We start from the raw sequence: 72,089 nt of genomic DNA on the forward strand, positions 1-72,089 counted from the left end.
AGTAATCAAGTGAACATATACCAAATCTAAATCCATGATTTAAATATAAAAACAACTTCCAAAATGCAATTGAATCCATGTAGTAATAAAATAGAATTTAATTAAACATAAATATTTAAATTCTCTAAATTCCAAGTTAATCCCAAATAACCTCAATTTAATATATATTAAAGGACATGTCATGGTCATCACATATATAACATCAAATAACAATTTAAGTGATTAAAATACTTAAAACAAAATTAATCAAGCTAATTAATTAATTAATTTCCTCTAGATTTTTAAACAATTCCAAATGCCCTCAATTTAATCTATGTTAGAGAACATGCGAAGGCCTATCCAAATATCACATTACATCATGATTTCATGCTTGCTATCACCATGTGAATTAAACTTTCACAAAAGATAAATATTAAATAAATTTTACAATTCTTATCCAGATGCCCCAAATTTAATATATGCTGTAGTACATGTTATGGTTATTATATAAATCACTTCAAAACTTGATTTAAGTCATAGGAGCATATAAATAAAAATTAATTAAATTAATTCATTAATCCCTCTAGATTTTAAAACAACTCTAAATGACCTTAAATTAACATAAGTTATGAATCAAGCCATGGTCATGTTATTTATAAAGTCTAAAGTGAATTTCATACAAGTTAGCATTATTCATTTATTTCTTATTTCAATACAAGACATGCATATAACTTAGATATCACTATAGGAACAAAAAAATCACTTGGAAGATAAATGATAACACCCCTTACCTTATTAGAGAAGTGTCTCTCTAAAATCCAAGGCAAATCAATACAAAATGGCAAACCCTTCAAAGGTTATATAGAGGAGGATGAGGGGAACAAAAAGTGTTCCAAGCTTCATGGTCTAAGGTGAGTGGAAGGCCATCAAAAATCAAGGTCAAGGCCAAAGGTTTCAAGCTCCATCCATGGAGGCTAGGGTTTTTGGTGAGGAAGGAATGAAATAATGTGAAAATGTGTGAGTGGAGGAAATAGAAATCCTCCACTCACCATGTCCTCTTACACCATGGTCAACACACACTAGTTTGGTCAATTGCCCAAAAACCCTTCTTTAAAACCATAATCCTTAAGTGGCCCAAAAATAATTGCAAGACTTAATTTGGAGCATACACTTGTCACAAATCCAAGGCTCCATCTTAAGCTTAATCTCAAGCCTACACTTGTCAACCATCCAAGTCAACAAGTGCACCAATCCTAGGCCAACAAGTGGGTGAATCTCTACCCTTCACATGTCCTCATCTAAGGCCTCAAAGTGTTTCCACACACATGTCAACAAGTGGACCAATGAGAGTGTGACACTTGTCACACTTTTCGAAAATTGTAAAAAGGTCCTTTTTAAAAATATCTTCCAAATTAAATTACAAAATGGTTCCTAAGACGAAAAATAATTACTTTACAGTAATTACACAAAAACCCAAAAGTTTAGAAAATTTCAAAAAGGCTATGCACTTATACCCTTTACAAGAAAAGTAAACACTTAGCACGCTTTTCTACAAAAGTGAAAATACACATAGCATTGAATTTAAATATCGTGGATGCATGCAAAATCGGAATCAAATCCGAACACGAAAAGTAGGGTTATGCCAACAAAGTGACAACCGAGAAAAAGACGAAAGGTGAATAGTACCGAAAAATGAAAATGAGGAAATGACTCGGTCCTCACAAGAAAGTTGTCAATCCAAAGGAAAGAGTCTTGGAAACCATTCCCGGGCACTCGAGACGACACCAAGAGACGAAAAACCGAACTCAAAAAAGGAAAAACAACGGAAAAAAAATATCCATAAAATCTGAAAAAAGGAAAGTAAGGAAAATGACCGGGTCGTTACAGTTTTTTTCGTTTTCTTCAGCGTTGCCGGGTAGAAAACTCAATTTCGGGGGATAGGAGTGGGGGGGGTGTTTCTTCTTCGTGTTTTTCCAAAAAATGTCATTAAGGGCCCTGTTTTTGCTCTCTATTCTGGCAGATTTCAGAAAAACATGTAGTAGCTTTTTTTTTTTAACCCTCTTGACCTATGCTGATCTAGGGGCATTTTAGGGATTTTATAGCGTGTTTTTTTTCATTTTCTTTCATGCAGCCGGATAGAAAATGTGATTTTAGTAGGGGTTTCCCCTTCGTGTTTTTCCAGAAAAAATCGTTTAAAGGTCCATTTTTAGCCTCAGTTCTAGAAAAAAATCAGAAATGATGCTTCCTGTTAAAACACTATTCACTGCCCAGATTTTTAACTCGTAAAGTTAATTTTTATGAAACTTTGGAGGCTCATATCTTCTTCATCCGGACTCCAAATCAAGTGATTCTTGAGTCTAGATTTATTAATTTTGCCTTGTTTATCCAATGATATATACGGTTGCATCCAGTTATTTCTAAAAATACCATTTTACCCTTTGTCAAGTACCCTTGCCGCATTGATTTGAAACCCAAAAGTTGGTTTTTTTGAAACTTCGGAGCTTTATATCTTCTTCATCCAAACTCCGAATCAAGTGATTCTTAAGTCTAGATTTATTAATATTTCCTTGTCTATCTAATGGTATGCTCAGTTGCATCCAATTTTGTTTGAAAAGACTATTTTACCCCTGGTCAAGTACCTTTCCCATTTTATAATCTTAACTTCCGCATTTGATTCTTTTAAGTTCCATGACTTCATGGAAGGTCACCTTAGCGTCTTAGGGATGTAGTATATTCCTAGATACCTTGTTTCTACTTTCGTTTCCACATTCCGGATCCATTTTGGGTCATCTTACGGGTCATAACAGGACGCACTGGCTTGAAAAACCAGGGCCGTCACACTCACTCTTGCTACTTTAGTAGTTAGTAGTGGTTATGGCATCTTACAAATTTAAGCTTGGCCACATTTTTTATCACACACCGTGGTTGGTTGACACATTACACCGTCGTTATAAGCCTTAATACCTCTTTCAGCATGTCCGTGTAACGCACGGTGGAACAAACTTCAACGAACTCATCTAAATACTTGTATGGTTCCTCATTGGTTAGCCCAAAATAGTTTCGGAGCATTTTGATGGTTTATGGCTTAATTTCATAATGATGTGCTCTAAATGGAGGAAGACGCATGCATGTGGGTGCATTATATTCATTAGGCACATAGTGATCTTTTAAAGCAATGGGGGGATTTGCAATTAGTGGCTCTACATAAGCTCTATTATTAGCTTGGACAATGGGTGGTGGAGGTGGCACAAAAAGTGGCCTTGGCATTCCCAATGGAACTTGGCCTTGTGGTTGAGGAGCAAGAGGTCTAGGCATACCGAGATTAATGTACATATTATCATGTTGTTGCACATTGGGATGAAGCATGACTTGTTGGTCTACATGACCAAGGTCTTCAATATAATCGTCCATTGATATAATGGATTCACTTGAATTACCCCTACCCCTTGGATTACGCACAATTGAGTCGAAATTAAGATTCAAAGGAACAATAGGGCAGTTTAAAGACCTACGACAATGTATGCACAAGACAAGACCACGACAAATTAATCAACAACACACAAATAGCAAATAAACTTCTCCTTCACAACACAAATCAATCAACAAACCTCCACATACATTGTTCCCATGCTCCCATGCTTTTCAATAATGCGAGAAATTAAGTTGCCTCCATACAGGCTGATGATCAACAAAGGAAAAAAATTGCCTCCACACGGGACGATGATTAATTAAGCAAGAGGAGTTTAGAAACACTCACAAAGGTCCTTAAGCAACTTCAAGAATTTTCAAGCCCTTTTTGCTTTGCTTTTGCAATTTTTATATATAATTTTTTTTTTTTATGCTTTGCTTGTTTTTTTTAAGCTTTACTTGAGGCTCCTTTACTTTGTTTTCCTTTGCTCCAAGTACCTAATCAAAGAGTAACAAAGTGAGAAACAAAATAAAATAAAATAAAAATAAGGATCAAAAGAGTACTAATTCCTATTCAATTCCTAATACGGCATTGCTAATCCCTGGCAACGGCGCCAAATTTTGACGGTGATACTTCCTTAGGTCGCTTGCATATGCCAAAATTGTGTGAGTGTGGTTCAAGAAAAGCCTTTTTGGTCAAATTTAAATTTATAAAAGCCACTACTACTACTAACATAGCAAGAGTGAGTAGGGATCGTCCCAAGGGATTTGAAGGTACTACGGAATTGAATTTGGATTAGTAGGTCGAATGATCAAAGAGAGGTTTGGTTGGTTGAATTAAGCTAATGATTCAATTAAAACATGCAAAGTCAGTAAGGAACATCAACCTAGTGGGCATAGGGAAACTGCAGAAAAGGACTTGGAAAACATCATTGTGACAGAAGAAATTGCTACAGGTGGAGGAAAACAATCAAAGAATAGAAATAAACCTTATATTCCACTATCAGATAGAGTGACCCAAGGGAAAAATGGAGGCAGTGGTTCACTGTCATAACCTTTTGAATGTTAGGGGTATGGAATGTCAAAGGTCTTAATAGACCTCCAATGCATAAGGAAGCTTAGCATTGGATTTCAGATCAAAAGCTTGATTTATCTATCCTTGTGGAAACTAGGGTCAAGGAAGGTAAATCTCTTAGAATTTAGAAGAAGATATGTTCTCATTGGACTTGGTTAGCTAACTACAAGTCTCACTTTTTGGAAAAGATTTGGGTTGGTTGGAATACAACCATTTTTTCTGTCAATTTAATTCATGAAGATGCACAATCTATGTTGCTGAAATTAAAACATTTGCAATCTAGGTTAAATGTGTATGTCACTATTGTGTATGCTGCTAAAAGATTTGGGGAAAGAAAGGAGTTGTGGAAGGCTTTAAAAGATCAAGCTGCAGTAATTGATAGTCCTTGGATAGCCTTGGGTGATTGGAATATAGTTAGATATAACTCAGAGAAGAAGGGAGGCTTAAGAATTCCTCAAAGCAGATTAGATGAATTTAATAATGTTATTTATGACCTCAAGATGGATGACATCCCTATTAATAATGGGGATTGGTCCTGGTGCAATAAGCAAAATATAAACTCTAGAATCAATGCTAAACTTGATAGAGTCTTGATAAATGACCTGTAGCTACAACAGTTTACTGATTCAAAGGCTTATTTTACACTAGCTTCCTTATCTGATCATTATGGTATGATCATTAATTAGCACTTCAATTATTTAGCAAGGCCCAAACCTTTTAAATTCCTGAAAATCTAGTGTATGCAAGAAGAGGTGAGAACCATTGTGGAAAAGGCTTGGGTGATTGATGGGGTAGGTAATCCATTTTACATACTTCAGCAGAAATTAAGGTTTGTAAAGAATGTAGTTAAAGAATGGAACCAGAAGTTAGGAAGTGTTCCAGATCAAGTCAAAGAAGTAAGGGACAATTTACATAAAATTTAGATGGAAATGGTCCTTCAACTTGATAATCAAGTCAGTATAAATTCAGAAAGGGAAGCTGCTAGTCATTTACAACATGTTCTTGACATTGAAGAGATTATGTGGGCTCAGAAATCAAGGGTTAAATGAATTAAGGAAGGGGATAGGTGTACAGCTTATTTCCACAATATTGTGAAACAAAGAAGGGGGCAAAATGCTATTACTCAGCTTGAGAATGTGAATGGGGAACTTTCTTCAAATCCTAATACCATTAAAGAGTGGTTGATTCAATTTTATTCTAATCTTTTTAAGTACAAATAGGGTATATTGCAAGAGGATATGCCTGCTAGGAAAAGCTTAAATCAAGAAGATTGTTGTGTTCTGGATAGTTGTATCTCTGCTGAGGAAATAAAGGGAGTGGTTATGGGATTCAATCCAGATACATCTCCAGGTCCAGATGGCTTTCCAGCTATGTTCTTTCAGAATTAGTGGAGTGTGGTTGGATCAGATGTGACAAAGGTTGTGCTATTCTTCTTCAACAGTAGCAAATTTCCTCAAGGTATTAACTCTACTTTTCTTGCTTTGATCCCTAAGTTGAATTATGGGCATAAAATTACGAACTATAGACCTATTGCTTTATGCAATTTGGTCTACAAGATTATTTCCAAGCTTCTGGCTAATAGATTAAGTTTAGTGCTACCTAATTTGATTTCCCAGAGTAGGTGGCTTTCATTAAGAATAGGAGATTACATGATAACATTTTACTAGTTTCTGACTTGGTCAAGGATTTTGGAAAGAAATATGGGGAACTTAACATGACTTTGAAAGTTGATTTAAAGAAGGCTTATGATTCTTTGGGGTGGGGTTTTATTTTAAGCAGACTGAAGGTTCATGGTTTTAGTGATCAATGGATAAATTGGACTCAAGCTTGTATTTCTACTCCCAAATTCTCTGTTTTGTGCAATGGTGTGCCTGCAGGGTACTTTTCTACTGCCGAGGGATTCAACAGGGTTGCCCTTTATCTCCTTTGCTTTTTGCCTTTGTTACTAAATATTTGAATCAGTACATTGATAGTGGGAGGATCAAACTGTGTAAATCAGTGTTCAATACTGGGCTGCAAATTTCTCATGTGTTTTATGCTGATGATTTGTTGGTGGTGGTCAAGGCTGAGGTAACAATAGCAAAAGCAATTGATGAAGTTTTCAAAAAATTCAAGGATGTTTCTGGTTTACAGGTTAATCAAGAGAAGAGTTTTGTTATTTTTCAAATTCAGTGAGATACAAGAGAAGATTAGCATCAATTCTTCAATTTCAGACTGAACAGTTCCCTTTCAAATATCTTGGGTTACCTTTGTCAAATAACAAGTTAAGGGATGGAGATTTCAGTAGCTTATTGAACAAAGTAAATTCTAGATTAAGTCACTGAAATACTATCAATCTCTCTTTAGCTGGAAGAGTTGAATTGATAGAGTCAGTTTTGTATTCTTACTTGTACCACTGGCTATTTTGGCTTTAAAATTCCTTCGAGGATCAAAAATCAACTGGAGAAGAGGTTTAAGCAGTTCCTATGGAGTGGCAAACAAGATTTGAAGAAACTTTCTCAACTAAAATGGAGTTCAGTAACTGTTCCTGTGGCTGAAGGGGGTTTCAACATTAGAAGAATCAAAGACATTGATTTGGCTACAAAAATGACTTTATGCTGGGATATTTTGCAGAAAAAGGACAAGCTTTTGGTACAATGACTTCAGGCTATCTATTTAAAAAGGTCTTCTTTTTGGAATGTGATTGGAAAGGTTGGAAACTCACCAATTTGGAAGCAAATGCTTGAAGCTAGACAGATTTTGTTGGATAATATTGATTTCAAGGTTGGAAATGGTTTAATCTTTAAATTATTAACAGATCTTTGGTGTGATAATCAAACTTTGATTCAAAAATTTGGTGCTACTATGTTTAGACAAATAAATAGAGCAGAGACTATTGTTGTTTACATAGCAGATGGAAATTGGTGTCTTCCTGTATACTGTACTGATGAGGTGAGGAATGCAATTCACAAAATTCCTTTGAAAGCTGGTAGTGATCTAATATCTTAGAGAGATGGTGGTTTTTCATTAAAATATGTATGGAATGTGTGTAGAGTCAAAAAGTAAAAGGTTAAATGGAGTAGAATATGTTGGAATGGTTGCAGACCAAGAGTTTCAATGGGAGTAAACATTATATTGCAAAATAAAAATTTCTCTTTTGTGAATCTACAGAAGAAAGGGACTACTTTAGTAACTATTTATCATAACTGCTATGAAAATGCAAACACAAATGATCATTTGTTCTGTAATTGTGTGTATGCTAAAGATATTTGGAGCAAACTATTTGATTTGTTACATCTGCAGTGGCAGCGGGCTGGTTCACTCAGTGAAATTGTAAATTGGTTTGTGGTGCAAACTGGTGCACACAACACTAAGTCTAAGTATCTCTGTGCAATATTTGCTGCCACTATATGGAAGATTTGGTTAATAAGAAATTTTGCCCTTCATAATAGAGTCAAAGATGATGCTGCCTATGTAGTTCAATCCATTATTTAGGATGTGCTTGCAGATCTTAATATTTCATTACAGGATTTGTTAATTGTGTTGCATTATAATGTCTTTAAGGCTGTTTGGTGGTTATTGGAAGGGGGTTGTCCTAGCTCATGGTGTGTTAATCTGCTGGGGTCTTGTGCTATACTTGGGTGTGCTATTGTAAAGGACAGTGCTCTACTATTTGTTGTTTGAGTTTCAGTTGTAATAACCTCTCCAAAAGACTGTCTTCAATTCTTGCAGGGAGTTTTGGTTTCTCTTCAAATGGCTGGTGATAATGAACTTTGTGATGAAGATTTTTGATATTTGAGCAGGCTTATAGTCATGTTCTCTTGTGTTTATTTCTAGTTTTTAGTCAGGTTAGATTTTGGTTGTATTTGGTAGGTTTTTTTTTAAATGGATTTAATCCATTTTTGGTTTGTTCTGGAGGCTTGTCCTCCTACTTGTAATTGTACTATTTTTGATTCATATATAAAACAAAAAATATAACCAAAAAAAAAAAAAAAAGTAATCTAAAGATTAAGGTGTAAAGAATAAGAAAGAAATCTTGGGACATAGAGTTCACCACTGAGCTTTACCTCACTAAACATTTAACATTTGTTAATTTAGGGGATTTCATGTTGTAAAACAAGTGTGTGTGCTATTAATTGAAATACTAAGCGTGGATGGTATAATAAGCATACATTCTCTAATCAAGCTAGTAAGTAGTACAACCTATCAAATAAAGCCATTAACCATTCAATAAAACTCACAATTAATGCACACAAAAATCTAAAGAAATGTACTACTTGCACTCATAAGCATAGATCATCAAATAACAAGTATGGATTGTCTACCTATCTAGGAATTTAAAGCAACAACACTACAAGTATACTAATGACAAAGAAATTAAACTAATTAAGCTAAGGAAGTAGCACAATCCATCAAAAAATAAGTATAATCCATCAAACAAACCACAAGAGTAATCAATTAAGCACCATGCCTTGACCATCACTAGATTTATAATTCCAACACACATAGACATGTATTAAACTCATAAAATCTAGTATAAGCACATAACTATTCATTCTAACATATATAGACATATGAATAGAAATAAAAGATCAATTGGAAGAATTAATCTATACAAATCATGTAAAAACACAAGATTTTGTATAATCATAGGTCAAAACATAAATTACAACTAAAGTCCCCAAAAATTACAAAGTACTAAAGTTTATGAGGCAAGCCTAGGGGCTATTTCTTGCCCCAAGAGAATGATCTAGCCACTCATGATTATTGTCATCCAACCCTCAAAGATTTTCTTCAATGTAGGCATCATCTTCTTCCTCTTGCTTTGGTCTCCAAAAACCCTAGTTTAGAGAGAGAAACTATACTAATTGAATACAAAAGTGTGTAACAAAAGTTGGGACAAAAGTTGGAAACCTATTGTAATGAATCAGTCATTTTCATTCCTTTCCCTTTCTCAGATTTTCACGGATATTTTTTTTCCGTTGATCTTTTCCTTTCTGAGTTCAGTTTCTCATCGCTTAGTGTCGTCTTGAGTGCTCTGGAATGACTTCCGAGACTCTTTTCTTTGGATTGACAACTTCCTTTGAGAACCGAGTCATTTCCACATTTTTCGTTTTTCGATACTATTTACTTTTCGTCTTTTTCCCTATTTCGTTTTTTTTCCTATTTTGTTTTTTCCCTGTTTGTCACCTTATTGGTGTAACCACACTTCTTGTGTTCGGAGTTAGTTTTTGACTTCACGTATCTTCATTCTCGGTGGTTTCCATGAAATACGTATCTTTACTTTTGTAGTAAAGTACTCTGGTTACTCCCGATGTCCATAGGGGTATGGATGCACAGTTCTTTGGAATCTTTTTCTTTTCTTGGGGTGTTTTTCATAAATATCTTTTGAAGATATTTATTTCAGGGGTTTCTAAGAAAATATCTTTTTGGAAGATATTTTCATTCTAAGGCAGTTTCGCAATTTTTACTTTTTGGAGGGTCCATTGTGCAATTAATAAAAGTTATTGCTCAATGTCTTGTTTTGAGCCTGGATCCTCGGATGGGATTCATTTTTCACTTTTCATCGAGTCGTGTACTCTTGGAATTTCCTCCTGGTCGATGTTTTCTAGTTTCAAGGTTTCTGGCCCAGTTTGTGCCAAACTTGTTTGGGGCATAACTTTCTGCTCGGGACTCAATTTTTGATGTCGTTTCTTCCATTGTTCTTATTTTCTAATTTTGAATCTTTTTTGTTCATGAAGTTTTGCCGTTTGAGTGCATCTGCATGAATTTCACTTTTTCAGACCCGGAGGGGCCCGTTCGGGGCACTTTTTGAGATATTTCTATAAATAGGGTGCCTTTAGTTGAAAAATTAGATTTTTCTCTCTCTCCCTCCTCTCTCTTGGCCGGATCTCATGGCAGCCTTGGATGCCATGCTTCTCTCTTCTTTTCCGGTCACTTCCCTTGGTTGAAAAGGTGTAGTATATTTGTGTTTATTGTTCCCCTCGCCGTGCTCTACCTTTCCCCCTTATTAGAACTCGGTTTTGGCCATTTCTTGAGTTTGGGTTTGAAGTCAAGATGTGTTTTTTATAGGGCTTTCATGGGGGTTATGTTCACGATGTTCTCCCCGACAAAACCTAGAAGTTTCGTCGGATTTGGAGCTATTCCATTTTGGTGGGGAATTGAGATTTCATCTCAAATGGAGGTAGGGAATGTTTTAGGATTATTTGTGTGTTGTATTATGTGTTTGCCATAATTATACAACATATATGTATGCCTTGTATCAAATCTAGAAAGTTATTAATTTTTATTTCTTTGTATAAGATTTAAAATTCATGATGATATATAACTTTGATTTGAATTGTGACATGTTAGAAAGTTTAGTTTTAATATATTTGTTAACATATATTAAATTGGGATTAATTAAATAAGAATAGCACTTTTTAATTAATATTTATCTTTTATGAAAGATTAAAGTTCATGGCTATACCTTGCATGAAATTGAGTTGTATTATGCTTCTAAATTAAGTTTTGGCATGTTGTTTAACATACTTTAATTTGAGAGCATTTGGCTGAGATTGAAAATTTAGAGACTTTAATTAAGAGAATTAATTAAAATCCATTTAGTGGTTTCATGGACCTAATTAAGCTTTTGAATGAATATATGTAATGACCATGATTTGTCCTTTAACATATATTAAATTGATTCCATTTGGAAATGATGTGAAATCTAGAGAGTTTAATTATTTTGATGTAATTAAATTCTATCTTGTTTATCCATGGATTTAATCATGTTTTAGAAGTTGTTTCTATGTTAAGGTCATGGATATGGACTTGTCGTGAAGTCACTTGGATATGTTTTAAGCATTGAGTACCTTGTTGTTAAATTTATATTCATGAGAACTTATTTCCAATATTGACTTGTGTAATGAATTGTACACTTTGTGTTGACATTATGTATGTCATTTTAGAATTGAAACTTTAAGGCATGGATTATGTGGTTTCAACCTACTTGTGCATGGAAGGTGGTTTTCGTACATTATATAAATTACGTATAAGTTGTGAACTTATTTAATTATTTTGGAGTCTTGGGACATTGTTACTATGATATGGCTAAAGTTTGGCTTTAGTGCGGGAGGTATGAGTTCTCCCCAATTGAGATAATGCGCACTAAGGTGGTCTTCCCAGTGGGTTAATGCCAGGAATAACCATTTTGTTCTCGGCGGAAATCCGAGACGTGATGTCCAAGTCTTCCACTATTTGTTTTCGTATTCAATTCCAAGTTGACAATCATGTTTAATTGTGACTTGTGGTTTTGGCTATTGGCAATTTGATGTTGTTAAGTACATCTATACTAAATTATTATATTTAGTTGTTTTCACACTTTTAGATTTCAAGTTGATAACCTTGGTTATCTATGTCTTGATGTATGGTATTAGAATTCTAATTGTACTAAATTGTTATATTTAGTTGTTTTTCGTACTTATAGATTTCAAGTTGATAACTTGAGAATCTATATCTAGTTGCTTTGTATAGCATGCTTCTATGGAGGTTAAATTGCATAGATGTTGTGATTTGTGATTTATTGTTCAAATTTGACTTAGGAATGATCCTATAGATTCATTTGGAACATAGACATTAGGTGGCATGACCCACTTTGGTTATTCTAGCATTTCAGATTTCAAGTTGATAACCTTGAGAATTTACATTTTGTTGCCTTGTGTAAGCATGTTCCTATGTTGTTGGAATTGCATGAATGATGTGATTTATGCTAGAATTGATCTAGGGTAGCTTAGGATGTTCCCTCAATCTCATCTTGACATAGACGTTAGGTGGCATAAGCCCCTTTAGCATGTTTCACCTTAAGGTGATCAAATTGTAAAACGTAGGTCGATGCATGCTCATTTCCTACGAGTAGCTTTATGTTGCTCACCCCTACGTTACTGGGGCATATTTCAAGTACAAGTTACAAGTTGGGGAGATTAGCATTTACTTTTGATGGTTTGGAGATTTGAAGTTCCTTTAAAGGCATTCTTGTTCACATGCAAGTGTTAGCATGTTTAAGTCTTACTTTTGATGTTGTAACACTTAGTTAGGTTCAACATGCTCTTTTTGCCTTTTTATGTGTAAAGTGTACTTAGATTCACTAATTGGGATCTATTTAATATGTATGACATGAGGCCAAGGGCATAGACTTTAAATTTCAAGTGTATGCACTAGATTCCAAGTTTTACTTTTGAAACGTATTATTTTCTAGCTTTGAGGTTTGGTATGTGAATTTGAGCAAATGTTATGTAATGAGGCCATAGGCCATTGTAATACATTTCAATATGTAAATTACACTTGCTAGCATGTTTATATAGCTTAAAATCATGTTTTTTAATCATATCCATGTTGGGGTTTGAAGCTTGGGTGAAGCTTCATCAAATCTTGTTCATAGCAGGTTCATTCTGAGCTTTTTGAGTTGTTTTGGTCAACCGATAGCCTTTGGAGTAGTTACGGCACAGTAATCATTCATTTCCAGTAGGCTTTTGGACTGTTTAGACCTATTTCAGTCATCCGATGGGTTACTTCGGTCTACCGAAACAACCAAGCCTTAAAGACTTGATTTTTGCTCTTAGCATGTTCATTTCGGTTATCCGATGGGTTATTTCGGTCGACCGAAATAACCCCTTTCACCCAACTTCTTCAGTTCAGTTTCAGCACTGATGTTCTGACTTCAAATGACCGTAACTTCTTCGTTTTAAATCCAAATGGGGTGATTCTTGAGCCTAAATTCATGAATTTTGAGTCAGATTTCCAATGGTACCAATTCCATTCTTAGATTCCAATCGTAGTGGGAGTTATTCATGTTTTAGTGAAGTAATGTCAGTTTTTACTTCGACCGGGATAGGGCATTTTGTGGGATTCTTGTCCAATGTTCTTAGAACCTCTTAGAATGTTGTGAAATGAATAAATTAGGTTTTTTTCACCTTGTTTGACTTGTTTAGAGTCAAATTTCTCCTTTTAATTGTGAGTTGACCATTTTGCCCCTTGGTTCATGATTTTTGGCCGTTTTGACCTTTGTTTATGCTTTCGTCCTTTTTGAGCTTCATGGCTTCATGGAAGGTCACATTGATGTCTTAGAGATGGTTTATATCTCTAAAGACCTTGGTTTCATCTTTTGCTTCCGCATTTCGGATCCATTACCGAGTCAACTTTCGATTCATCACTGATGCACCGGGTTGAAAAACTTGGGCCGTCACACCTATAAAATTGATTCAATTACATTTAAATACTAGCTCCCTTGAGTGGTCTCCAAGTCAAAAATTGGTCTTTGATTGGTGTAAATCTCACAGCTATAAAAGTTAGTGCAGTTTAGGCGTGTTCAAGAATAAAACAGCTCACTGCCAGCAATAGCTTCGATCAATCGAAGATGGCTTCGATGGATCGAAGCTTACTTTGATCGATCGAAGTTGATGTGGCATAAATATCTTGACAACTGGCGACCTTATCCACTGAGCTGGCACCACGTTCACTTTGATCGATCGAAGATCTTGTCGATCGATTGGGAACTCCTTCGATTGATCGAAGACTGTCCAATACAGTTTTTCTGACTTTTTTTGGATTTTCTTCATAACTCAAAAAAGGGGCTAATAGACTCTTTTTAGTCTGTTTGAACCTTATTAAACTGAAATAGACAAAAACACAAATTAGAACTAAAACGGGAAAGTAAGATAGATGAATGGACTAAAATACCCTACCTTAAATGCTAAAATGTGCAACATTTGAGCACTTATCAACTGATGACTCCTAAAAGGTATAAATATAATAATTGAATAACCAAAATATAAATAATAATTATAAAGGTACAATACTATTAATGTGTAGTATAAACCTTAATAACTACTAATGTGTAAAATATACCTTAATAACTATTACACGTATATAACCATATATATAGTTTATATATATTTATAATATACGTAGTACTAAACATATACATAATGCTTTAAGATATATATATATATATATATATATATATATATATATATATATATATATATATATATATCTACCCATCCATACCACTAACTTAAAAAATATATATATAAAATAACACCAATGAAAAATTTACAATTAACTAAATAATTTCGACTAAATAATTAATATTTAACTAACGATTAAATAAGCACTCCACAAACAATTCAAATAGCCAAGTAGATAAAAAATATATATATAATAAACACTAAATAATTAATATTAAAATGACAATCAAATAAAATCCTAAAATAAATGCACAAACAATTCAAATAGCCACGTACATAAATAATATAAAATAAAACAAATAAATAAAAGCCTTGAAAAAATTAGTGGTATTACAAGCTTAGTGAAGTTATTTGAGGTTTTGAGCTGCACAATCACTTTATCTTTTGTGTATGCTTGAATATGGTTGATGTTCATCATTTATATTGTATTTAGTGAGATGTGAGAGTTTATAGGGTCCAAGCATGGTTGCTTAGGACAGGGGGGTGCTTGTGAGCACTATGTTAAGCTTATGTGTGTGTGTAGAAGCTGTGAAAACTAGGGTTTCAACTTATACATGGGTGTGTGCAGAGTGTGAGACAGTTGAGTGTATAACTACTTGCATACAACTAGCGGAGCTTTATTGGCTATGGCCAAGAACCAAGGTTTTTCCCTATTGAGAAGGTTTTCTTTGTAAATGCTGTATGTTCTTGGTTCATTATTTTAAAGCTTTCAACCTACTACATTGTATCTATTGTAATTGACCAAGCTAAGGCAAAGAAGTTTTCAAAAGGACCAATTCACCCCCCCCCCCCCCCCTCTCGGTTCCTCAGATATTCCTCTTAACGTTTAATTTAAGAGTAATTATAAAGGATCATCTTAGAACTAGCACTTGAATTATATAGGACAAGTCCATTAAAGTATATATCAATACAAGAAAATATAATGAAACAGAAAGCCGCTAAGTTAAAACTACACATGGATGTTAACTTGGAAAATAAGATCCAAATCAAGTAAGAGGGATAACTTGGACTCACCCACACTCCCAATCATATGTACTGCATACACCGAAAAATAATTATTTTCGGGCTACTAACCTGCAGGGAACTAACCAAGTGGCTACTATAAATTGGGAAACTCGAGCTCACCTGCTAGCACCAAGCCCTCGCATTCTCAAGTATCAAAAAGGTCCCAAGTATCTCCAAAAAACCACCAATCAATCCCACAACGTATCATATAGATTAAAATCAATTAAACCACTTCGCAAGGGTACATAACATTCACCACTCAAGCAACATATGTCCTATAGTGCCGAATATTATCATGGCATTTATTTTGATACAAATGACATCAAACATGATAAGCTAAGATCATGGTTAGCACAAATACTATAATTGAAGGATTTCATCAATATAAACCATGACAAATGACCAATTGATAATATATCCATGTATTCAAAATAAAGCTTCCACCACCGACAATATAAGCACCAAAAATCATATAAGTTTAGACACTAACCTCACATAAATCAAACACATGAATCCATATACAAGCATATAATGATTTCCTCAAATATTATCATGTATATACATCTTGTGAGTATCTAAAATGTAGAGTAAATTAACGGCATGATTAATAACTTCATTTAGGAGCTAGGTTATCAACAATCATACATCATAAATACTCGCAACGCACACTACAAATGCATAACACACACAACACCTCAAAACATAAGGAAAACACTAGGTTAAAGCCATACTACACCCCTTACTTTACTAGGGAAGCAAACCCTAGAAATCAAAAGTGAAGAAGTGGCTCCAAATCCAAAACAAAACAAAGGGTTTTGTTGGCCTTGGTGTTCCCAAGCTTTCTCCCTTCTACGGCTAGTCAAGAAGATGAATGGAAGGCAAGTGAAATGAAGCTTTAAGCTTGGGCAACAATAATGGTAGCTTTAGTGAGAGAGAGGAAGACGAAGATTAGGAGAAAAAGTGGTATGATAATCGTGATATGATATCTCAACACCTACCCTTGCACTACCTCACACACACACACACACACACACACACTCAAATCCACCCTCCACTTGTCACTCATCTAACCCCCCACATGTCACGCAACTTTCATAAATTGCACAAAATCCCCCACATGAAAATATCTCAAAAGATACTACAACAATTGCCCCAAATAATAATATCACAAAAGAAAATGCTACAAATCCCCCAAATGAAATGATAATTGCATACATGTGTAAAATAAATCCCACAATGTCATGAAGATAAAATATGCCTTAACGGAATGAATGAAGTGTTGGGAATTATTCCCAAGCACGTGGCCCTACCTAGGCCCACGCGACCCGAAAATGAAAATACAATAAAATAAATATGAGAAAGAAATTAAAAAAGGAATGGTCCTTACACTGTATATGATCAATACAACAGAAAATTAGTCATATATATATATATATATATAAACAACTATTAAACATTCAAACTAATGCTTGATTAGCAATTTAGCAAAGCATAAAGTTTAATTTTCAATACAACATAAAATTAGTCATATATATTAAATTATTAATATATATATATAAACATTATTGTCCAGCACAAAACAACTATCAAACTAATGCTTCAAATTATAAGGAAAGTATATATTAGTACATAACAAAAAACAAATGTGAAATTTACCATTACCCAATGACCCCCCCAATCAATGGGAAAGGAATCCTTCGCCTTTTGGTCGCTAATTGCTATCAGTAAATCAACATGTGCTGGGTATAAACTTTGACCCCTCTCTCTCCTTTAGGGTCTCTCTCTCTCTCTCTCTCTTAGGTTAAAGTAGTATATCATATTCTCCTCCACTCAAATTGGGCCTTAGTTTATAAAAATAAAAATAAAAATAAAAAAATTAAGTTACAAGTGGGCTGGCTCGATTGGGCTGCATTAAAAAGAAACTAGACTAGGTTGTATTCTCCTCCACACAAATTGGGCTGCATTAAAAAGACGCCAGATTAGGATGTATTTTCCTCCACTTAGTTTGGGCCTAAGTATATATATATATATATACTTAGGCCCAAACTAAGTGGGTTAAAATAAAATAAAAATTAAGTTACAAGTGGGTTGTATTAAAAGAAATTGTATTTACATGGGCCCTGCAATTCATTTTATAAATAAAATATTTTTCATAGTATATATACTATATATATATGGCTTCACAACAAAATTTGGGGGCCCTCCAACATTGGGGGCCATGTGCGGTGGCACCATCCCCGCCACCCAAAGGCTGGCCCTGGCAAGGATTGCAATACACAAATAGTTTAAATCCAAGAAAAAATGGCAATGGCGAGTTTTGCCAGATGAAAGTCTTCGTTACTTTCTCTCTCTAGGAACCTCTACAATTCCTCCTCCCATGACGCTCTTCGCTACTCTCTCTAACCTCTTTCTCCAGAGGCTTCGCGTCGGGATTTGACGACAATGACGTCGTGGTGGTCGGCGGCGGCCCAGGTGGCTACATCCTCGCCATTAAAACCACTCAGCTTGGGCTCAAGATTACCTATATCGAGAAGCGAGGCGTGCTCGGCTGCATGTGCCTCAATGTGGGTTGCATTCCTTCTAAGGTACTCTCAACACATTCTTCTTCTTCTTAGTAGGATTTAGGGCTTCTGATACATCTCTATATGTTGTTGATTCATATGATAGTTTCTAATTTGCTTATTTTTGTGGTTTAATCGATTTCACTACTGGCATCCAAATCTAATTTTTCTATTTCATGCCTATTATTGGAGTTCTTATATATTGGGTTTATGCATTATTTTATTTATTTAATTTTTTTTTTTTTGATGAATTTGAAAGATACTGGACTTTCTGTTAGTTGAAGTTTATGTATGTGTACATATGCATATAGATATTCATTTGAAAGATACTGGACTTTTTGTTAGTTGAAGTTTATATAGTGAGAGAAACCCAACAACGAAAAAGCTCTAAGCATCAACGACCAAACTGTAGCGACCAGATCGACGAAAAAAATAACCTTCAACTTCATCAGTTGGAGGAGTTGCAGAGACTTATCAGTTCCGATGAGAAGAGCTGGGGTTATGAAAGCTTCATCGACCCATAGCTCAGTGATACAAACACAACGCTACACACACACTTTTTGCTTCCCCTAGAGACTTCCCAGGTGGGTTGCCCATCATGGTACTACTCTAGGTTATAGGTTAAACATGCTTAACTCCGGAGTTCTGGTAAGTTAATGGCCATCGTGACTTTAAAATGCGTTGTGTCATAGAAGGGTGCTGAGTCTGCATATAACACTTGTCTTTTTCATACCCAGGCGATGTGAAATTGTGCACCAATAACTCACCTAGTGTGTTAGCCTGCCAATACCTCGCATTCGCCCGCACATACTCGCCCGCATAGGTCACCACACGCATGGTCAGCTATATATATATACACACACACAAGAGAGAGCTCTATATTTTGGTGTGCTCTAGATCACAATTTATCCTGTGAGCTTGCTTCAAAGATCCAACTGATCGTTCCAGTTTAGTCTGTCAAAGACCCAACCGTAAAAGCTATCAACGACTAACCAATTATAGTGAAGAAGATAAGGATATTTTGGAAATTTTAATTTATTCAATACGTAACCTCAATAAAATTCGTCATTGACTCGTGTTAACTGTCATAGAATCGAGGTTCGTGCAAGTTAGTTTCATTTTCAAAAGAGATTCGAATAATTTACCATAGAAGAAGTCCCTGTAATTATGACAAACTATATGAGGGGTCTGTGAAATTTATCTTTTTTATTAATACAATCATTTAACTATTAAACGTGAGAAAATAATGTTGTTATCTATACACAAGGGCACCCATTAAAACTACTAATTTAAATATTAGAATCCATTTTTCATCTTTAAACGTACCGTTTTATCATAAAAGTAGTGAAAATTAAGAAGGGTTAAATGTAAAAAAAAAAACCCTGATATATAGGATTTGTGCAGAACTAGTTCTTACTTTTTGAAAATGTATATATTAGTTCATAAATTTCAAAAAATGTGCAAATAAGCCCATCGGACTATTTTTTGACAAAAAAATAAATATGAAAACCCTATTTTACCCTTTTGATTCCCATTTTGCCCTCACCCATATGCGCATATAACCCCCTCAAACCCATTTCCCGACAAAAAATAAATATGAAAACCCTATTTTATCCTTTTGATTCCCATTTTACCCTCACCCATATGCGCATATAACCCCCCTCATACCCACTCCCCCCTCTCCTCTTTTGTTCTTTCTTTCCTCAATATCTGCATATTATTTGTTTCCAAAAACCTGGATACATATACTTGGTAATGAAACCTAAATTAATTGATAAAAAAATATAATAAAAGCTGATAAGTATAATAAAAATATAAAAAAGCTTATATATACGTACTGATATAATAAAACTGATAATATAATAAAAACTATAATAAAAATATAAAACTGATAATATAATTGATAATATAATAAAAACTGATAATAAAAAAAATATAATAATCTGATAATATAAAAAATATAATAAAACTGATAATATAAATATATAAATATATATATATGCATATATATAATAAACTGATAATATAATTAAAAAATATAATAAACTGATAATATAATAAAAATATAATAATATATAAAAAAATATATAAAATCTGATAATATAATAAAAATTATAATAAAACTGATTAGTATAATAAAAATAAAAATAAAATATAATAAAAACTGATAAGTAGATGAATGGTACAAATATAAGATATATACATAGATGTATGTACGTACTGATAATATATATACATATATAATTATATATACACACAAAACACATATGCCTGAGTTGGTACTGATATGAATGATAACCATTCAATGTGTATTATTTGAGACTGGCTGTGACTCTTTTTACAGGAGGAGTCCTTTCCCTGAATTTGGAACAAGGTTTCAGATACAATGGCTTCTTGAGGGTATTATCATCATTTTACGTTGCCGAGATTTATAGTTATTACTTTTACTTTATTCAACTGAAATAAGGATATTACGTCAGTTTAAGTCTTCAGAGGCTTATTTGCACTAAATTAATAATATATGAAGGTTTTATATTATACAGAGACTTTTATGCACTATATCTATAGTAGATGGTTTTTTTTTTTGCACTTAACCCATTAAAAAACAAATAAAAAAATCAAACATGTTCAATCTCTCTCTCCCTCTCTTTTCTGTTTTTTTTTTTTGGAAAGAAAAGTTAAAAATCATTTAAAAAACAAAAGGAATAATTGCACTTACCTCCTTTGTAGATTGCCTAAATAACAAGAATCTCCCCTCCAATTTCTAATATAATACTAACCTCCCCCTCTAATTCAAGCTAGAGCAACACTTGACTCCGCTCTATTGAAGTCATGTTCAATATTTACTTAAGACCCAATAATGCCCATAAAAAACATATATTTTACATTAAAAACAATAGAAGTACAATGGCAATAATAATAATTATCCCTTAAAAAAAAAAAACTAATGAGCCTGTGAGAGAGATCAAGACATCCTTAACGGTAAGACATCCTTAACGGTACACTCTTGCGAGAAGAAAAATAATAATAGTAATAATAAAGACAAGTAGACAACTGCAGTAGTCCCGTCCGATACGTTACACCGTCACACAATGAATCCGTATCAAAGCTAAATTACCAATAAGTTGGTTGTCACCCTTACTTGCAATGATATAGAAGGCTAGCATACCCAACATGAGCTCCAAGGGAATGGGGAAATAAAAAATAAATAAATCAAAATCAAAATCATGGCTACTGCCAGGATGGAACTCGCTGGGAGGATCAAGGACCTGAGGCGGCAATTCCTGGACGACCTTAGTCGCATGATCAGTTATCTGGGAATGCTGGAGAATAGGATGACGGCCGTGGATAATCGGCTTCTGTAACACAGGTGTATTAGTAATAATAAAGCTTGTTTTCCGAACCTTTAAGTGTTGTTCCTTATTATTTCGGCATCTATTTGTTCAATGCTTGTTGATTCAAGATCTAGCATACCCGTGAAGAACTTGATCTCACTTCTTGAGATCATCAGAAATAGCGGAAGGTATGCAATATGTTGTGAGGATGTCTAGTGTGGCTGCTTTGGCATTCTTTGTCTGAAGGGCTACTATCTACATATAGAACAACAGAACAATAAGCAGAGGACACTTGAAATGCAATCTGAATGTGTGTGCACACGCGAACAAACACACACACACACACACAAACAGAGAGAGGGAGAGAGAGAGAGAGAACCTGCTGGTACGCCAAATCAAATTTCAAAAACTTCTCATCACAGCTCTCAACCATAGTGGCCAAACTTTTAAGATTTTTCACAGGCTTTCCATTAAATGCGTGAACCTGCACAAATATAGAGGGAAAAAATATATATATTCAGCAAATGACAGGCTCATGAAATTAGCGACAAAATTACAAGCACTTGCATCCATTAGCAGCTCATAACCTGAGTGTTGACAATATCCTCATATCCAATATTGATGTCAGCTGCAAGCACCTTTTACAAATTTGAAAGAAGAAATAAGATTAACAGAATCAGCACACTTCTATTGTGAAAGCATGAAAGACGTAACAGGAAAAACCTGAGAAACCACAACTAGCTGCTCATCTTCTGATTGTGGCAATTCATGCAAAAGCTTGTCCAATAGCTTTACTGGAGCTTCATATCCATAATCTTTACCATACTGGGGATAAATAATGCATAAAATAGCTGAGACAATGTATTGTAATGATAAACCTTAGGGAAGAATCATTTTTAAAAAAATTGTATTTTTTCATAATATATAGCATAATTCTCATGCAAGCTCTGTGAAATATTAGAGAGAGAGAGAGATGAAAGGTAGGGCACAGCCTGAGTGCACACAAGCCAATTACAAAAGGGTATTGCCGCCTAGAAGGTATTTATCTGCTGTGACCATTGGTTTGAGATATAATGAATTCCTGACGAACTTTCTATTGAAACAAAATTTCTAGATTGCTAAAATTGTATGCATGGTACAGAGTCTACAGACTTAGTTTTAAGTTTTATATCAAAAATATTTTTTCCTGAATTTTATTGAATGAGAACACAAGATTCACAACAAAAGAACATCTCCACTTAAATCAACCAACTCTAAACGTGCGGCCAACGTCCTGACTTCCCATGAAAGATCAAATATAACTCAAGTTGCAAACATAAAGGTAAATCTAATGAATCTATGGTCTTTGAATATTTTGAACAGGAAATCAGTTGACATTCTAGAAGAGCATTTTAGGTTGAAAAAGTTAATAAATACTAGGAGTAAAATTCTTCATTGTGCAAAACCTCAGACAGACCAAGCTAGAATTTGCTCAAAGCATGGTTGATGTAACAATTGAGCTTTGAACTTAAACTTTAACTTGGCTTTTGTAACTCACAAGTTTGAATGAACAAATGAACAAAGTTTGAGCTTATTTGTGAATGGGTCAGCTCTTTTACAGTCCTGATCACCAACATTCATGACTTTGAAACGTTTTGACCTTCCAAAGATTTTACTTTGATTACGTAATTAACTTAGATCACATGGTTTTGAGTTTCATCACAAAAGATTTATCATCCTATGCCACTAAACATGTCCTAAATAAGATTAATTATTACATCCCAAGTTTGTCTATTAAATTCTTTAGCTAGAAGAAAAGGCCATATTTCCTAGCATGAAGTCTAACTGATTTGTAATTTTAAGCCTGGCCTCAATTTTTTTTTTTTTTTTTTTTTTTTTGATAAGTAAGCCTGGCCTCAATTTTTGCTACATCAATTTAAGAACATTATCAACAAGAACACTAATACAGGTTTGAGTTTTCATCCTTTTAGTCCAAGCATATTGATATTATGATGCATTTCACAAAATGTGTGATCTTCTTTTCGACAAGTACAAAAGATAAAAATAAATAAATAAAAGGTCACAATGTGTGACCTTCAATCAATGGAAAAACTTGCTTCTCCACAATCAAAAGCCTAGAGTATGAATCATGGACACTAACAAACGACATGGTCACGAAACCCAACACAAGAAATCAAATCTTAAAAAAGTAAGATACAACCAAAAAACAAAATATATATATATATATATATAGTACTGTAGTATATACACCAAGCATTACTTCGTGATAAGTTAACTTTATATCCTTTGGTTGTAAACAAAAACTTGTAACTTACGATACACAACAATCAAGAGTCACTTTTTGTCATGTAAACAAAAATAACAGCAAGGACACGACATATATGTGCACATCCATGTACTTGAGTATATACAAGCACACTTCTTCCTCTGAACCTTCCTATATCATACTTCCATCTTAAACCAAATAATAATAATAATAATAATAATAATAATAAGTAAATTCCATACAAACAGTCAATTTAATTTTTCTTTTGTAAACCTTCTCAATGCTTAATGAATTTATATCCCAGCATTAAATATTTGTCGGTCACATGTTGGTGAGTCATGCCTCATCAGAGTCTAAAAAAGTGTCGGTTAGCTGTCCAAAGTTAAGAATTTTATTTCTGAACGGGATCTTCCATGATTAGTCCACAACATAAAAGCAATACAGAATAGATGAAAAGCTTTACACTTCTATAACAGGCACCCCATGTAGTAGGGATATAAGGTTTTGTTGAGTGAAGCTACATTGAGGTGAGTTGAGGTTAAACAATACTGCATGCACAATGCATTCATACACACAAACACGTGTTCAAAATTTTTGAAGAGAAATGCACACCTCAGAACGGAGATATGGAACGGATACAGTTGTAAAAACAAATCCTGCAATAATGTAATATGAGGGAGGTCTGCCTTTGTTGTGTGCCGGAATGAGCCTTCTGTGAGTTGCAAGTTTAATATCAAGTTTGAAAGTTTTAGAATCACGAAGAACTTTAATTGCTGCACTATCTCCAGAATATTTTTTGGTTACAAGGTAACTAAAACCAATGCGCTCTCCATGCCTAAAAGGAACTGAAAAATCACTAAGAGAGTTAATCCTATCCACAAGAAGAACATCAGAAGCCGCAAAAAGCACATCAGAAGCAAATGAATAAATAATGGAACAGAGACTAAACTTGAATATAACAATCTCCATTAATGAGTTTTCAGATACAACACTTAAAGATTAAGTCAAGCTGCAGCGTAAGAATAAACATTTTTACCATGCAAGTAACGAAAATTTCCTTGAAAACAAAAAAGCAGACCTCATGGGATTTATACAAAAATAATAATAATAATAATAATAAAATAAAAAAAATAAATGATAGAAGAAAATAATTAAGTGACTAAATATAACCGATCCAAAATTCCAGTGTATAAATATACTTTCAGCAAATCCAGTGACAGCATCAAAAGAACTCCAAAGTGTGATAGCTGTATCTTTATAAAAATCGAAATAATTTCTTTAATAAATAAGAAAATAAAAAAAGAAGTCATCGTTAGGGATGATCTTCACCATAAGGGCAGAGAAGAAAAATTACTCATAGAACATAGCTAAGAATTTATATTTTGTACTAACAATCTCTCAGAAACTAAAAGAACAAATATTATGCTTACAAGATATTATTGAACTAAAAACATCAAAATATGTGGTGATCGGGGTCTTGCTAGTGTCTTCCCGAGGCTATATAGAATAGTGATGGAGAAGATGATATCGATCGCAGACTGTTATTGGCTTGACAGCAGAAGAGTGACTTGGGATGTGTAGTTTGGGAGGCACTTTCAGGATTGGGAAATGGATGAGATCATTGGTTTTTTTGGAGTTGCATTATAGTCAGAAGATGATGGAGGAGGGCATAGATGAGTGATCTTGGGTTGGGTTGGCTCTATCCATGGTAGATTTGAGGTGCACTCTTTCTACAGGTGGCTGTTGGGCATTCAGGGTCCTTCATTCCAGTGGAAGACAGTTTGGAGCACCAAAGCCCCTATTAAGGTGGCTTTTTTTGGGTAGACAACGGCTCTAGGTAGATGATGACTATCGATAATTGGAGAAAGAGGCGACATATTATGGTGAGTCAGTGCTGCATGTGCAAGGAGGATGAAGAGTCGGTGGATCATCTTCTTTTACGTTGCTCGGCTGCTACAGAAAGTGTAGGGCATGCTTCTCAATCTGTTTCAAGTCCATTGGGGAGATCCATGGGCAGCATGCTGGAGTCTTTGAGGAGTTGTATAGGGGATTCTTCGCCTCGAGACGCTTGGAGGGTGGTTCCCCTTTGTGTGTGGTGGGGTCTGCAGAGGGAGAGGAATAGGAGGTCTTTAGAAGGAGAGGAGACCCAAGTTCTGGCTTTAAAATTTGCTATTTTGAGTTCTTTATTCTCTTGGGGAAAGAAAAGAATTGTATATCTTTAAATGAAGTTGTTGATAGCTTGATTGTATAGTTGTCTGTGGCTAGGTGGAAAGACTTTGTTTTTGTAATCTCTGGGTGTACTCCCCTTTTGAGGGTTTCTAATAAAATAATATATATTATATATATATCATACATTGTGGTCGGGAAAAATATATATATCATACATTTCTTTTGGCAATGCTATCTGTCAATTATAAAATTTTCTTATTTCATAATTAAATTATAAGGAATTTATAAAAATAATAGGACCATAAGGCATGCATAATATAAACAAAAACAATGCAAATAATTATAGTTGAGCGAGCTCAGTCTTTGTTTGGAGCACAAATGGTTCTCAAGTTGAGCTCAAACTCGGATACTACTCTTAAGAAGAAAAAAGCTACTCAAGATCATCTCAACTAGAAGCTCACATATAAGATCCTTCGTGAGAAAAGAGAAAAAATGAACTTTTTTTTAGAGCTCCTTAATTTATGAAGCTAAGCTCCAGTAGCCTACTACTCGATTTGACTTTTTTACAACCTTAAATATGGCAACAAGAGGACCATTACTAAAGCTATATGAAGAAAATAAAAATCAAGAGAAAATAAATGGTACTCCACATTTCAGTTTTTTAATCACTAATTGAGAATCATAAGAGCAACTGGACAAAATATAATTAGTCAAGAAGCCAGTACATACATACATGATACATAAACATTTTTGTCTGTATTAAAACGAAAAGAAAAAACAATGGAATTAAAGAAAATAATAGAGAATAAAAAATTATTTAGAAAATGAAAGGCAATTCAATAAATCATAAGACCTGAATGAAAAAATAAAATTAAGAAAAATATTTAGAGAAGAGTTGGGATGGGGGGTGAGAGAGAGAGAGACTTACCCGTTCCATCATTAGCAATATCAACCCCATCAAAGCTGAGGATAATATCTGATGGCATCAAAAACTTAGATTCTGGAGAAGTGGGATCAATTCTTTTTATACGAACACCCTTCTGATCAGGTTGCATCCCCATTGACAAACGCAAATCTACATTTTCCATCTTCTGCCACTCAACCCCAAGTATTGGGAATCCTAGAACATAAAATACAATAATGACAATTTAGCCACCAAGTTTTTCCTTCAGAAAAAAGAAAAAAAAAATACAATTTCAAGCTTCACATTAAGAACAATATTTGAATGACCAACGCCATTACAACTGCAGAAATGCAAGTAAAGTATGTTAAAAGATGGTAAGTATATCAAAAGATAAACCACATGTTACTTGACAACCCATGAAAATACGATCAAATGCCAAAAATGGAGCATTCGAAAGTTCGGCAACTTTTAGTTATTTTGCTCTTTGAACAAGGCATTCATGTACTTGACTACGTCAACCATATATGATTAAATTTTTTGTCACTTCTCCTTCTTTGCTTCTTCTCTTACATTGATTTTTAGTCATTTAAACCCTATTAACCAAACAGCATAACTTTTAAGTTACTAGCTACTACCAAACACATATGATCAACCAGTAATCACTGTTGTTCATTGAAATGTAATTTCTTTCAAATCACCAGGAACACTGACATTAATTGTACTAATAGCATCATAAGCGTTTGTATGGGAAGATAATTTCGCGTTCTACCTATAGCATGATGATTGTTTTAAAGAAATTTCATGGTACGGTTTAAGATTTTTCTTTCACAAAGTTTTCTATCTAAGAAATGATCAGTTTGTCTAAACTTGCTGACTGATCCAGAGCTCTAAGAAGCTTTTCTCCTCAAGACTGATTTTTCAGCAGTTGATGATGTGTATAGTGCTAATGAATTTCTTATCAATGCTAGTATATCAAACTGGACCAACTTTCTGCTTGACCAGCTACTTGGTTCTGTTGGGTATCTAAATTGCTTGATCCAAAAATAACATCTTCATACCATATCTAGAATGAATATGTCTCATACTTCTCAAAGGAACAAGAAATTTTAGAAAAAACCAAATATTACCTTTTGAAAACAATTCCGATAAAAAATGAAACGGGTTCAGGCACACTTGGACAATTTGCCCAAGGGGCAGCTAACATTCCACATGCAAATTGGTGATTGCACACTAAGAGCAGAATCACTACCAATCTCAAAATTGAATTCATCAAAAAAAAAAATCGCTGTAACATTCCACATGCGAATTTGTGGTAGACATAGTAAGTCTGGATTTACTGCCAATCTGCAGACTTAGAATCTAACTCTGGATTCTTAGAAGCTCTGTTGCACTGATTTTACGTCTCCAACCCTTACAATCTCCAAGGAGCAGCTTGGATTTATGAAACAGAAGAGTGAAATCTTAAACAAACAAACTTAATATTATTATAAAAACTATAAATATGATATGTGGTACATGTACATATACACACAACACAATTCTGGCACTTTAAAGGTGCTCCACATTCCCACACTCACGTGAAATTGTGCATTGGTACTTTGATGCCATACTCTTGCTTCCACCAACCAAAAAAAATTCTCCTGCTCTTGCACTTTGTCACTTAGCACTTGAGTGATTTGTACGACTGTTACTTTATCGTTCCTTAACACATCCTCCCATTTTTATCAAGGTTGTCAGGATCGAGATTCTACATAGGATCGTTGGGGGCTCCGTAGGATCGGAATCGTAAGATTCTAACAAACTAGTAGAAAAAGAATTCAAACTAACTTCTTAAACAATAATGTCTCTAAAATATAGCAAGAATAAGCCCAAAACACAAAAAACAAATGTATAAAAGTATCATTCCAAATATAGTTACATACAACTTGGGATAAATTCATACATATAGATCATAGAGAATGTAGTTCAAAAGGAAGAGCTTGCATGACAACTATGCAACATCAATTCAATTTGAATCGTGAGAGACAATACTAACTTGCAATAGATGCTAGGTAGTACGTTCAAGAGGAATCGACCAACGTTCATTAAAAAGTAAATCCAAAATGTGATGTTGTGGCCTGAATTTGGTGTTGGGTCACGTTGAGGCCAGTTTACGACCCGACAACCCGTTTGATGAGCTTTGTGGGCCCAAGCCCACCAAAGCTCTGGGGTTTCGGGGGCTTGGCCCTGGGGAAATTTTTTGACCCATTTTTTGCTCATGGGTTATGGACCCTAATTAGTACTCTTTGTAACCTGATATATAAGGGCATTTAGGATTTGGAGTGGGTGTGAGAGAGACACTGAAATTTGTACAGAATTGAGAGTGAGAGGCTGAAACTTGTAATCTCCGATTTGACAAATAGTGAAGACTTTCGCTGGATCTCCACCGTGGACGTAAGCTTTGCCGAACCACGTATAAATCTTTGTGTTCTTTGTGTGGTGTGTTTATTTTTCCGTCGTGTTTCGTAATTGTTGCTTGGTTCGCTGCATTTGTCATAACACAAAATAATAATAATAATAATAATAAAGTAACTAACATTATTTATATAAAAATTGGGTGATAGACACCCCTGTTTTTGTCTATAAAAAATATCTGCATTGTATTAAAGGAATGAATGAACAATTTTTCATTATATGAACATAAACATGAACTAATAGTAAATAGTCTAATACCAAATAACAATTTATAAGGTCAAAACTAAAGAAAATTAAAACCAAGAAGTCAAGAACCAAAAGTTAGAAACAAAACAACAAGCCCAGAAAACTCATCCCCTATATTCACTGAAAAATCACAATCAACCATGAAAAAAAAAAAAAAAAAACTGAGTCTACGATTCTACCAACGATTTTACTGATTCTACCACAAATATGATTTATGTGCGATTTAGATCGATTTGGGGTGCTAGGATCGCAGAATCGTGCGATTCTATGATGTAGAGTCGCGATTTTAACAACCTTGATTTTTATGCATTCAGTGCTGCCAGACAATATACATTCACAAAATATTCCTCATCTTGATTCTTAAAGTAGGATATAGAAGAAATAGGTGCTTAATTCTAATAGTAAAGGGTTTCTCTACGTTTTTTTTTTTTTTTTTTGATAATCGTGGGTGTTCGGCCAGCTTGCACGCACCTCAACTAATCTCACGAGGCCCCGAAGTTAACAACTGGGTAAGCCTCCAATGGCCTTGCGGAGACTCAAACTGGTGACCATTGGGGAGCAAACCCAAGGCCTGACCAGCTGAGCTACCCCGCAGGGTCAAAGGGTTTCTCTACTTTGAGCATGGCTATTTACTGATTAAAGCTTTCATTTGTGCCAATTGAGTAGGCTGAGTTACCGATTTCCAATTACGATGATTGTAGGTGATCATGTTACTTGTAGGAGTACAAAACTAACAATTGGATCCGGATTAAAAGTTAAATAATAATTTAGATTGATAACACATATATATATGAGGTCTTATGGTTCAAGTTGATGATCTAAAGCTAGGTTCTAAAGCAAAAGGGTCCAATTAAACCCCACAAACCAATGTATATGATTTCTGCTGATTAAGTAACAAATAAGACATATATAAACCTAAACATTCTTCTTGCAAGGAATGTATAACCAAAATATACCAGTGTAAGCGCCATTTTTTTCATAATCTTGAATGAAGTGCGTGATGACTGGCGTTGGTATGACATAACCTATATTCTCTGCATCTTCATGTTTAAGGGACTGAAATGCGATACCAACACAACTGCCCTTATCACTATAGGCAGGTCCTCCAGAATTTCCCGAATTTATAGCAGCATCTATCTGAAAAACAAACCTCATTCAAGAGATAAATGGTTTATAGAACAACAATAGATAGAGTGAATAAGGTAGAATAGCTGCAAACCTGCAACCCTAGAAGCTCAGTAGACCCATGAACATATGACAGAATCTCTATACGTGAAACAACCCCACTTGTTACAGAGATCGTGTCTCCCCCAATTGGGTATCCCACAACAGTCACTGCATCTTGAAGTGCAGGCAAATCCCCAAATTCCACAGGTGATACACCTTCCCAAAACTCATCATCGTCTACTGTAAGCAAAGCTGCAACATCACGTATATCAAAATATATATTAACTAAAAATCAACTCTAAAAAATTACATAAATTATCAGCATATTAAGAGTGCAACACACAAATCCTTAAGCATGAGTGCAATTCACAATAACTAAGATTTGTCCAAAAGTTATCTCATTCCAAGCACCAATCTAGACCAAGTAGTCAACATATCCAACTTCCCAAAACCCTTCCCAAAACCCTTCATCATTCACTGCAAGCATAGCTGCAACATCGCACAGCTAAAATAAAACCAAAGTCCAATTACCATAACCCACAAAAATACTAATGCTTACAATCCGTTCCTTCACATGATACAGAGTTAGGATAAAGACACAATCACACACAATTACAATCAATTACATATATATATACAGACAAATGCATCACGTAACACAAATTCACCACTGACTGATGAGTGAATGAAAAGATAAATATTTTCAGACTTCAAATACACAGAAATGGAGGGCCTGTTTGGTTCAGTTCTCTGAAAACAGTTTTCAAGAACTTTGAAAACTTAAAAGAGTTTTAGATAACCATAAAAGACAGTTCTTTGAATCCATGTCATTCTTTAACTCAGTCGTCAGAAAAAAAAATTGAAAATTTTGAACTCTTTTTCTGGTTTCCAATTCTCCTAGAACAAAAACTGAACAATGAGGCACTGAAATGCTCACCAATATCACATTCTGTCCCAAAAGCAAGCACTCTAGCTAAGTACTTGGTATCAGACCCACGCTTTTTCAGCTTCACCTGCGTATAGTGCTCCACCGAATGCGCATTCGTCAACACCCTCCTCCCACCAATGACAAACCCACTACTGCTCGAACTGTTCTGCCTCTTCCTCTGCCACGGCTGTGAGAAATTCGGCTCGTTGTGCACGCAAAACACCTTCACCACCGCGTCCATTGCCGCCACCACCACACTATCCGCCGCCGCCGCAACCAAATCATGCCCCGCTACAGCGTCTCCGTTGCTCTCGATTCGTCTCGCCGGAGAAGTCACTACGGTTTCGTCGGCTTGTTTGGAGGTTTTCGGGGGACGGCCACGGCCACGGCGGCTGATAGGGTGGTCGGAAGAGGGGGCGTCGATGACGTCGTCCGTGGTGGTGTTGGTTGTTTGGAAATCTAGGGTTTCGGCGACTCGTATTTTAGGGTTTCGACCTCTTTTACGCTTGTCTCCCATCTCACCTTGTTTATGGTGTTGTTTGAGTTAGACTGTATCGGGAACTTTGTAGAGAGAAAAACTTTTCCGAATTCCAGAGAGAGTAATCTGTGAGAGGTACTTTGTAGAGAGTGAGAGTGGAAGGAAGAAATGTAAATGCAGCGGGGGGTTTTGGCGGGGTGATACTACAAAACGACGCCGTGACAGTGTAAAATTTTGTAATATCTCATCTCTTACACTGAAGAATTCTATGCTTCGCTCTTGTAAAAAAAATAATAATAATACTATATGGAAGGGAGAAAATAATTAATAAATCTTTTTTTTTTTTGTGTTGGCTAAGAGAGAATTTATTGTGTTCCTATGAGAAAAGGAAGAAAAAATAATAATAGTAAAAGCAAGTTTTAATTTATGATAGTAGTAATTTAGTATGTTGGAATAATTTAGGATAATAGTAATTAAAATTTTCTATAATAATTTTATTTTTTTAAAGCTTAATATCTTTAAAAAAATATCTTTCCTCCTAGAAAAACTTAATTAAAGCATTAAAATTATTGAAGAAAACATTTAAATTAAAATTTTAAAATTTATTATATTATAGATTAAAAAACATTTCTCAACCAAATAACATACATTTTTTTTCTTATATATAACCCAAAAAAATAAAATTTGGGGGGAATGGAAATCACCCTCTCAAGTGTTGTTTGATAAAATAAAAATTGTTACGAAATATTTTAGGGTATAATTTATAAAGTACTGACTTTCCAACTTTGAAAACATGCAACATGTTTTGTTATTTTCCACTAATAAAAGAAAAATGTTTGGTACTATTACAAAAATGAAGGTGACAAATGTTTGGTACTATTACAAAAATGAAGGTGACAAAGTTGACTGACTTTTTGATACCCTTTAGGTGTGAAAATGGTTCCCAGGATTTTTTAGCACTCTACTAGTCATATAAATTTGCAGTAAAGTATGGGCTTCCCCCTTCAATTTTGAAAGTATAGCTCTTTTATGAACTATGATTGTATATTATATTGGGTGAATTGTAAAAAATTTCTCTCGATTATTAGCCAATTATAAAAAACTTTCTTTATAAATATTTTTAACAAAAAATTTTCCTAAGGTGTCTTGAGGGGGGTGATTTTAACTTAACTACTGTGGAGGGAAAAAAACTCCCTCCAATAAAAAGCGCACACGTCATCACTACACTCCAAGGACATATAAGGCCCATCATGCTCAAATCCAAATTAAGGGTATTTTTAGTCCAAGACCATTGTTATTTGTCATCCAGCCTCCATCAAGGCCGAATCAAGAGGTCATCGGCCCAACTAGTTAGTATTTAAACATCTGGTCCGTTACTCAAGTCCAGCCGGATCAAAGTATGTTCAGCCCAGTTATTCAAGAATGCACAAATCCTATCAGTTGAAGGATTTACCGTAGAAGGAAAATTCTGAGATAGGAAGTTCTGTACAAGGCAAGTTCTATGTATGGAAAATTAGACAATGGAAAGAACTCTACTAGTAAAGAACGTTTATATAGAAAGAATTGGAGGGCAAGCAAGGCGAGTCCTACCATAATTCTACAATCTTTTGTATATAAATAGAGGCTTAGATCTCCAATAAAGGGATCAAGCAATTCTACGCTTCGAGATATATTGTTCTTGTTTATTTTACTATTGATTGAGTGAGTTGTTTTATTTTTCTTAATCATTATTGGTTGAGCGAAATTTTGCACCTACACTTTGGCGCCGTCTGTGGGAATCGTATAAAAATATACTCCCACTTGTTCTTCAAATGAAATCCTTAGTCGTATCTGGAATGTCAAACGGAGAGTCAGCAATGAATCAATAGATAGAATTGATGCAAAAGATGCGAGAGGAGTTCTTGCACCAATTTGAGACACTCCGGCAAGCAAACGATACGAGTGTCGCCCAGATAGCTGCGCTTCAGCAGCAGACTCATACGCTGCACACGACAATGGCCAGGCTAACGCCACAACCACCACCAGGCGATGCTGTAGCACCACCCCCACCCAGAATTTACCTCCAGTTCACGAGCCTCCGGCCAACGGGACACCACCCAACGGGGCTCGACCTAATGAGGTTCAGCAAAAGCAAGGGACGAGGTCCGAGGCGGTTGCTTCGGATAATCTCCCGTGCCGCACACAGGACGAACAGGCCGAGTCCAGCCATAGGCTTACGGTATGGTCCAATGGCGTTCCAGATGGTGCACGCGTACAAGATGCCTTCGACGAAAAGAAGCTATTAAGAGTTCAGACACCAGCCGAGATGGCTAGAGAGCACAAGAACTCCTTGGTCAAGTTCCCCTTTACTGACGATGTGTACCTTGTGGAGAGACCAAAGAAGTTCACTATGCCATCCTTCACCCAGTTCGATGGGGCAGGAGACCCCTCTCGGCATCTCGATCATTATGCGCAAAAGATGGCACTAGACGATCATAACGATCCGTGGATGTGTAAGGTTTTTCCTACCAGTTTAACCGGAGCAGCGTTAGAATGGTTCAGGAATAGGCCACACAAGTCTATCCCTGATTATGAGACCTTGTGCACTATGTTCTTAGCCCAGTATTGCAGAAATAAGAAGCAGAAGAAAAGTATCGCCAGCTTTTTCACCATAAGGCAAAGGAAGGGAGAAACTCTGCAAGATTTCTTATCCAGGTTTAACATGGGAGCCTCGGAGATAGCAGATTGCCACCCTGCCACGGCAATCGAAACATTTAAGTTGGCAATGATCCAGGGAACCAAGTTTCACACATCCTTGATCAAATATTCCCCCCCGGATATGCAGACTTTGAACGCTAGGGCACAAATCTACATTCGGTTGGAGGAAAACGTAGCCCACCGTGCACAGCACGCTACCCTCGTCACAGTGGAAAACAAGTCTCGAGAGAAAGCTGCAAGCACAAGGATGCAGAAGGTTCCTCATACCGCCACACTAGTCACCCAAGCGCCTGAGAAGAGGCGAAGGACAGAGGACAGGCTTACCCCTCTCCGTACTACCTTAGCGCGCCTATTCCAAGAGAATAAAACGAGGTTCACAACTCCTCAGCCCATGAAACAACCCTTGGAGCAGAGGGATAAAAGCAAACATTGTGCCTACCATAGAGACTATGGGCATTCCACCAATGACTGCAGGTCCCTTCAGCGACAGGTAGAAAGCATGATAGCGAGAGGAGAGTTGGTGGAGTATTTCGCTACGAAGGAGTACGTAAAACCTCGGGAGGTTAACTCTCGACGGGTGGAGGGCAGTCAGGTAAAGGTTATCCATGCCATACACGGAAGGTCAGAGGATGATGAAGAGTCTGAAGAATTGTACGGATCCAGGCTGAGAGAGGCTCATAAGTTAAGAAGATTGTCTTCGGTAAACACGGTTGCACCAGGCAGCATCAACATTGGATTCGGTAACAATGATCTGTCTAGAGTCCAGCGCCCGCATGAGGACCCCTTGGTCATCAGCCTCCTGGTAGCGAATTATATGATTAGGAGGGTGCTGATAGATCCGGGAAGTAGCGCCAACATCATTACAAAAGCAGCCTTCGATCAGCTGGGGGTCTCACCATCGTCCATCAGGCCAACTTCGAGCCCCCTAATGGGGTTTGATGGTACTAAGGTGAATCCGCTTGGGGTGATCGATCTATCCGTTACTGCAGCAAAGAGGACTCTGAAGGAGAACTTTGTAGTGACGGAAATTCATCCATCTTATAACCTCATTATGGGGAGAGGTTGGATCCATCGTATGAACGGAATCCCTTCTACCCTTCATCAAGTAATGAGGTGTTTATCCCCAGATGGCAGGGAGGTCATCGACCTCTGGGGAAACCAGGTTGCTGCAAAAGAATGTTACATGCTAACGCTACATGAAGCAAAGAAGGCGTCGAAATCACCTCCGTTAGAGGCGAATCCCAAAGACGCAATCAAATAGCAGTTACAGTATCCTCTGCCCAAGTATCTCAAGGCAGAGGAAGAAGCCGAGGCTGAAGCACCTACCGAGGAATCCCTCGAAGCTATACAGGTAGTCCTCGGAGACCCTCAGAAAGTCACCTACATTGGCTCATCTTGCATAGCCGAAGAGAAGGAAGTATTGATCAGGGTCATTCGGTGCAATTCGGATATCTTTGCCTGGGATCACTCGGACATGGTAGAGATCAATCCTACGGTCTCATGTCATAGTTTGAGGGTTAACCCAGAATTCAGGCCAGTCAAGCAGAGGCACCGACGGTTCGCACCTGAACGGAATCGCATAATAGCCGAGGAAGTAAATAAACTATTACAAGCATGATTCATTCGAGAGGTGCAATACCCACAATGGCTCTCAAATGTAGTAGTCGTTCAAAAGAAGAATAGGAAATGGAGGGTATGTGTAGATTATACCAACCTTAACAAAGCTTGTCCAAAAGATAGCTTCCCTCTGCCCAAGATTGATCAAATGGTGGATGCTACGACAGGTTATGAGAGGCTCACATTCCTCGATGCATACTCCGGCTATAATCAGATTCCCATGAATCCTGAAGATGAGGAGAAAACCGCTTTCATCACAGAGACGGGCACTTACTGCTACAGAGTGATGCCCTTCGATCTAAAGAATGCCGGAGCCACCTACCAGCGACTTGTCAATAAAATCTTCAATAATCTACTGGGGAATACAGTTGAAGCCTATATCGATGACATGGTGGTCAAAAGTATACGGAAAGAGGACCACCCGAAGCACCTCCAGGAGGTCTTTGATACTCTCAAGAGGTACAATATGAAGCTGAACCCCACCAAGTGCTCCTTCGCCGTCTCGTCAGGACAGTTCCTCGGACACATTGTAAATAAAAGAGGAATAGAAGTAAGCCCAGCTCAGGCAAAGGCACTCATACAGAACCAAGAGCCAAAAACCCGTAGGGAAGTGCAGGTTCTAACCGGCCGAATTGCGGCTCTCAGCCGGTTTATATCCCGATTATCTGATAAGTATAAACCTTTCTTTGATGCTATTCGATCCAAAAACAAAGATATATGGGGACCTTAGCAGCAGGAAGCTCTCAATCAATTGAAAAGCTACATGACAAAACCCCCAATCCTTTCTGCTCCAACGCCCGGAGACACTCTCATCCTGTACTTGGCAGTATCAGCTGTAGCAACAAGCGCAGTGTTGATTAAAGAATGAGGCAAGGTTCAGCATCCAATCTTTTACACAAGCAAAACGATGACGGATGCCGAGATACGGTACAGCAAGACGGAAAAGGTAATCCTGGCGTTAATTTATGCCAAGAGGAAACTTCGACATTACTTCGAATCTCACAGCATAGTGGTACTTACAAATCACCCTATACGGGCTATCCTAGCTAAACCAGACTTGTCTGGTCGAATTACAAAATGGGCTATTGAACTTAGCTCTTTTGACATCACCTATGCACCGAAGGTATCTCACAAGGGGCAGTCAGTAGCGGATTTCCTACTAGAGTATGAAGATCAACCTGAGGAACCGACACTTCAAGAGCCGTACTGGGAGTTACGGGTTGATGGCTCTTCCAACCAGAAAAGGGCAGGGGCTGGGATTGACATCACAACACCCGAGGGTACCAAGCTACAGCAGTCAATTTTGCTAGATTTCCCAGCTACTAATAACGAGGCCGAGTATGAGGCGTTGCTTGCCGGACTTCAGCTAGCTAAACAGCTACAGGTACGGTGTTTAAAAGTTTTTAGTGACTCACAGCTTGTGATCAATCAAGTGACAGGGCACTATTCTCCCAAGGAGGAACGTATGAAGTCATACAAAGATGCTGTAGAGAGTGCCATCCGGGAGTTCGATCAAATCGAATTCCATTAGGTACCACGAGATGAAAATGCCGAAGCAGATCGATTAGACGCAGCCGTATCATCTTCAGACGAAGAGTTGATTCGGCTTGTTCCAATCGATGTTCTCAAAGAACCCAGCATTAATCCCCGGCAAGAGGTGATGGTGATCCCGGAAGTTCCACGCGAGCCATGCTGGATTGATCCAATCGAGGCCTACCTCAAGGAGGGAGTTCTCCCAAATCAAAAAGTTGAGGCAAGGAAGCTTAGGCTTACCGCGGCTAAGTACTCAATCATCAATAACCAGTTGTACCGAAGGTCATTCTCCGGTCCTTATCTCAAGTGTTTAACCCCTACTAAGGCTCTCACAATTCTAAAACAAATTCATGAAGGAGATTGTGGAAATCACTCGGGAGGAAGATCCCTTGCACACAAAATTCTAACCCAAGGTTATTTTTGGCCATACTTGGCTCGGAATGCCGAAGAATACTCAAGAAGATGTGACAAGTGTCAGCGCCATGGTCCAATAAAGTATCAACCTACCGAAGGTTTGCACGCTATGGCTAATCCATGGCCGTTCGCCCAATGGGGGATTGATGTAGTAGGACCGTTACCCAAAACCATCGAAAAAAAGGAGCATGTGCTTCTGGCTACGGATTACTTCACCAAGTGGGTGGAAGCTGAAGCCTTCTCTAGCGTCACCCATGAAGAAGTAAAGCATTTCATTTGGAGCAACATTATTTGCCGGTTTGGGGTACCAAAAGTCATCGTAATGGATAATGGTAAGAACCTCGATAACAGAAGTACAAGAAAGTTCTTTAGCGAACATGGAATCCTGCAAAAATTGGCTGCAGTTAGTCATCCACAAGGCAATAGGCAAGCTGAAATAACTAATCGCACGATATTCGGGTGCTTAAAGAAAAAATTGGAGAAATTAAAGACAAAGTGGTACGAGAATCTCCCTCAAGTGCTCTGGGCCTATCGAACCACTCCAAGACGACCCACGGGAGAAAGCCCATTTGCTATGGCATATGGATCCGAAGCTGTCATTCCTACCGAGTCCACAATCCCAACCCTTCAGACATCCTTGGTACTGGAAGGGAACAATGAGCAACAACTCGAACATAGCCTTGATCTTGTGGACGAAAGGAGAGATGCAGCAGCAATTCGGCTCGCGGCATACCAACAGCAGGTGTGTAACAGTTATAACAAACACGTCAGATTCAGGAGCTTTGTGGTAGGCGATTGGGTTTTGAAGCAGTAGACAGCTCATGTAAAGAAACTGGAACCTAATTGGACCGGACCCTACAGGGTTACCGAAGTTGTGGGGAAAGGAGCATATCGTTTGGCCGAAGCTGGCGGACATCCCATTGCGCGTCCTTGGAACGCAATACACCTGAAAAGGTATTTCCATTAGTTAAGTTTGTCAATTTTGCTACAAATTCTTCACAAATAAGGCTGAGTATGTCCACAGTCAGCCAAACTTTTCTTTATTTTGCTTCTATATTCAGTACAACTCTACTCTATTTTTGTTTCTTTCTATAAAAATGGGGGCCATACTACTCTATGATTGTGTAACTTTTATGCATGCATCGCACTATGCAATTTTTATGCAATTAGAAGTAAGCTGCTAAAAAGCATTCGTCACAATGATTTTTAAGAAAAAAAAAAAAAACAAAAAAAAAAAAAAAACAAAAACAAAAAACATGAGTTATGGCCTATGCTTAAAACTTTCTATCCCACATCGACAAAAAAGTATGTGCTACATTCTGTTATATATGGGAATATTCAAATAGTTAATTACGGTGTAAGGAGGGCCCGCTGGTATTTAAGGCTGTCAAGCTCGATACCAGAGGCATTCCTTACACCGACCTTTTTGACAAAATTTAGTCTATATCCCACATCGGATAGAAATAGAAAAGAAATGCGGTTCATATATGCGTGGTCCACAACATTTGGTTGCCAAAAAGGGAGTATCAGTGGAGGAGGAAAGTCTCCAAAGTCAACAAATAGGAAACTTCACAGCCACTGTTACTCGCTTTCTTGGCCTCTTATCATTTTTGAATCCTCGGCCTCATGATAAGTTGTTTGAGAAAAAATATAAACAAACTTCCCCTCAGGCTCAGCGCCGGGGAGTAATTCATTTAACCTCCCCTCAGGCTCAGCGCCGGGGAGTAGTTCATTCGCTTCGGACCCTAAGTATCCGGTTCTGCAAAACCTCCCCTCAGGCTCAACGCCGGGGAGTAATTCATTTAACCTCCCCTCAGGCTCAGCGCCGGGGAGTAGTTCATTCGCCTCGGACCTTGAGTGTCCGACTCGGCAAAACCTCCTCTCTGGCTCAGCGCCGGGGAATAATTCATTTAAACCTCCCCTCAGGCTCAGCGCCTGGGAGTAGGTCATTCGCCTCAGACCCTAGGTGTCTGGCTCCGCAAAAATCTCGCCTCGGACCCTAAGTGTTCGGCTCGGCAAAAATCTCGCCTCGGACCCTAAGTGTTCGGCTCGGCAAAAATCTCGCTCCGTACCCTAAGTGTCCGACTCGACAAAACCTCCCCTCTGGCTCCTCCCCAGGGAGTGTTTAATTCGCCTCGGATCCTAAGTGTCCCAGACAGCTTCAGACCCTAAGTGTCCTATTCAGCACTATTCCTCCACGACTCAGTGCCGAGGGACAATCCGCCTCGAATCCTAAGTGTCCGAGACAGCTTCGGACCCTAAGTGTCCTATTCAACAATATTCCTCCACACTCAGTGCCGAGGAATAATTCACTTCAGACCTCTGGTGCCCGGATCAGAACTCTTTCCTCCGGACTCCAAGTGTTTAATACCCTATGGATGTGGATATATCATAAGTTCATCATGATCCACCCCACATCAGGAATACACGAGAAGGAAAGAGTATGTATACGTCTACTGCAGGCAAGTAAAAGGCAAGGAGAGTTCACTTAACAGTTAAATCATTGTCCATATGAATCATCCTGAGATATCAACTAAACTGTTATAAGGATCTCCTTCTTCCCACCATCCTTGCTTTTTCTCGGATAGCATAAATCTGAAGCATAAAGACAATGTGTTTTGTTTAAACATATTACCAGTCAGAAAAATATGAACAGTATCAAAAGCATACAGCAAAAACAAATCAGGTATTGAAAGCCTAAAACAAAAAATTATATTCATTATCCCAAACATGCTGTCAATAAAAACAAAATACATGGTTCTACTTCCTCTTCGGATTGAAGTGAGTAGATTCAAAAGCATCCACTACAGTAGGACTTGGGGTAGGAGGAATTGAAGCCACAGGGGCAGAAGAGCTAGGAGTACCCTTCAGGTGCGCCTTCACCATCTCGGCAAAGCGGATTTCAGCTTCCAAAGCCTATGGCCCTTCATTATATGGGAAGTGCACCCCCACCTGCTTGTCAAAAGCATCGGGATCCATCGTCCTAGGGCCTGAGCCCTGATTATAGCCAGACTGGAACGCTTTAGCACTAGCCAGGTGTGCCAGACAGGAGTAGCGCCCCTGCATTTGCTTCCCCGCCTTGAAGCAAGTAGTAAGAGCCTCGGTCAGGCGTTGAACTTCGGCCTGAAGAGAATCCACCTTAGCCTCAGAGGCTGCCAACTGCCTCTTATACGCATCCTTGGCTTCAGAAGCTATCTTCAGATTGGTAGAGGCAGTGGTGGCTCTCTTCTCTGCATTGTCAAGATCCTTTTCCAGCTTCTTGATGGAGAGGGATTGGGCTTCAGCAGTGGCGCAGAGGGCCATGGTGTGGTATAGACTCTGTATAACAGAGGAACAAATATGAGCATAAATGGAAACATAAGTAAGCAAGAGTAACATAATTCTGAAGGAGCAATGCGAACTTCTATGGCCCGGACCGGGGCAGAGGGGAGTAGTTGTTCCAACCCCATTTGGTTGATGGCTTCCTTGTCCTTTGGGAGCTACATCCCTCGAGCCACCGCCAGTGCAGCTGAAGGGTCTGTAATCACAGAATCCCCTGAGTACAGGACTGACTTGTCAGCCCTGGTGAAGGAAGGAGTCCAAGGAGCCCCAGTCTCAGCCAGAACAAAGGCCCTGACTTCATCTTCAGGTTCGGCCACTCCAGCCTTTTTCCCTCTGCTTTTAGAAGGGACCTTGCCCTTGCCAGAGGATGGGGGGTTGAGGCGAGATTTCTTCATTGGTGGTTCCTCAGCCTCCACCTCATCCTCAGTAGATCTAATAACGACCAAGGGTTGGGCATCTTCGACTTTCTTTTTTAAAGCCTCAGCCCTCCGTATCTCCTCCTCAGTCATGGGGAAACTGTCAAAGGATAGTAGAGACAGATCCATGAGGTCTGCAGCAACAGCACTGGAGGCAATATCCTTGAGGTTTGAAGAAGTTAGCAGGTCCTCGATAGGCGAGGGGTTACTCCAGACTCGTTCCTCAAGAAAAGAAAGTCTGTTCCTTGCTGCGGAGGATGGGACTGTAGCTGAAAAAACACCAAGAAACTCATAAGTACGGCGAAACATTAAGACTTAGCAAGGAAAACAGCCAGAACACTTGGTATGAAGGGAGGTTAAGTATTTTATACCTAATTTCCCGAACTTGCGCAGGATGGGGAGCGTAATTGATTGGGGCACGAACCATTTTCCTTTAACTATAACCATCCTTTCTTTCCACTTCTTTTCGGATGAAGGAAGGTTCGTGCATATCCTCTGATGAAGGGGAGAGGTAAAAAAGAAGCGACCAGGCTCGGTCCCATGCTTAGATATATTGTAAGTAAGCAGAAGGTCGGCAAGGGTCAAATCCAGAGCCTCTAATTTCCGGCGCACCAACAGTGCCGAAGGGATGCGAAAGAAATTAGGATTTACCTGAAGGGGGGCAAGACCTAACTTGTTGAAAACTAAATGATAGAAGGGATGAAGAGGGAATTGGAGGGCGTTAAGATGCCTTACCGAAAGAAGCAATTCACTCTCTTCAATTCCCTCGCCGGAGGTAAAATCGGCACCCTCGGGATATTTTGCAATTTCTACTCCCTCGGGAATATCAAATTCTTCCATTACCGAAGCAATAGAGAACTTGATGCGGCGCAAAAGCAATGTCACAACCAGAGCACACTATGGTGGTTCCTCAGCCTCCACCTTATCCTCAGTAGATATAATAACGACCAAGGGTTGGGCATCTTCGGCTTTTTTTTTTAAAGCCTCAGCCCTCCGTATCTCCTCCTCAGTCATGGGGAAACTGTTAAAGGATGGTAGAGACAGATCCATGAGGTCTGCAGCAACAGCACTGGAGGCAATATCCTTGAGGTTTGAAGAAGTTAGCAGGTCCTCGATAGGCGAGGGGTCACTCCAGACTCGTTCCTCAAGAAAAGAAAATCTGTTCCTTGCTGCGGAGGATGGGAATGTAGCTGAAAAAACACCAAGAAACTCATAAGTACAGCGAAACATTAAGTCTTGGCAAGGAAAACAGCCAGAACACTTGGTATGAAGGGAGGTTAAGTATTCTATACCTAATTTCCCGAACTTGCGCAGGATGGGGAGCGTAATTGATTGGGGCACGAACCATTTTCCTTTAACTATAACCATCCTTTCTTTCCACTTCTTTTCGGATGAAGGAAGGTTCGTGCATATCCTCTGATGAAGGGGAAAGGTAAAAAAGAAGCGACCAGGCTCGGTCCCATGCTTATATATATTGTAAGTAAGCAGAAGGTCGGCAATGGTCAAATCCAGAGCCTCTAATTTTCAGCGCACCAACAGTGCCGAAAGGATGCGAAAGAAATTAGGATTTACCTGAAGGGGGGCAAGACCTAACTTGTTGAAAACTAAATGATAGAAGGGATGAAGAGGGAATCGGAGGGCGTTAAGATGCCCTACCAAAAGAAGCAATTCACTCTCTTCAATTCCCTCGCCGGAGGTAAAATCGGCACCCTCGGGATATTCTGCAATTTCTACTCCCTCGGGAATATCAAATTCTTCCATTACCGAAGCAATAGAGAACTTGATGCGGCGAATAAAGATGATTGCTTTCCTCTCTTCATAAGTAAGAACATTATCAGAGCCTGAGGTGGATGTCTCGGCTGGAAGGGGGGAAGTACCTAATTGATTCAACGAAAGACGATCTGTAGAAACCCTAGGAGTGGGAGCCCTAATGCGAACGGGGGAAGATGAAGGTGTGGATTCAGAATCCCCAATATCTATACGTTCGGGAGTAGATGAAGTACTCATAATGAAAGATTGAAGAGAAAGATGCGGAAAAAAACTAACCTGACAAGGCGATGGAATGAAGAACGCAGGAGTGCAGCGAGGGCGAATGTAACTCTTGCAGAATCTTGTATGACGGAGTAATAATGAAAGACCTCGAACCGTTTCTGAAGCAAAGTAAAAAACCGGTTTCAATTCCCTCTTTAATGGGAGCCGTCACTCAATTAAAAATGAAATTTGGGGCAAAGTGTGGCGGGAAAAAAACTCCCTCCAATAAAAAGCGCACACGTCATCACTACACTCCAAGGACATATAAGGCCCATCATGCTCAAGCCCAAATTGAGGGTATTTTTAGCCCAAGACCATTGTTATTTGTCCTCCAGCCTCCATCAAGGCCGAATCAAGAGGTCATCGGCCCAACTAGTTAGTATTTAAACATCTGGTCCGTTACTCAAGCCTAGCCGGATCAAAGTATGTTCAGCCCAGTTATTCAAGAATGCACAAATCTTATCAGTTGAAGGATTTACCGTAGAAGGAAAATTCTGAGATAGGAAGTTCTGTACAAGGCAAGTTCTATGTATGGAAAATTAGACAATGGAAAGAACTCTACTAGTAAAGAATGTTTATATAGAAAGAATTGGAGGGCAAGCAAGGCGAGTCCTACCATAATTCTACAATCTTTTGTATATAAATAGAGGCTTAGACCTCCAATAAAGGGATCAAGCAATTCTACGCTTCGAGATATATTGTTCTTGTTTATTTTACTATTGATTGAGTGAGTTGTTTTATTTTTCTTAATTATTATTGGTTGAGCGAAATTTTGGACCTACAACTACGTTCAACTAATTTGTGAGGCAATTTTTCTGACGAAATTATTTAAACATCTTCAAGAGATCGCCGGACATCCGCTCGCTGACGGGCCTACTGCGGTTGTGGTCGCCGGAGTAGCGACCATGAGGTCGCTATTTTTATTTCGGCAACAGCCTGGGTCGCTAGGCTGGTCGCTCTCATGGAAATCCATTATTGTCTCGTTGGTTTGGGTACGGCGACCACAAGGTCGCAATGGAGGGTTGAACAAGGTCACAGTGATCGACCTGGTTCAAGAAGCTTGCTGGACTTAGTAGTTGAAGCCCTGGATTTGCGGGACTATGACGCTGCTGCTACTTTGGACGCCAAAGTTCATGGAATCAAATTTGGTCGCTGAAGCTTTCTCTTCTTGCTGCATTTTCTCCTTCAATAGTAGTCCAGTGAGGCTAGTTCCAGCGAGCTTATCTCTAGTAAAACCGGCAGCATAGCCGGCGCTGTCTTTTATCGTCTTCAATAGTGAAGTTTTCGGTTTTTCCAGGGTTTTCCTTCTGATAAATTCTTCGATTTAATCTCTCTTTTGTACTTAATTTATTCGCATTTAATCTCTCTCTCATTCACTCTATCATCTCTCCCCGATTCACTCTCTGCTGACAACGACCTTGATGGGTTAAATCTTTTATTCTCCATTACCGCTGATCTTCAGTGTGCTGGTAAAGTGAGTTAGTTTCCCTCAATGATCATCATCCATTGCATAATATATACTATATATTTAGCAATTCAAGACCAAATCACTGCCTCTCTCTTTCATATCCAATTCCTCAATTTCCTCCTGCAAAAGTCTGTAATTTCATTATATATATATATATATATATATATATATATTTGTTCATTTATACACATGTAAATAATAATTAGCGCCAATGGTAATTGATCATCGTCTTTGTTTATGGGTTTGAGAGCTATTGTAAAGTTTGAAAACCGGCCCAATCATGAGTTGGGAACACCCAATATGGAATTTGATGTATGGCTAGTTGGTGTGTGGTCTGAAGCTTCGTGGACTAAAATATTCTTGGGACTAAAAAATGAAGATCACGGGCTAATTTCATCCAAAAAAAATTGCCTCAAAAATTTACTAAAAGGACATAAGTTAAATACACCCCCTTCAAGTAGTTAAGGGGAATTTTTTGCTAAAATTATTCATAAAGACTATTTTTCGCAACTCACTAATAGTCGAGGAGGATTTTTTACAATTGGCCCTATTATTTTTAAAACCATTTAGATTACATTGTTTACTTTCAATAGCCTACAATTATTAATTTATTAGTTCAATGATATTATTAGAAAAAGTAATTATATTACAAGAAACCTTAATGTCATAATTGACTCTACCAAATATATATATATATTAATAATTGACCATTTCAAATATTTTTTCTTTTTATTTATTTATAAGGGAGGCCCACAAGCGACGTGCACTAGGCAAAACCGGGTAAGTTCAGGGCTCAGTGTGACTACAACTTAACTCGTTTAAGTATGCCCACGAAAATTATTTATCCAGAGTTTCAAACCTGAGACTTGATACTTCATAAGGGCCCAAATTCTCACCCGCTAGGCCAACCTGGCGGGGTTTGACCATTACAAATATCAATTTAGGAAAATGGTATTAACTGCTTTTGTACTTTTATACTCCTGTAAATGGGGTAAAATGCAAAAAAAAAAAAAAAAAGAGTAAATTACACTGACGTCTTTTGATAGTTGGACAAATTACACACGGATAGACCATTTGGCCTTTATAACTTTGACCTTCTTTTAGATCTGACGCGTGTGCTCAATGAGAACCCTTCCCTTAATTTATATATATATAAAATGATAATGTTGACCTTCCTTTTAGTGGGGAGTGTTTTTTTAATAATGTTGGAAAAAAAAGTAATTTCTTTTAAAATATTAAAATATAAAAGGCATTGTTGACTTTCACATTCAAAAGAGAGGTCAAACAGTCTATCCGTGTATAATTTGTCCAAACCTTAGGAGAAGGTCAGTGTAATTTACCAAAAGAAAAATTTTACCCTGAACTATGTCCAAGTTTGCAAATAATCATTCTAAACTATACTTTGTATATAACACCCCCTGAACTATCACATTTTGTTACAAAATGCCCACATGCCTTTCATGGGCTAATTTTATTAAATGACTATAATACCATTTTCTTATTAAATTACATTTACCCATTTTTCTTATTAAAATAAATTATGAAAATAAAAATCATACTAATTTGATGACATATTCTCCATCAAATGTTTATAAATATTCCTTTATTTCTTGAAATTAATTGTTTTAATAAAAATCTTAAGGTGCATTGTTTTTTCCTTTCATAATTGGTGTTGTATTTAAAAAGGATCAAACAATACAGGAGCTCAGAGGGCATACCCTAGATAGAAATGAAACTGGGCAATACAATTGAAAAAGACCATTTCTAATACAAGCCAAAAGGAGAAGCACATTACAAGAAATCATAGATTGAAACTTTGTATACATCAAGAACTTGAAATAGAATTTGTCTAGCTACTATTTCAGGAGACCTATGAATTATACCATGCAGCCTAGCATTTCTCTCCTGCCAAATACCCTAAAGAAGAGCAATAAACAGGCTTCTATGCAATTTAGAGTCACGAGGCAACTAATCAAATCACAAATAGAGATCCTCGATGGTGTGGATCCCAGAAAATTGCACATTCCATCCCAAAACTACAACAATCTATAGCCAAATGGATCTAGCATACTGGCATGTGACAAACAGATGGTCTCTGTTATCCTCTTGATGGAGACAATTATAGGACCTAGTAGCCAGTTGTAGTTTCCTCTTCTTAAGATTTACCATTGAAGGCAGCCTATTAAGAAAGACAATCACAACATTAACTAACCATCTAGGTCTAGACTTCCCCTAACAAACTTTGTACTAGTCCACTAGCTCATGGGCTTCTCTACAAATCTTCCAAGCTCTTTTGAAAGTAAACTGACGACCATTCCATAAGACTCTATTATTGCCATTATGAAGTGGTACAAAATTCAAAAAAGTTCTTGATTCATCAAAGGTGTCATCTTGCAGTAGACACCAGTTCCAGCCCCCATTAATCTGAATTCTTTCTACTTTGGAATCCCTAGGAAGGTTGAGCCTCCTAATCACTATATGGCCAAATTCTTGTAACAAAGTTCTACCATTTAACTAAGGATCCATAAACACACTAAACTAAGGTTCATATAGATGGATCTTGTATATATCTAACCTAGGGTTTCATATTGTGCAAGACTTATATATGATTTATGTCTTGTGTAGTTGTAGTTTCATTTTGTAGAGAATTAAATTATAGTATTATTTTGTTGTTGTAATTATAATATTCTAAAATTATTCTTATGATTGAATGTGTTGTGAAATTAATACTAAGTTGTTGTTTAAATTATAGATTTGAGGTTTACCATGTTAACATGAATGGATTTCCTAATTTGACAACCTTGTAGTAGCATAGTTGTATTCACATTATAAACTTGACATTGTAAATGCCATTGTAGTTTTGAAAACTTGTGTAGTTACATGTCTAAGGTTTACAATACTAGCATGATTAAATCCTTTATGTGAATGACATAATATTAGTATAAGTGTGTACAAATTAAGAACATGATTGAATGACTATTGAGTAGTTAACATTATTTTAGTATTGTGAAATTATTGATATATTCTCCATATGTGTGAATCATGGTGTGTGTGCGCCACTTTGGCCTTAGGTGCATAGTGGTCATCATTTTGTTCATGAGGTTACAAGTTATGTGTGTATGGCATGCATGACATGATTGAAGGATAGAAGCTATCCGAACTTGAGAAGTCAACATCGAGTCCAAGGGTTGAAAATGCCTAATCACACTTGGTCAATGGGGTGCGGAAGTGCACCATTCATTTAATCATATAAGATATCCGGCATTACATCACATTGCATCATGGAGTCACATGCGTGAGTTACATTATAGCGAAGTTTATGTATCTGTTGAGTTATAGTCCTTAGAGTGGTGTAAACTTTGTTATTCTACTAGCTTGTGGTAGTTAATCTTGCAAGTATATTACAATTGTTTGATTTTGCATTTTATTACAAGTTGATAATCCTAAGTAGTTGTAACTTGTTGTTGGCATTGGTGTTTCTAATATTGTTTACTTGCGTTTCTTGTTGTGGATTGATTTCAAAATGTTTCAAAATTAGCTTTAGGATAATCTCTTAGCTTCCTCTTGAAACTAGACACTAGGAGGCATGATCCGCATGTGTTTGGTTTATATTACACTTACAAAAACCATTGAAACTTTAAGGTATACGCATACGCTTCATCCTACTGAGTAACTCGTTTACTCACCCTAATTGATATTTGTTTTCAGGCAAGGAGACTCTCTTTGGATGCACAACATCCCTAGGTTGGCTTGAGTTTCATTTGGATACCTTTTGTATATTTTTGACATGCAAGTATTGGCATGATATAGCTCTTTTTGAAGTAGTTAATGTATAACTTATTTAGAAGCATGCCTTGCTTCCTTTTGGATGTGTAATATGAACTTAAGTACTCTATTTTGGTGCTACTTTAATTTGTATGTAATGAGGCCAAGGACTAAGAACTTTCTATGTATGTAAAGGATGTCATTTTTAAGCATGTTTTTATCTTCTTAACATACCTTGCACTCGGGGGCATTTAGGTCATTTTATATTGGTTTTTATTTTTGTTTTGGACCATGGTTGATCAGAGGACTTATTTTTAGGGGGGTTTCTTCACAAACATTTTCCAAAAAGTCCCATTTTCGCCTTGAAAATCAAGCGTTTTCAAAAAATGACTGCTCACAGCCAAATTTTTTATCTTCTTGACATACTTTGCACTCGGGGGCATTTTGGTCATTTTACTTTGCATTTCATTATTGGTTTGGACCATGGTTAATCAAAAGACTCATTTTTAGGGGGGGGGGGGGGGGGTTTCTTCATAAACTTTTTTCAAAAAGTCTTGTTTTAACCTTGAAAATCATGTGTTTTCAAAAAAATGACTAATCGCAGTCAAATCGATCGTACTGGGCACATTTTGATAACTTTTTTGTAAAACTGAAGAAATTCATATCTTCTTCATTCTAACTCCAAATCAAGTGATTTTTGAGTCAAAGTTTATTAGTTTTTAGTTTTCTATCCAATGATATGCATGGTAGCATCCATTTCTATTTGAAATGACTATTTTACCCCTAGTGGCATCTTTGACAGTTTTAAACCCTAGCTTTCGCATTTACTTCTTTTTGAGTCTTATGATCTCTTAGGAGGTCACTTTGCAATCTTAGAGGTGGTGTCCATCTCTTGAGACATTTTCTCTTTTGTTACTTCCACGTTTCGGACTCGTTATCTGGTCAGTTTTTAGGTTACTCGCTGACGCATTGGGTTCTTTGAAATTCGGGCCGTCACAGATTCCAAATTGACAATTTTGTATACTTGTAACTTGTGGTTTGGCATTGGATGTTCCAATTTTTTTTAAGTGCATTACTTATTGTGGATTTCGTTTAAAATGCTTCAAAATTAGTTTTAGGATAATTCCTTAGCTTCACCTTGAAACTAGACGTTAGGAGGCATAATCCACATGTATTTATCTATATTATACTTGCAAAACCTCTGAAACTTTAGGTTATCTGCATAATGCATTTTCCTACAGAGTAATTCAATTTACTCACACCCGTTGATTATATATTTTTCAAGTAAGGAGGTGCTTTTCTTAAATGCACACCAACCTTAGTGTACTATGGGCTTTGTGTCATGGACACACATCTTTTGTATGCATGCAAAGTGTTTAGTATACCCTTTTTTGTATATTTTTGTAACCATAGATATATAGAGTATATTTTTTTTGGATGATTACATATAATGAGGCCTTAGAGCCATTTGTATTTCATTTTCTCATGTATTTATCACTTACCTGTATGCTCACACACTTTTAATTTCATGTCAGACCAGTGTATGTTGAGGATTTTGAGGCTTGTATGGAGACTTAGTATTTTCTAGTTCATAACAAAATTTCTACACTTTCTCGAGGCATTTCGGTTGACCAAAATGCTATTTGGGACGACTGGTTGCATTGGGACCAATTTTAGTTTTTAGACAATAGCTAAAGTACTATAGGGACCACAACTGGTAGACTGGTTTCCCATTTCAGATGACTGAAGCACTTGTCTCATTTCAGACGACCAAAGTGACATTTCAGATGACCAGTTTGTTTATGGGTTGTAAAACCTGGTTTGGACACTTCATTTTGCATGTTATCTCTCTCTTCATGCTTTCATTTCAGGCTTATAACTTTGTATGAGACGTTTTATGGAGATCATGACCTAGTTTGACCTAGTTCATGCTTCTTTGAGCGTCATCGATGCCGGAAGGTACCATTTAACCTTTTCGACTTATCTTCCGTATTCCGGATCCGTTATCGAGTTAGGGTTTCACATCACTGTAGTTGATGCACCAGATTCTATGAATTTAGGCCGTCACATACTCCCTGGGAAGTTTCTGGTCCGGGGGAGCCAAAAGCGGACAATATTGTGTCTGGATAGGGTGGGGGTCGTTACAATTGGTATCAAAATATCCCTACCCAAAATCATCCTAATTAATGTTTTAACCTTTAATATAAGATGATACATATATATAAATAAATATATAATATAAAAGTCAAGTCCATTTAATACATTCCCTGAAATCCAAGATTATGAATAATGATAAAAATCACATCCATATCTAAACCAACCATCAAGTAAATTCTATTTTAAGATAAACTCCTTTAAACCCCAATTCTAATTTAAAACAGTTAATTAACTATTAAATAATAAATAACAATTTAAGGAATATTTTCCTTTAATCCCAATTACAATATCCTCCAATGATTTTATTTATAAAAATCAGATAACAACACTTATACTTTGACAACTCATACATGCCTCCACAAGTATACTTTTATTCATACTATAAATACCATAATATCTTTTAATCACTAGTTTATTCTAATATAAGAATATTTATTTCCTCCAAATTACAAACACAATATCAATAGATGTATATTTATCCATCTAACTCATATAGCATTTTATTTATTCTTTGGCAAATCGTTCATGCCTTCATAAGTATATTTTTGTCCATACAAATTTAATAGCATATGAACCATGCTTCCTATATAGGTATTTTGTTCCCACGTCATAAGGAAATCTGTTTGTGCCTTGGAAAATTGTCTATGCCTCTGAATCAACCACATAGTACAATACAATAAATACACAAAATATTATTCAATAAATAAACGCATGCATTAATTAAACATGAATAAAATCATATAAATCTTTATACCAAGATTTCCATTCACATATAACATGTATACACATGATAAATAACAATGAACAACTTATTAATTTATGTCGTACATTACACAATTAACCATTTGTTCAAATCCCACCAATTTTCACAAAATGGTCAAAGTGACTAACCATTACCATTTGCCCAAAGTGGTAATAACCAATATATCACGTCATACGTTTTTTTTTTTCCTGGGTAAATGTGAATTTTTTTTATAGATATAACAATTAGAGTACAATCATCAACAAGGGCATACCCTTGGCCAAAACAAGCTGTAACCACATCAAACATATTGGTAACATAACTAGTTACAAGTTAGTCATGCAAAAAAGATGATCTAAGTTCCCTTAGCTCCATGTCTGATAGTAAAACAAGCTGTAACCACATCAAACATATTGGTAACATAACTAGTTATAAGTTAGTCATGCAAAGAAGATGATCTAAGTTCCCTTAGCTCCATGTCTGATAGTAGTAAGACCTCTACACATATAACTTGGGCAATAATTATATCACGCCATACGTTATATAATTATTTAGCCAATATAATATGACATTCATTACCAACCACTTCCACATTGTCCCAAAGTGGTTATAACATATACCCAATTAGATGTACACGTTATATAAATATTTAGGATTAGTTGGCCTACACCCAACCAATATAATATTATCCAAATTGGTTAAAAAAAATTATGGAATAAAACTTATATATATATATATATATAATGTATGATATAACTCAACCAATATGTACGCAATACAACGTTGTACAAAAAAATAAATTTTCAAGATTAGTTGGCCTACACCCAACCCAACCAATATAATATTATCAAAATTGGTTAAAAACAATTATGAAATAAGATATATATATATATATATATATATATATATATATATATATATATATATACACACACACACACACACACACACACAACATACGAGATAGGTTAACTAACACGTTGTACGTTATAATTGACTAATTGACTAAAACAATTATGGGATAAGATATATATATATAGACAATACAATATAGGTTAATCAACACGTCATATAATGTATAATATAGGTTAACCTAAACTCCTTTGTTCCACAACACATCTTAAATATTGTCAACTTTTTAAAGCCGTGATGGCTATAAACCTATCAAAACTCCAGATTTAAGCATGTTTAACCTGGAGTAGGACCAGGATGGGTGACCCCTTGGAAAGTTTCTGGTCCGGGGTAGCCAAAAGTGGTCAATATTGTGTCTGGCTAGGGTGTGGGTTATTACAAATGGTATCAGAGCCTGACCCAGCCGGAAATGTGGCCAACGAGGATGTTGGGCCCCAAAGAGGGGTGATTGTGGTGACATTGTAGGCGGGTGTGTGTGAGTGTGTGCAGGTAGCACGTGTAGGTAACCATACTGGGTGAGCTATAGGTGCACAATCCTACATTGCCTGGGTATAGATAAAGCAAGTGTTATATGTAGATTCAACACCCTTTTATGACACAATGTGTTTTAAAACCGTGATAACCGTGAACCCACTAGAACTCCAGAGTTGAGCGTACCTGGAGTAGTACCAGGATGGGTGACACCTTAGGAAGTTTTTTGTTTGGCTAAGCCAAAAGTGGACAATATTGTGTCTAGATAGGGTGGGGGTTGTTACAAATGGTATTAGAGACTGATCCAGCCGGAAGAGTTGCCAACGAGGACGTTGGGCCCCAAAGGGAGGTGATTGTGGTGACCTTGTGAGCAGGTGTGTGTAAGAGTGTGCAGGTGGCACCAGTAGGTAACCACACTAGATAAGCTACAGGTGCACAATCCCATATCGCTTGGGTGTGGATGGGGCAAGTGCTATATGTAGATTCAACACCCTTCTATAACATAATACATTTTAAAACCGTGATGTCCGTGAACCCACCAGAACTTCAGAGTTAAGTGTGTTTAACCTGGAGTAGTACTAGGATGGGTTATCCCTTGGGAAGTCTCTGGTCTAGGGAGCCAAAAGCGGACAATATTGTGTCTGACTATGGTGAGGGTTGTTATAGCGGTGTGCAGTTGGCTCACGCCAGGGATGGCTAATTTACATTTTGGCCTAGTGACAAGCGGTTAACTTATGCTAGTGGTGTTAACAGTTATGGTATGGCTTGAGCTAGGTGGTGACTGTGATTGTTGTCAGATGTCCCCATAGGACACGACAAGGTTTGCATTGTGGGTTACTACCGATAGGTTTATAACCCAAAGGTAGAGGGTTTATATTGAGTTCATTACATGCATGTATTTTATGTGTTATTACATTGGGTGTAACCTTATGGGCCGAGATTGCAAGAGGAGATATATGTGTGTGGACTGTGAGTTATATGTGGCACGGGTTAGTGATCATTTTGTCAGCGGCTCAGTCACGTTTCTTAGAAAGGGATCTTAACAGAGATTCCCTTGATAGGGTAGACCCATTATGATTCAAGAATTTTGCGAGTATTGATTCTTTTGGCATACAAATGAGGTGTTAAAATGGAGTTTTGAGTCTGTGATCCTTATGTCTTGAGGAACCTTTCCTTTAATATAATATATGAAACACGGATACAAAGTATTAAGGTTATTAGTGAAGAGTTTCACGAGTTGTGATCCTGATTCTTAGCTTGATGGCAGTTTGATTTGATTGTTGTAAGGTTTGAGTCTTAGAGACTTTGTGACTTGGATAAGGTGGATTTGATCGAGTACTTGGGGATTTTGTGACTTGGATTATGGGGATTTGATTGAGTATTTAAGGATTTAGGCCTTAAGCATGACGGATAATGTTATTGTTGTTTGAGTATGGAATTGGCCAAAATGGATTAACTGGACATTTGTAGACCATACCCCAGCTCGAAACAAAATGTCAGGACACCGTTAAGCTTAGGGTAATAATTATTTGTGTCATTAGAGACACTTGACACTTTAAGAAGTTTCGTAAGTAGCTTGGGCAAGGATATATCATAGGCTTGTACTAGACGTTGGTGATGTCACCTTACATATAAGGATGCTGTGGGCGGGTGCTAGGTACCGACGATGCTACCATGCTGACGAGTATAGTTGGGAGGGTCTTAGACAATGATAAGGCTACCATTATTATGCGTATGTGTGAACAGACGCTAGTCGCTAGTTAGACTAGCTAGCATATACGAGTATGGTTGGGAGGGTCCTAGACAACGATAAGGCTACCGTTATTGTGTGTATGTGTGAACAGACACTAGTCGCTAGTTAGACTAGCATATCAACGAAAGTGTGTGTTATTTAATGATTGGTGCGATTAAGGTTTGGTAGTATTCCATTTTAATGGTGTTGGGTTGACCGGTAACGGCAATAGTATTAGTGATAGTTGTGACGGCCCAAGCTTCACAAAACCCGATGCTTTAGTAAGAAAGACTAATCCGAAAATGGATCTGAAATGTGGAAACATTGAAAAGAAGCGATCACTAGGGATAGATACCAACCCTATGATCCAAAGTGGACTTCAACGAAGCCACGGAACTCAAAGAAAGAATCAAAAGCGGAAACAAAGGTAAAAAAGGGTCAAATGGTGCCATATGGCGCCAATGACACACCAAGAAACATAAACTAGGCCAAACTAGAACATGTTTGCCATAAGATAACTCATACAAGGTCAAAATGGAAATTTGACAACATACGAATGGTGCTAACATGCTTAGACAACAAATTAAGCAAAGTTGACAAGGCAATAACATTTTGGTCGTTCGAAATAAGCCCAAAAGGGAGGTCACATTTCGGTCGTCCGAAATGGAGAACCGGTCGACTGGTTATGACCCAGAAAATGACATTGGCTACTGGAATTTACATTAACTGTTCAATTAAAAATTCATAAGCAACTGGTGTCCGAAATGGAATTTCGGTCGACCAAAATTGCTCAAAAATGTGCAGAAAACCTGTTATGCACCAAAAAACTGAAAAGGGGTCTTAAGTCTTAATTTACCCTTATGCATTGGTCAAAAATGAAAATTTAAAGCCGTGCAAACATGCCAACAAACATAATTTACAAAAAATGAACGAAATACAACAGCTCACGGCCTCATACATGTCAATTACAAAAATTGCATAAGCTAAACCTCCCAAGTTTGTAAAATTACTTTCAAAAGTAAAACATGGCACCAAAAGAGTATAAGTGTTAACTAGAACATGCTTGGCCCTTGGCCTCATTACATACATGATAAATAATGTCAAAATAAAGTACTTAGGTACTTTTACATAACCAAAAGAGAAGCTAAAGCATGCTTCCAAGCAAATTATACATTATATTAAAAGAGATAAACCAAAACATGCTAACACTTGCATGATAAATGTACACAAAAGTAATCCAAATTGCTCTAAATCCATCTATGGATAATGAACATCCAAGAACAAAGTCTCTTTGCCTGAAAAGAAACCCTAACAACTAGGGTGAGTAAACAAATTACTCGTAGGAAGAAGCATATGCGTATACCCTAAAGTTTTAATATCATTACAAGATTAATATAGATGAATACAAGGGATCATTCCACTTAACGTTTATGTTCAAGGTGTACTAAAGGATCATCCTAAACTAAATTGAATGATTTAATAAAGTCACAATGCATAAATGTACTTAACAACATTAGAACCACAATGATTCAAAGAAAATTATAACGCATAAATGTTCTTAACAACATTAAAACCGCAAATAACCAAAACCACAAGCCACAATTAAACATTGGTTGTCGACTTGGAAAATGCAAAATCAAATAGTGGAAAGCTTGGACATCAAATCCTAGAGTTTAACCAAGACTTAAACGGTTATTTCGGGCAGTAACTCAGTGGGAATGCCACCCTAGTTTGCACTATAAATGGGGGAGAACTAATCCCTCCCGCACTAGAGCCGAACTCTAGCCATGTCACATATTTTTCCACTAACTTAGGCTTTGTTAGCTAAACACACACACATTAACACTACCTCTCTCTCTCACATACACACATCCACACCCCCCACTTGTCATAAATCCATGCCTCCTCAAAAGACTTAATCCTAAGTTTACATTTGTCACAATCCTAGGACTTCTTACAAGGCTTAATCTCAAGCCTACACTTGTCACCATCTCTAACTAACAAGTGCACCAACTATAGGCCAACAAATGGGTGAGTCCTTACCCAACACTTGTCACTAAATTAGGCTTCTAAGCGTCTCCACCACAAAGTCAATAAGTGGCTCCATGAGAGTGTGACACTTGTCACACTTTCCAAAAATTACAAAATGGTCCTCACGACAAGAATAATTACAAAAGCATAATTACACAAAACACCCCAAAAAGTGAAAATGTTCCCAAAGAAACTATACATCCATACCCTTACAAGGTAAAAAGTCAAGCTAGGATGCTTTTCTAAACAAGTAAAGCTACGCATTTCATAGAAATAAAATAAGGTAAATGCACGTGATGCCGAAAATCAAATCTGAACTCAAAATCCTACCTCGGGTCTCCAAAATCCTAAGGTTACGCGAAAAAAAAAACAAATAAATAAATAAACTAAAATAAAATAATAAGAAAAAAAAATGAATACCGAAAAAATGGGAAAAGGAAAAAGAAGACATGGTCTTCACAACCTCCCCTCCTTAAAAAGATTTCGTCCCCGAAATCAAGTCATACCCGAGATTGTGAACAAACTCGAATACTGAAAGCGAACCTCCTGCTCGAGCTCCCAAGTAGCCTCCTCGACCTCGTGATGTCTCCACAAAATTTTGACTAATGGAATGGTCTTTGATCGGTTGGTCAATTATACATCAACCTTCGCAATAGCACGAATCATTGTAAAATAGGGCTATTGGTCGGGTAAGTCGAACCACTGGGACTGCGCTAGTCTATGGCGACCTAAGTGTCTAGAATCGTTCTTAGAATGATAAGGGGTAATAAGGGTTTGTTTGTTTGTCACTGAAACTACGAATTCAGAATGCATAAAACGATAAATTGAAGGAGATTAAAAGGAGTGAAACTTAGGTGGAGAGGACTAGGGAAATGAATCCGCCACACACCTCATAAACATGCTAGCTTGCAATTAACTTGGGGAACTACTTATGTAAATGACCATGATATATAGAGATGTATGATAACTACACTATCTTCAAGAAGTTCATACAATCAGAGCTAAGTATAAACCATCTAAGTATAATCCCTTAGGAATGGCCTATCAAATCCCTTACTTTGTATGGTAAATGCACATGTAATCAAAGACTAAGTATAATCCATCCACGGTTGGTATGAACCATCTACCTAACTACATTAAACTAGGGGTGTAGTATGGTTCATCGTTCCTAGGAATGGACTATCAAAACCTTCACAAGACATGCCAAGAAAACCATTTCATATTCTCATCTCCATTCTCACTATGAAGATATAAGCCCTATAATCATGAAAACATACAATCTAAGACAAGATGATACATTTAACACAATCATTTATTGAATTGAAGAACATTTACAACATGTGTAAGTCTCTAGAATATGAAAAGATCACAAATACACTTCATTCCCCAAATTAAAACAAGATTATAGCATGCTTACAAAGGAGGCTTCATCACCTCCCTAGATGGAGGTTTAGTTACCCATTGATGCACTAGAGGAAGGAGGAAGCAAAGCCTTGACCTCCATTTTCGAGCTCCCCTCTTCTAGCTCCAAGAACACACCTTTCTTGCTCTCTTCTCTCTCCTCTAATCTTGTAGAAATGTAGGATTTTGTATTGTGTGGCTCTTATCCCTCTTATCTACCACCAAAAGGCCACCAACCAACATTTCCAACCACTTCATTAAAGAGGAAAACAAAATGAAGAAACCAAGGTGCAAGTGGGCTGAAATGAGCCATTTCCAAAGGGCATTCTGCCCAAAATTCGAGCACTCTAAGCAAGGCCTCGAGCACTCGAATTTAGTGTAAAAAGCTCCATGCTTCACTTGCTCCGCCCAGACCTACTTTGGTTAAACAGCCATAACTTTGTGCTCCAAACTCTGAATGATGAACCGTTTGAAGATTTAGAAAGCTAATTCAGATCTCTAAATATTTCATGTTTTGGTGGAGATCCAATTCTCAAGGATGGTTGGTCGAAAATGAAGATCAAGGCAGAATTTCATTGCTGCCAGGCAGTTCTGCGCACCTCTGGTAACAAGGCCATAACTCTCTGCTCCAAGCTCCGAATGACAAACCGTTTGAAGATTTAGAAAGCTAATTCAGAGCGCTAAATCTTTTATGTTATGAGGGAAGTCCAGCTCTCGAGTTTGGAAGGTCAAAATGGTGAGCAAAGTTCAGGTTCTACTGCTGCCAGAATTCAGCATTGGCACCTTTTGTTGCTCAAGATTCCACAAGGCCTTATTCTTGTTCCATTTTGGCCAATGAACCTGAAAATGCATAAAAACATAGAAATGAAGATAATCTACATAAATTAACATACAACGGACTTTACTAATGCAATTTAGGGCGCTTGAATATACAATATTCGGCGCTTATCACACCCCCAAACTTACATTTTGCTAGTCCCTTAGCAAAACTACAATGAAAAACTTAATGAAAAGACAACCATGGGCTTGCTACTACAAAAATATCATCCATGGTAAAATAAGATATATACATTGCTCAAAAATAACTTGAAATAGAAAAAGAGCTGGAGATGGGGTCATTGGGAAGACTACCTTGCATATATGAAGCATTGATACAAAAATTGGCTAAATACATTTCCACATACATGCATCAACATCAAAGTCTATATAAATAACTCAATTATCATCTCTTGAATGGAAATCAACTCTAGCTTCAGTGAAAGTGAATTAGATTCTCAACATGCGGCTTTTACTTTCTTTTCCAATTCCAAAGCACAAGTTTTCAAATCATTGAATTCCCCTTTAAATGAGGTCCCTAAGGCATGATTTTATTTACAAGACAACTTTTGTTGCTTGTTGACAATTTTTTGTAACTCATAAGCGAAACATAGAATGGTTGTGCAATGCTAAAGTCCCTTAAGCTTTCTAACCAACCTATGTAGCAAGCGTTAGGCCAACAACTCCCAAACCAGATGGCTTTAGGGTGTTAAGTGTAGAGACACTCCATAGGGCTTAATAGCTCAAGTTGGAAAGGCTACGAACTCCAACGAACCATGTTTATTACCAGTTTATTTTTTTGAATGACCGTGCAATGTTTAAGTCCCTTAAGCTTTCTAACCAACCCCTGTAGCAAGCGTTAGGCCAACAACTCCCAAACCAGACGGTTTTAGGGTGCTAAGTGTAGAGATACTCCTAGGGCTTAATAACTCGAGTTGGAAAGGCTACGAACGTCAACTGATCATTATTTTCTTTCTTTCTCAGTGTATTTTTTTTTTTTTTTTTTTTTTTTTTTTTTTTTTTTTTTAGATTCATGCCAAAAGTATTCATCCATTAGGTTCATCAAATCAGATTAACTAGAGCAAGGTTAAGGTCAATCAAGTTGCATGCCTCACAGTTAAGTTTCCAATGTGCATCTGTGCATTGTGAAGCTTAAAAGAGTGTCAAATCTAGCGAGAATTTAATTGAGACATTTATACAGACTAATTTGAATCTACATGATCATTTCAACTCAAATTTTCTTTATTTTCAAAAATATCAGCTGCTTCTATGCACAAAGTTTTAAACATATGCTTTCATCTCCAACAGGTTTCAAATTCCATTATCATTGCTCAGCAAAAATGTAAAACCAAAAATACATAAATGCACCCCCAAACTTGAATGTCACAGTGTCCTCAATGTGAGAAGACAAGTAAAGGAAAATAAGAACAGAGAGGGTTAAAGAACAATAATACCAAGCGGAGTGAGGAAGGCAAATGTTTCCATCTATGTGAATATGCAAGTGCTTCCCCCAAACTTGGACATGAAGACCTAGCAAAACACAACTAATATACACATGTAAAAGCATAGGCTCTTAAGAAAAATTAAAACAGAATTAAAAACACTAACCTGAATTATAGTGCAAGATAAAAATCCAAACAAAACACAAATGCAGACATTAGCCACAAGTGTAAAATGGATAGCAAAAGAATGCCAAAAGTGTGCCATTATTTTTATTTTTATTTTTTTTTATTTTTTGAATGGCATGCATGAGGGTGTTGTGGAGGAATTGAGGATGGGGTTGATTGAGTGTGAAGGGTGGTGGGTGGTTAGGGAGTGAAGGTGCCGAGAGAGAGAAGGCTTGTGTGAGGGTTGGTTGGTGAATGAGAGAGGGGTGAAGGTTGGGGTGGTGGTCGGTTTGGTTGGTGTGTGCATGGTGTTGATGTGAATGGTTGGGATTGTGTTGGGAGGGTGGCCATGGAAGACATGCATGGTTGAGGATGATGAGGGGTTGCCGAGAGGTTAGTTTGTGGGTTGAGGTGGTGGAAGTTGAGGGAAATGAGGTGTGGGTTGCTTGGGTTGCCTAAGGATTGCATGGTGGAGAGGGAAGTTGGTGCGAGCACTCGGCATGGTGGTTTGGAGGTGGAAAGTGATGCCGAGGGGTTTGTTTGTGGGTTGGTGCATGGATAGAAGTGAGGTTGGGTTGATGATTTGCCGAGAGGGGTGGTGTGGTATGTTGCCGAGAGAGAGGGAGTTTAGGGGTGAGTTGGTGGGTTTGTACTGCATGGGGGTGGTATGCAGGTGAAGTTGTTTGGTTGGAGCCTAAGGAGAGGGTAGGTTGGTTTTGATGCAGGTCGTGGAGTGTTGCATGAGAGGTTGGTTGCGGTTTGCATGGAGATAAGCCGAGAGTGATTGAGGCTGGGTTGGTGAGGAGGTTGATTCGAGTGCTTGAACTGAGCCTGCGAGCACTCGAATTGAAGGCAGCCGAGATAGGTTGTAAGATGGATGCAGGTTGGTGGGTTGTGGAAGTTGGTCTGTAGAGATGCCGAGAGGGGTTTGTTGTGAGCATGGTGGTGATGCTGTTGGAGAGAGAGGAGTTTGGTGGTGAGGTTGAGCAATCTCGAGCACTCCAAATAAGAGCTTGGGGTGCTCGAAATTTTGGCAGAGGGCTCGGCTGTTGAGTGAGAGAGCTTGGGTGAGGTTGAGAGGGGGTTCGAGCACTCGAAGTTGGACTTCGAGTGCTCGAAAAACTGGCAGTGGCTGCGGAAGGAGAGGGAGATACCGAGAGTTGGGTTGTGGGGATGGTGTCATGCAAGGGGAGTAAGGTGGTTGTTGGGATGGTTGGTTAATGCTTGTTTTGTTGTAGGAGGTTGGTTTGGTTAGTCGAGCAGGTTTCGAGCACTCGAAATGCCTGCTTCGAGTGCTCGAAATACAGGCAGAGAGGAGAATGGTTGCATGGTTGTGTGGGATTGGCGAGCACTCGAAATGAAAGCTAGAGAGCTCGAAGGGAGGGCAGTGAGCTTGGGATGAGATTGGTTCACATTTCGAGCACTCGAAAATGGACTTAGAGCGCTCGAAATACAAGCAGTAGCCTCGGAATGGTTTTGTGCAAGCTTCATAGAGCTTTCGAGCACTCCAAAGAGGAAATAGAGTGCTCGAAATGAAGGCAGTAGCATTGAGGTTGAGAGATGAATTTTTTTGCATGCATTGTAACATTATGCAGTGAGGTTGAGAGATGAACTTTGCATGTCATTCCATTAGGTGCCTCATTCTTATGCATTGTGAATGTATACATGATCAACTGAGAGCTGAAGAATTGATAAAACCTTGCAACATGCTTCCAAATCAATGCATGGATGGATTATTTTCACCTTGCATGCATGGAAAATAATGAAACTTTGCATATTAATACAATCCAATGCATGGATGGATAATTGTCAAACTCTACACTTCATTGCAATGCAAGGAAAATTTTGAAAATTTTTCAGATTGTGCAATTTTCCTCCAATGAACTTCATTCCATTCCATGGAAAATTTTGAAAATTTTGTTTTTAAACTTTGCAATTTTTTTTTCAAACTTTGCAATCATCTTAAATGCATGGAAATATATATATATATATTTTTAAAACTTTGCAACTCCATTTTAATTCAATGCATAGAAAAATTTAAACTTTGCACTTTCATTCCAATGTAATGCATGGATGGAAAATTTTGAAAACTTTTCAACTTCTTTCTAATGCATGGACAATTTGGAAATTTTTTCAAAATGTAGCACCTTTCCAACGCATGGATGATTTTGAGAAACCATGATCCAACAATGCATTGAAGATGAGAGGCTATGCATGTGAGTGCCATGTCGAAAGTCCGAGAAAATTGCCTGATAGAGCCAGAAACTTCCGGGAATGAAAACAAGAGTTGAGAAGGTCTAAGAAGTCAATCTAAAAATGTGAAACACAACTTAAGATAGTTCCAGAGAAAGTTAAATTTTGGCATTTCTTAACCATTTCCCATAAAATTTCATGGCTCAGGCAATTGAACATTAGGGAGGCATTGAAGTCGAAAGAATTGCTCCCCATGGGTGCTAAATTTAACGTCGATAGCTAGACGCACCGAGATCAGGTTAGTCCTCCTTACCCTATACCATGTCTCTCTAGAGAGTCATAGGTCCCCAAATAGGATAATTCTTTTAAAAGTGGAGGAGGAAGACTTTGAAGACAAAAGTGGAAAAGAGGTAACGGAAAGACCTCAACCCACTCTTCTTTCTCAATGAAGAACTTTGGACTATGGGGATGATTTGGATTATAGGAAGATGGATTAGGTGAGGGTGCACCAAGCAACGACTTATGAAGGGTCATATTGAGCACGGGAATGCTCAATAAGTTATCCTTCAGAATTTCAACATCCTCTCCACACTTATCCGGTGGTTTGGGCTCAACAGTTTGAGATAACTCAAGTGAGGGAATGGGATGAGATGCAAGCTCCCAAGAAAGAGATACATTTGATGTTGACAAAGGAAGAGAATGAATAGGAGGAATATCAAGCAAAGAATTGACCTCGCAAACAGAATTGGCAACATCAAAATCCTCATAATTAAAATGAGCTAAGCATGTTTTTAGAGGATCCTCCATTAAAGTAGGTGCATCAAGCAAGGGATTATGTAGGGGCTGTTTTGGAGTAGGGTAGACAATCTCTACATCATTATTTTTCCCATTTTGAGCCACAATTGCTTCATTTTGATGTGGGGCAACAATTTGATCTTCAACCACCATTTCATCATTTTCACATGTAATAACCACTTGATCATTCTCATGATGAAAGTTACTAGGAGTAATCTCATCATTCATAGAATTTTCTTTTGGATTGGCCATAAATTCAAATGAAAATGTTTCCTCCTCTTCATGATTTTTAGCATTAATCCTTTGTTGAATTTGAGATATTTGGTCATCTATCATTGCACTAACTTGGGACTGGTGATATGGTACCACTTGATTGATAGACTCTACTGTGGATTGCATGCTAGCAAGGGAAGCCAATAGTTGATTGTTGGAGTCCATCATTTGCGTGTGCATAGACTCCATCATTTGTTTGTTAGCAACAATTAGCTCATCCAATGGAGACGGTGGAAAAGGAGAAGAGGGCGGGAAAGAATGATCATTGGGTTGAAAAGGTTGCATATGAGATTGTGGGGTTGAATTTCCTATGTCATGCCACAAGAAGTTTTGTTGGTCTCCCCAACCCGAGTTGTAACCATTGAAGTATGGATTACTACCCGGTTCAAAGAAATTTTCATTTGGTTGCTCTAGATAAAAATTCGAGAATTGTCTCGTTGGAAGACAATCTCTTGTATGATGTGAATTACTAGAGCAAAAAGCACAAAATGCATGTGGTGTGTAGAATTGAGTTAGGAGATAATTATCCTCCATCTAGGAGTAATTCAACAACACACAAAGCAATCAATACAACACTTCATCACCATAACCTCCACATATGATATTCCCTTTCTCCTCAATTATCAAGACAAAAATTAAATTGGCCACGACAAGGACCGATGCTTGAACATGAAATTTAAATAGGATAAGAGCCTCAACAAGGGCTTCACAACTAAACTAAAACTAAATTTAACACATGCACAAATTTCACAACTCGAAACTAGAAGTCACGAGACTTACCTGGGGTCCTCTAAACTTACAATTTGCTAGCATTCCCACGGCGAGCTTCGAGTCCCTAGAATCTTACAACACTTAAAACACAAAGAGAGTCAAAACACACAAGGAATATTCACAAGACACAATATTCACAATCAAACTAAAATTAACCCTAAACTTTGGTTGCTAAACCGTTTGCAGTCCCCGGCAACGGCGCCAAAAATTGATTGGTTGGTCAATTATACATCAACCTTCGCAATAGCACGAATCATTGTAAAATAGGGCTATTGGTCGGGTAAGTCGAACCACTGGGACTGCGCTAGTCTATGGCGACCTAAGTGTCTAGAATCGTTCTTAGAATGATAAGGGGTAATAAGGGTTTGTTTGTTTGTCACTGAAACTACGAATTCAGAATGCATAAAACGATAAATTGAAGGAGATTAAAAGGAGTGAAACTTAGGTGGAGAGGACTAGGGAAATGAATCCACCACACACCTCATAAACATGCTAGCTTGCAATTAACTTGGGGAACTACTTATGTAAATGACCATGATATATAGAGATGTATGATAACTACACTATCTTCAAGAAGTTCATACAATCAGAGCTAAGTATAAACCATCTAAGTATAATCCCTTAGGAATGGCCTATCAAATCCCTTACTTTGTATGGTAAATGCACATGTAATCAAAGACTAAGTATAATCCATCCACGGTTGGTATGAACCATCTACCTAACTACATTAAACTAGGGGTGTAGTATGGTTCATCGTTCCTAGGAATGGACTATCAAAACCTTCACAAGACATGCCAAGAAAACCATTTCATATTCTCATCTCCATTCTCACTATGAAGATATAAGCCCTATAATCATGAAAACATACAATCTAAGACAAGATGATACATTTAACACAATCATTTATTGAATTGAAGAACATTTACAACATGTGTAAGTCTCTAGAATATGAAAAGATCACAAATACACTTCATTCCCCAAATTAAAACAAGATTATAGCATGCTTACAAAGGAGGCTTCATCACCTCCCTAGATGGAGGTTTAGTTACCCATTGATGCACTAGAGGAAGGAGGAAGCAAAGCCTTGACCTCCATTTTCGAGCTCCCCTCTTCTAGCTCCAAGAACACACCTTTCTTGCTCTCTTCTCTCTCCTCTAATCTTGTAGAAATGAGGATTTTGTATTGTGTGGCTCTTATCCCTCTTATCTACCACCAAAAGGCCACCAACCAACATTTCCAACCACTTCATTAAAGAGGAAAACAAAATGAAGAAACCAAGGTGCAAGTGGGCTGAAATGAGCCATTTCCAAAGGGCATTCTGCCCAAAATTCGAGCACTCTAAGCAAGGCCTCGAGCACTCGAATTTAGTGTAAAAAGCTCCATGCTTCACTTGCTCCGCCCAGACCTACTTTGGTTAAACAGCCATAACTTTGTGCTCCAAACTCTGAATGATGAACCGTTTGAAGATTTAGAAAGCTAATTCAGATCTCTAAATATTTCATGTTTTGGTGGAGATCCAATTCTCAAGCATGGTTGGTCGAAAATGAAGATCAAGGCAGAATTTCATTGCTGCCAGGCAGTTCTGTGCACCTCTGGTAACAAGGCCATAACTCTCTGCTCCAAGCTCCGAATGACAAACCGTTTGAAGATTTAGAAAGATAATTCAGAGCGCTAAATCTTTTATGTTATGAGGGAAGTCCAGTTCTCGAGTTTGGAAGGTCAAAATGGCGAGCAAAGTTCAGGTTCTACTGCTGCCAGAATTCAGCATTGGCACCTTTTGTTGCTCAAGATTCCACAAGGCCTTATTCTTGTTCCATTTTGGCCAATGAACCTGAAAATGCATAAAAACATAGAAATGAAGATAATCTACATAAATTAACATACAACGGACTTTACTAATGCAATTTAGGGCGCTTGAATATACAATATTCGGCGCTTATCAGTCTTGCTCCGTAAGACCTGCTCTCTGGAGTCAAAAATCTAGACTGGACCCTCCTCATAGGTCACATCCTTATCAACAACAACCTCTGTCCACCGCCAAACATGTGATGGATCCAGATCATACTTCCTCAACATAGAAATATAAAAAATATCGTGAACACTATCCAGATCTGGCGGCAACGCCAAATGATAAGCAACCTCACCGATACGATCCAAAATCTGAAATGGTTCGATAAACCTGGGAGACAACTTGCCTTTCTGTCGAAATCTCAAAAGTCCCTTCCATGGAGAAATCTTGAGAAAGACGTGGTCCCCTACCTCAAAAGACAAGGATCTCCTCCTCCTGTCTGCGTAAGTCTTCTGTCTACTCTGAGCTGTAGCCAACCGCTGTCGAATTAACTTGATTTTCTTTATAGTCTCAAAGATAATGTCAGGACCCAAGGGGACTGTATCACCTACCTCAGTCGAACAAACTGGAGATCTACAATGTCTGCCATACAATGCCTCAAAAGGTGTCATGCCAATACTGGCTTGGTAACTATTGTTGTAAGCAAACTCAACCAAAGGCAAGTAGTCCTCCCAACTACCCCCAAAATCCAAGATGCAAGCTTGTAGCATATCCTCCAATATCTGAATGGTACGCTCTGACTGACCATCAGTCTTAAGGATGAAATGCCGTGCCGAAATAAAGCCTCGTGTCAAGAGCCTCCTGAAAACCTGGCCAAAAGTGAGACGTGAACTGAGGATCCCTATCTGAAACAATGGATATAGGAACCCGTGAAGCCTAACAATCTGCCTCACATACAGTCCACTAAGTCTCTCTGCATCATCTGTCAATGCCATAGGCAAAAAGTGTGTCGTCTTAGTTAACCTGTCAACAATGACCCAAACGGTGTCATTCCCTGACTAGGATCTCGGAAGTCTTGTAACGAAATCCATCATAATGTGCTCCAATTACCACTTTGCCACTGGTAGTGGTTGTAACAGCCCTGTTGGTCTCTAATGCTCTACCTTCACTTGCTGACAAGTAAGGCATTAAGCCACAAACTGCGAAACATCTCGTTTCATACCTTTCCACCAAGACTATCGTCTCAAATTGTGATACATTTTCATACCACCAGGATGAACTGCGAGTCGAGAATGGTGAAAATCCCAAAGAACAACATAATGACAAGATAAAGGAATGACCATCATCCCTCTGTACTTGAGACCACTGTCTGAATGTAAGGTTCAACCCTCTACATTCTCGCCGCTTGAAATCCGTGCGTTGATGTACTTCATCTCCCCATCCTCCTACTGTGCCTCAATAACCCTACTGACTAGACCTGGTTGAGCCATAAGGCTAAATAAAATAGCCGGTGAAACATCCTCACATAACCGCAATCCAAGATCTGCAAGCTCTTCTTACATCTTCCATCTATGAATGGAAATGCTAGCAAGAGTGCCCTATGATTTCCTACTTAATGCATCAGCCACAACATTGGCCTTGCCCAGATGGTACTATAACTCAAAGTTATAGTCTTCCATGAATTCCACCCCATCTACGCTATCTCAAGTTCAAGTCCTTCTGTGAGAAAAGGTACTCGAGACTCTTGTGATCGGAGAAAACCTCAAACTTTTCCTCATATAAATAATGTCTCCACTCTTTTAGGGCAAAGATTACTGCTGCCAATTCCAAATCATGTGTCGGATAATTCAACTCGTGAGTTTTCAACTGTCTAGACCCATAAGCAACTACCCGCTCTGTCTGCATCAGAACACAACCCAAACCTTCTCGCAAAATATCACAATAGACCACGTAACCCAAACCACGTTTAGGTATGATTAAAATTGGACCCGATGTTAGCCTTATTGGGATTTATATGCCATGGCATAGCAAATTTTTAATTGGATTAAAGTGATATATGTTCCTAAGATATCTGAAATATTTATGCTTTATACAATTGGTGAATTCAATGTATTATGCTTCGATTCATTATGGAATTGATAGTGTCCACTTAATTACAAGAGATATTTATATATGTATGTGATGACGATCAATACATGTACATAAATAGTAATCATAAATAGTTCATAGTCGGTAATTATGGATGGACTCATTATTAACTAAGATTTGAACTGGATCCGCGTTAGGTTGAGATATATTGCGAGAGCCGGTGTATGCAATTGCTCCCTATCATTGTCATGGCATTTGACTCTTAAACATGAGAGAAGTATAGACTCTTTTATTAATTAGTAATTATTTTGATTTGTTCGGCAGAATCTTCGGAATCCATAGACCAGCACTTTGGGTAATTATGTAATTAATAGTTAAATGGTTATATTTTCAATATTTGCGTCATTACTACTTGTATTTATTTTGTATTGATTATGGTTAATCACAAAGTAAATTCGAATGCCTTCGTATGTTTTAGACAAAATGTTTTCTATATATTTATTTAATAAATTATTATTTTTGTCAAACAAATATTTTATTGTGATCAAGCCGGAAATAATCAAAGGTAATAAAATAATTATATTAATTATGTTGTTAGATTGATGGCTTTATAATCTGATAAATAATTATGCATAAAGGGGTCAAAGTGTGACATTGACTTAGCGGTTATTTACTATTTAATTGAAGTACAATTAATTTCTTTTAGTGGAGTAGAAATTAATTTATGAATTAATTAAATTGGGTCCATGGTTTAATGGACCAGACCAATTATTAATTTATAGTAGCAAAGAATATAGTAAGCCCAAAGGATTCTCACCCATAGCCCAAGTTGATATTGGAGTCCTATTAAAATTGAGATATGTGAATTAGAGATTGAGAATGATTTATTGTTTCCTTTCCTTATCTTTTTGTTGCCTATATATACATGGGTCCATGTATATTTTAAGGGAGACTTTGGAATGACAAAGGAACATATATTTTCTCTCTCTAGTTTTTTGGGGTTTGCTTTCTCTTCTAAAGGAGGCTACCACAAGCCTTAACTCCAAGGTCAATCATCGAGGTATATTGGTGATTCCGAAAGGGAAGATTACTATCAAGAAGAAGGAGAAATGATCTTGCTAAGGGATCTACAATTAGTGGGAACATTTACTTTAGAGGAAATATTTAAAGGTTTACTCAAACCTTTGATATAAGTATTCAATCTATTAATTGAATGATACATCATATTTTATTTTTGCACAAAACTTGTCTCTATGTGATGAATCAAGATCTATATATGAAAATCCCTCAAAAAGTTTTGAAAACTTACACGTTTCCCAATAGTGGTATGAAAGCATGGGTTGATTCATTACTAGAGACCATGTTTTTTATGACAATCATTATTCATGGATCCAAATTATATATGCATATATATATTTATTGATGTATAATTTAATATGTTGATATATATTGATATATGATGATGATGTATGTATAATTGTGAATGGATGATGATATATTTTTGAGCCATGGATGAAGATTATAGGTTTAATGTAATTTTATCTTTGGATGAATGTAATTAAGACTTTGATTTAGCCATTAGAAAGTTCAATGATGTAATTTAATTATTTTTCATTATATTTCATATGTATAATTAATTTCAAAGCCATGTAATCTTCATTAATGGATGCTATGAAACTTCAAGAAGGTCCAAAAGGGTTAAATTAGGTTTCAGGAATTCTGAAATTTTTTTGGAATTTTTCAAAATTTTTCTGAAATTATTTGCCCTTAATTTAATTTTTTGGAATTTTCGGCGATTTTTCGGCGACCGGAGCGCTGCCGGTGGCGAGGGAGAGACCGGAAAGGGAACGGATGATCTGGTGCGGCGCGGTCTACATGCGCCCGCACCAGTAGCCGTAGGATCACATCTCAGCGAATGATGCAATCAGGTGAGGCATGTCTTCAGTGCTACCATGGGGCGCCCAACAAGCTAGCACGTGAGGAACACGCTCTAGTCACCATCAGTGCACCAGGCGTGTGGCAGCGCGTTCCACGCGCTAGTGCCTTATGCCAGTGCGTGTCTGCGCGTAGGAGCACATGGTACGTACTTTAACCTCCCTCCAGCGTGTGTAGGCGCGTGGGAGTGCCTGACACGGGTTGGAAACCTTTAGAGGCACGTGCAGGCGTGTTAGATGACCGTAAGGACGTCCGGTTGTGCGTGGAGTTGGGTTATAGCCTCCTACAGGTGTACACAAGCCTATAATGGACCCTCACGTAATAATTAGAGCATTTAAATGTTAAAAGCTAAATCTATTGGCTATTTTATTTGTTTTTGTTTGTTATTTAATTATTTATGTGATGCATCGAATAATTAATTGCTGATTATTATTATTCATGCATTGGATCTATGATTTTTTTATCTAAATGACTTGATTTATATTAATTAAATTATGAAAATTAATTGGATTTGATTACTAATTAATTAGAGGGCACTTATTGGGAAATGAAAAATTATTTTTGTAAATTATTTTTAAAGTGTGCCTCAAATTAAATATTAGTGAATCATTTAAAAATCTAGATATTTTCTAAATTTAATTGGATTAAAATCAAGGTGTTTTGCATGCATTATATCATGAATTGAAAACCCTAATTATAAATGACTAAAAATTGAGTGGGAACGGGGATTTTTATACATTACCCCATGGCCTTCGTTATTATAGCCATTGTAATTAGATATTCAAAAATAAGGCCCTACGCATAATTTGAAGAGTTTAAAAATTACAAGAATGGTTATCTCATGAAAATAAAAATATTAAATGTGCATTGTAATTAGATCTTTAAAAATAAAGCCCTACACATGATTTAAAGAGTCTAGATTATAATGACAAGATATTTAATATTTTATTTTTCGTTGGAGCATTAATAACGTTATATACTCAATCTAAAATCAATAGTGTTAGCTCCCCAACAGAGTGGTCTACACTAAGTGATTTTAGAAAGACTAAACATAATTGGGAATCATTTCATATATATTGACAAGGCATTGTCATAAGAGATATGGAAATGATGGGATTTGCCCGCCAATAGCAATAATGAACTTCACCAACTG

At 37.3% G+C, this 72,089-nt stretch overlaps 2 protein-coding genes across 3 annotated transcripts; one reads left to right on the plus strand and one right to left on the minus strand.

Moving 5' to 3' along the window:
- The first annotated feature begins 17,690 nt into the window (after positions 1 to 17,690).
- LOC132287157 (uncharacterized) lies at positions 17,691 to 49,415 on the plus strand. Its single transcript, XM_059789678.1, has 3 exons — positions 17,691 to 18,038; positions 20,359 to 20,414; positions 49,167 to 49,415. The coding sequence occupies exons 1-3, from the start codon at positions 17,896 to 17,898 to the stop codon at positions 49,292 to 49,294; spliced, it is 327 nt and encodes a 108-aa protein (XP_059645661.1). The 5' UTR covers positions 17,691 to 17,895; the 3' UTR covers positions 49,295 to 49,415.
- Positions 20,876 to 32,131, minus strand: LOC132287156 (protease Do-like 9). 2 transcript variants are annotated; one of them, XM_059789677.1, is made up of 10 exons: positions 31,493 to 32,131; positions 30,608 to 30,807; positions 30,345 to 30,525; positions 26,713 to 26,904; positions 24,228 to 24,460; positions 22,073 to 22,174; positions 21,937 to 21,987; positions 21,729 to 21,833; positions 21,489 to 21,604; positions 20,876 to 21,373 (listed from the first exon to the last, which is right to left on the minus strand). In XM_059789677.1, exons 1-9 carry the CDS (start codon positions 31,998 to 32,000, stop codon positions 21,506 to 21,508), a joined length of 1,671 nt encoding a protein of 556 aa, XP_059645660.1. In that variant the 5' UTR covers positions 32,001 to 32,131; the 3' UTR covers positions 20,876 to 21,373; positions 21,489 to 21,505. The 2 variants fall into 2 exon arrangements, with proteins under 2 accessions (XP_059645660.1, XP_059645659.1); XM_059789676.1 differs by having other exon boundaries at positions 20,876 to 21,604.
- Positions 49,416 to 72,089: the final 22,674 nt, after the last annotated feature.

This window comes from Cornus florida, unplaced genomic scaffold, assembly GCF_030987335.1.
Source record: "Cornus florida cultivar Cherokee Brave unplaced genomic scaffold, ASM3098733v1 CherokeeBrave_3.0.0_Hap2_Chr11, whole genome shotgun sequence".
NCBI classification, from domain to species: Eukaryota; Viridiplantae; Streptophyta; class Magnoliopsida; order Cornales; family Cornaceae; genus Cornus; species Cornus florida.

Excerpts from the sequence above, each read along its gene's own strand:
- LOC132287157 (XM_059789678.1), top strand. The coding sequence starts at position 17,896 with ATGACGTCGTGGTGGTCGGCGGCGGCCCAGGTGGCTACATCCTCGCCA. Across the intron at positions 18,039-20,358 it reads TGGGTTGCATTCCTTCTAAG|GAGGAGTCCTTTCCCTGAAT; the intron begins GTACTCTCAACA and ends CTCTTTTTACAG. Across the intron at positions 20,415-49,166 it reads GATACAATGGCTTCTTGAGG|GCAAGGAGACTCTCTTTGGA; the intron begins GTATTATCATCA and ends ATTTGTTTTCAG.
- LOC132287156 (XM_059789677.1), bottom strand. The coding sequence starts at position 32,000 with ATGGGAGACAAGCGTAAAAGAGGTCGAAACCCTAAAATACGAGTCGCC. Across the intron at positions 26,905-30,344 it reads AAAAAATGGCGCTTACACTG|GATTCCCAATACTTGGGGTT; the intron begins GTATATTTTGGT and ends TTTATGTTCTAG. Across the intron at positions 21,605-21,728 it reads TTGATTTGGCGTACCAGCAG|ATAGTAGCCCTTCAGACAAA; the intron begins GTTCTCTCTCTC and ends TTCTATATGTAG.